At 38.0% G+C, this 72089-nt stretch overlaps 1 long non-coding RNA gene and 1 other non-coding gene across 3 annotated transcripts; both read right to left on the reverse strand.

Moving 5' to 3' along the window:
• Nucleotides 1-25199: 25199 nt before the first annotated feature.
• LOC133829733 (uncharacterized) lies at nt 25200-32106 on the reverse strand. 2 transcript variants are annotated; one of them, XR_009891860.1, is made up of 5 exons: nt 32049-32106; nt 31781-31886; nt 30234-30292; nt 29126-29211; nt 25200-25262 (listed from the first exon to the last, which is right to left on the reverse strand). It is a non-coding gene; the product is annotated as an uncharacterized LOC133829733 (long non-coding RNA). The 2 variants fall into 2 exon arrangements; XR_009891857.1 differs by lacking the exon at nt 25200-25262 and adding an exon at nt 25932-26329.
• A 27497-nt stretch (nt 32107-59603) lies between these two features.
• LOC133813547 (small nucleolar RNA R71) lies at nt 59604-59710 on the reverse strand. Its single transcript, XR_009884556.1, has one exon. It is a non-coding gene; the product is annotated as a small nucleolar RNA R71 (small nucleolar RNA).
• Between the last annotated feature and the right edge of the window lie 12379 nt (nt 59711-72089).

The raw sequence follows: 72089 nt of genomic DNA on the forward strand, positions 1-72089 counted from the left end.
GGACTTGAGACAGCAATGCGGGATCAGTATCCCTGGTTATTCAGGTAAATTTCGAGGATGAAATTCTCATTAGGAAGGGATAGTTGTAATGACTCAAATTCACTAATAAGGCTTAAGGGCCTTGATTACTGTGCCGGGAGGGCATAACTGGATTATATGTGATTTAATGATTAAAAGCATGTTATATGATTATTTGAATATTTGTGATGGATGACTATGTGTATTAGTATGCATGTAGGCCCTGATTAGGTTAGAAGGGCATATTTGTAATTTTAGCCCGTTGAGGCATAAATGTAAATAATTGTGATAAATTGTTGAGACCACATTATTATGTGGATATATTTGTAATTTGTGACTCGAGGCGATCCTAGTGAGCGGTTCAGCGAAAAAGTCATGGCAGTGATTTATACCCGGCTCGGGGCGAGCCTGGGGGTATTTCTTGGAATTTAGGATATATATTGGAGTGTATTTTGATATTGAGAAATATAATTGGTGATTAGTTAAGTGTCGGGAAGTAAGTGGTAAATATTAGAGACATTCGAGGAATTAGCGGGAATTGGGTATAATGACTAAAATGCCCTTAAGATGTTTAAAAGCTTAGTTATAAGTGGGAGGGCAATATGGTCTTTTGGAGTTTAGAATCAGATAAGTGTTGTATTGGCTTTATTGCCTTAGTGGATTATGTAGAAAGTTGTAGAAGTCTGAAGAAAAGAAAGAAAAGAAGGAAAAGGAAAGAAGGGAAAAGCAGGGCAACTCTCTTGAACGGTTTGGGTTTTCTTCATCAATTTCTTCTGGAAATTTGGAGCTAAAATTTAGAGGAGCTTTAGGCTAATGATGTGTACTTGGGATCTTGATCAGGTTGGGGAATTAGCTGAGGTTGTTCATCAATTGAGGTAAGGTTTTGAGGTTAATATTCAGCTCTTTGTTTGGCATTCAATTAGTTTTTCTAAGCTGAGTTTCTGTGGGAATTATAGGGAATTAAACCTAAGGGTTTGAGGAAGTGAAGGCCAAGCAAGTGTGGAAGATAACCTAGGTTGAGCTCATCCATCAAAGGTAAGAAACTCTGGTTTAAATTCTGTGATTTGAGTTGATTTCTGTTGAGTTTTGAGCTCTACGTTCAGCCATGGTGAATGTTGTGTTTTGGGGTGCATGTGATTGAATTACTTGTGGTTAGGTTTTTTGGGATGAGTTGATGATGTTGGGAGGCTTTTTTTGAAGTTTGGTAGAGTTTTGGTTGAGTTTTAGAAAGGTTTGGCTCGAGGAAATTCAAAGAGGAGAAAACTGGGTAGTGCTTGGCTGTGACTAGCGCTGTAGCGCTAGCCTTAGGGCGCTACAGCGCTAGGCTTGGGTATCTGGGAGCCAGATGGCTCTGTTTGTAGCGCTGTTGCACCCACCTTAGGGCGCTGTAGCGCTACCCTATTCCCATAAAGTGGTTTTTGGGTTATTTCTTAGGGTTTTTGCCCAGGAGCTCGGGGTTTGATTCCACCACCCCGTTTGGTGGGATTAGGGCTTCCCGAGGGCTTGGGATTGGTCCCGAGGCTAGGTTTTGGAACTGAGGTTTGAAGTTCGTTCTAACTTGTGACCGTGACTAGATGTACGCTAGGGCTCAGACAGGATCGTGCTTGAGGATTGAATTGAACAAAGATATCAAAATCTAAAGGTAAGAAAAATGCACTTGGTTATGTGTTTGCGATGGGACTAAGAGCTCTGTATATATGTATGATGTCATAGATGGTATTATGCCATGGGACATGTGAAAAACGGCCTAAGGGTGCCATAAATAATACTTGCGCACAGGGCGCAGCTTGGCCACTGGTAGCTGAGGACAGCTTAGTATCCCTTGGTATCTGGTTATCATATGTGAATTGATTATTGTTATGAAGTGACATACTTGGTATGTTGAATACTTGAATAACATGAATGTTTGAATTGTTGAGTACATGTTTATACTGTATGAGTTATCTGGTTGTTTGCTTGATGATTATGCTCTATTATTGTGTTTTCTTGCTGGGCCTTGGCTCACGGTTGCTACGTGGTGCAGGTAAAGGCAAGGGCAAGTTGGACCAGTCCTGAGATGGAGAGCTTCGAGGCTGAATGTACATAATCAGCTGATCGGCCGCCACGGCCGAGGAGTGGAATGGGACAATAACAACCTAATTGTCTATTTTTCCTTAGAGTGGCTAGTAACTGTATTTTAATCCCGAAATTTTTTAAACCGTCTTATAACTTTACAACTTTTGGGATCCCATGTAAAAGAAAATGTTCGATTATAAGAAATGTAACCTTTGAGACCAAAATCTTTTAATCCTAGTTCAACTTTAGTTTCAGTAACACGTTTCTAATTAAATGACTTGATTAGCAAGTCTTGCACCCTTATAAACACACAGTGTAATGGTCCTGGCTATCCAGGGCGTTACATGCAAAGTCCATGGCCGTTCGCAGTCTGGGGTATAGATTTAATCGGATCTCTACCCACAAGAAAGGGTGGTGTCAAGTATGTTGTGGTTGTAGTTGATTACTTCACTAAATGGGCCGAAGCCGAGCCACTCGCAACCATAACGACCAAGAAAGTGCTGGATTTTGTGGTTAAAAACATCATATGTCGCTATGGATTGCCAAGGAAATTGTCTTAGACAACGGCACGCAGTTTGATAGTGATCTGTTCACGGATTTTTGCGAACGACATGGAATTATCAAAAGCATTTCTTCATTTGCGTATCCCCAAGCAAATGGACAAGTCGAAGCAGTTAATAAAACGCTAAAGGATACTCTGAAGAAAAGACTTGAAGAAGCTAAAGGGGCATGGCCAGAACAATTGCCTGAAGTCCTTTGGTCGTACAGAACTTCCCACCGAACAGCAACATGCCATACTCCATTCTCCTTGGCTTATGGATATGAAGCTATGTTTCCTGTTGAGTTAGATTCGTCATCGCATCGTAGAATAACGTACGATCAAGGCTCAAATAGCCAACTATTGATGAAATCCCTGGATTTAGTTGATGAGAAGCGTGAGCAAGCCCAACTCCGAGTAGCTTCCTCCCAGCAAAAAGTCGCCTGGTATTTTCAATTCTAAAGTGCATGAAAGGAAATTTAGTGTCGGAGATCTGGTATTTCAAAGAATTTTCCTAAACACCCTCGACCAGGCTGCTGGAGTACTCGGACCTAATTGGGAAGGACCATACCAGATTGAAGAAGTCCTCCATCCAGGCACCTATAAACTTGCTCGCTTAAATGGAGATCTCACTCCTCGCTATTGGAATGGAGAACACCTGCGCAAGTACTATCAATAAACAATTCTTCTTAAAGAATTGGCTTGTATTAATTTTACTTTTTACAAGTTATGAAAAAGGGTCGGTCATTTTACATAAATAATTGCTTATAAGTGTAAGATCTTATTGATCACTCGTACAGACATGTTTTGTCCATTTATTACGAGAAATATAAGGGACTGTGCGCAGTCAGTCATTCTTGCCAATTATTGTATTTATTACAAGTATTTGCTCATTACGTGTGTTGTTTTGATGTATTATCGTTTTAATTCCTCTGCTCCGAGTAGTAATGTTCGAACAGGTTTTGGTCAAGGCAAGTGACTAAGGACCTAAAACTCATCAATCACTTGGGGGGCACATAAGGCATCTAGTAAGCAAAGCATATCAAAAGGTATGTAAACACATGAGAAAAATAAGTGAAAGCATGCTAAGGTACTTAGAGTATTTTTCAAATATAAGGCATCTAGTAAACAAAGCATATCGAAAGGTATGTAAACACATGAGAAAAATAAGTGAAAGCATGCTAAGGTACTTAGAGTATTTTTCAAAATTGTGTTAGCTTGTTAAATCAATCCAAAGTACTATGCTAAGTTCGGTCATGCGAACATATATTATAATAACATAAAAATATTATAATATCAAAATGAATTCTTTTACACCGTGAGCAGTGACTGCTCGGATGTAACTGTTTAATAAAAAGAGAAAAGCTGCCTGTGCAGTAATAAAAGTTAAAACATAAAATTGTTTTTACATCATGACCCGTAGGTCATATAATTCAAAAATAAAAAGATAAAATTATGAGGTAGTCGAGGGGTCCTGTGGCGATTTCTGTTGCTGCTGGTCGACAGTATCTCTAGCCTCTTCTCGGGCGCCCTCAATGCCGGTTACTAAAGAAATCTTTGGAGACCTTGGAATTATTTCTTCCTCCAGGCGAGCAACACACCTAGCTAGCTCTGCCTCCTTGATATGGTCTGGAAGATAGTAGAAATTATCATTAGGGTTGCTTTCCCAGAACAGGTAAAAGCATTCGAACGCCGCCCCTTCATAGTCTTCAAGGTTGCGGGCATTCTGTTCCTCCAGTGCAGCAACTTATTTGCAGCTTATCTCCAGCTCATCTTGAAGCTTGTGGGATTTTCGGTAATTTATAAGCATAGTCTCCTTGTACTACTCCTTAGATGCAGTGATCTTGGCAATGCTCACCTCCTTCCTCTTCAACTCCTCTTCGAGAGAAGCGAGTTTGGCCTCGGTCACTTGCAGCGCCTCGAGGTGCTTTGCCTCAGCTTCCTTAAGAGCCTCAGTATGCTTCGCCTTGGCTTCCTTGAGGGCCTCAAAATGCTTCACCTCAACTACCTTCAGCTGCTCAACATGGGTAGCTTCAGTCGCCTTAAGTCGCTCAGTGTATTGAGCCTCAGCAGCATTGAGTTGATCGCTGAGTTTCTTATCGAATTGAACAGTCATCGTCCTCAAGCATCACCAGCCAGAAGTCATGGTAAGAACTCCCTGCGAGTAGAAAGAGATAAAGCTGTTAGTAGGGGCAAATTGGCAAGAAAATTCATTTAGTACAATAAACAAAGAAACTTACAGCAAGCACTTCGTTCAGTGCGCGGTTGAAGACTTGATCAACCGCCATGGAGCCAGTCTTCTGAATCGCCTCCCAGCTGTGATGGTGCTTTGTTATTCTGGATAGCCTATCTTTGGCTGAATTAATCACCACGCCCGTGAGGTCGTCTCCTGAGGCGGCAACCAGCCGGCTGCTGGACGGTGGACGTTGGAGGCGCAAGGTCGGCTGGAGCTGGTGGAGGAGTCTATCTGATTGGAGATGGGGGATCTAGATTTACTGGAGGCAGCGGAGTTGCATCTCTGGCAGGAGCTGGTGGAGGAGTTGTCTCCTTTGTGGGAGTAGGCACGAGAGGGTTTCTGTTCGAGATTTCTTCACGGGGGGATTGCTGCAGCCCTCTCCAGACTGGCCCTTGTGAGACTTTTTCTTGTTCACCGATTTGGCGTACAAGTCAAAAGCTCGTTCCGCAGGCATGTCTGCAAAGAAGAAACAAGCAAACAATCAGGCAATATAATAAAAAGAGCTTGCTAAGTTTAGGAAACAAGGACAGAGAAATTAAAAGTATAATACTCGAGCTATAATTACTGGTCGCTACACTATTTACTTTACTAGTGCTACACTCACTCTCTGGCCTGAAGAAGTCTGAATTTAACGCAGGTGTGTATTTAAAGTTGCCATCCCCGTCAAAAAGGTGACAGGGAATAGGCAGACTATCTAAAAGCGAAAAATCAGTACCGTTCTCGTCCGACAACTCAAGAATAGGCTCTGAGGCCTTCTTCTTGCCCTTCTCTGGAGGGGCCAGTGCAGCAACAGGTCATGGGGCACCGGTTGGTTTGTTGATAGTCACCCCTATTACCCTCCTCATTGGAGGTTGTGACATGTCTTGTTGTTGCTCAGGGACTTCAGTGCCGGTGGCACTCCCCGCGGTAGATTTCCTCACATCCTGGTGAGGTGCCAGAAGGCCGACCAGCCTCAGATTGGCCTCTGTGACCAGCTGTTTGACGCTTTCTCTACGTCGGTCATGCTGACCAAGAGGGCTGGTCGGACTTCCATGTCTGGAGTAGGAACTGGTCGCAGCCATGGACCTGAAATGCACTAAATCTCTAAGAGAAATGCAGGAAGAATCAAAGGAAAATAAACGACCAGGGGTGCAAAGATATTACCTCCTTGTGTGAAGGCCAGGTTGTTAGCGACCATATCGGTAGTCAGAAAGTACTCTAGATGGTACTTCCCCACGTTAGATATAAAAGTGGTGTCACTCAGGAAAGTGCGGGTCATTTCCTGGTGACAGAAATGGAAGAACCCCGTGTTTTCTTGGTTGCGGTTGGATTTTAGGTTGAACAAGTAGTTGACCTCATGTGGCGTGGGGACCGGCCACTTCTTATGACTATAAATGATATAGAGTGCAGAGAGCATTCTATACCCATTTGGGGTTATTTGGAAAGGAGCGACCCCAAAATAATTGGCCACTCCTTGAAAGAAAGGATGAAGAGGCAGGATCGCTCCTGCCTCAATGTGATACCTCGACCAAGCGCTATAAGCGCCTCCAGGTAGATTCTCCCGTTGGCCTCTAGTGGGTTGGACTAGGGTCACCCCAAGAAGCCCATACTTCTTGATATAATTGGCAATCATCCTAATTATTACTCGACAAGGAGGGGCGACGTACCATTTGACATCTGGTCGAATGACGTTTCGGAGTTGGGCTTGAGCTTGGATTCCTCGCTCGGGAGTACTCTCAGCTCTACCGCTGGTCGAGGGGATTTCCGCATGAGGAGCATGCTAGTTTTCAGAAGGTTTTGATGGTTTCTTTTTCTGGGCAGTGGATTTTACTCTACCCATGTCTGAAGGGTTTGAGTGAGGTCTGTTAGGTGGAATTCGAGAAAAAGGGATGTCCAGAATAAGTAATGACGGCTGTTCTTCGTCCACGAGTAGTTGAGCGAGTAGGTCATCATCAATTGGTCTCTCACCTCCCCACGGATCTTGCATGAAAAGCTGCAAACAGAAAAGGGGGAGATGAGAATTTAAGGCCTAAAACCTTGTGTTTTAAAGTTGGAATAACGTTGCTCGCGTATAGAAGTTAAGCTTTTATACGGCCAGCAGCATTCTAGCAAAAACAGTAAGTTTTATAAGAGCAATTTGAAAAACGGATTAAAAAGCGGAAGTAAAAAAAATTTCAGAAAAAACTTTTTCGACTCCGAGAGGGCGGGAAAAACCTAGTTTTTCAACTAGCTTAAAAATCGAATTTTTACTTCGATTTTACGCCCTAATTCTACAATCTCGACTACCAAACTGACTCCTAACTCCTATGAAACATTATTTCACTACCCTATCAAACATCGATCAATATGCCCATTTACCCCAAGACAGTTTCGGTCAAGAACATTCAAGAGCTCAGATACGAAACAGGTAAAAAATGATTTTGCATGGCAACTCAAACGACCGAAAGGTTCAGAAAACTTACTTGGATGAAAGGTGGAGTATGAACACGAATGTTTTGAGCATCTGAGCGAAAGTTCCTTAGATCAGCAGCGAAAGCTTCTGGGTTGTTTGGCTCAGTTCTTCAGAGTTCTTGAGAAAGAGAAGGCGAGTGAAAAGTAAAAAGTAAAAATGTGATTTTGGGGTATTATTTATAGTAATTGTGGCACCATAAAAGAGGTAATCATGGAATTACTTTTTTCAAAGTATGGGGAAGTGCAATAGCCGTCAGACAATTTTTTGGGAAACCAAAAAGACTTAATTGGACATGATTGGTTACCTTTTTCAAGAAGGCATGGGCGGCTCTGACAGATTTGGTGGGATAAGCAAAGGGTTAGTTTCCTAAGTTTATTTTATGCTAGTCGCAGTAAAATAAACTTGGGGGGCAAATGTTTACCCAAAAATGGCTGCTAATGACGTAGCAAGGATTTCTCACACGTGGTTGACATGTGGCAGAGTCGAAATAAGGAGATGTTGTTCGATTATCGACCAGCTACACATTGCTTCGTCAACCCTCACGATTAGATACGACCAGACTGGTCGTATGATTCGATTTATTTCCTTAACAGAATGTAATCTTGTAATAACTACGTTGATTATTTCCTCTTTATTACCTTGATACATGGATATTAAGGATAGTTAAGGCCCATTGGCCCATGTAACCCCCCTTGAGCCTATAAATATGCATGAAATAGCTCAAGGAAGGGACTTTGGACCTTTTAATCTTTTTCCAGAATATTGAGAGAGAGAACATACAGTGCAATGATCCATTGTCTTGTTGTAATTCTCCCAAGGTTTGTGAAACTCAAGAACCCTAGTTCTTTGATCACGGCATTGGGATTTAATATTAATAATAGCACTACGTGGACGTAGGTCATTACCATTCATTGGGGCTGAACCACTATAAATAGTTTGTGTCTGTTCTTTACCATTAGAATCTATTTTTTATTATCATCTCATTTCTTGTCGTATTCTTGACTCTATGTCGTTGGCCCAATCGAGGGTCAACAATTTCTTTAATATAAAATCTTACTCACTTTAGTTGGATATTTGGAGACTAGCACCACAACGTGGTGAAACAAGATTCTTCTTAGCATTTATATAGAAATATATATTGTAAAGTTTACAAAAATATTGGTTGTGTTTGGTAAAAAATTTATTTTTGAATTTTTTAAACACAAAAATATAATTTTTTTGTTGTTTCTTTATTCTTTTAAAAATAAAAACATGTTTGGTAACTATTTTTTTTGTTTTAAAAAATAAAAATTAATAAATGCGTTTAATAACATTTATTTTTATTTTTTGTTTAATAATATAAAATGAGGTGTTGATTTGAAGGCGAGAAAAAAAAACGAAAAATCGAAAACGGTTTAAAAAAATTTTGAAAGTGAAAAAATTATATTTTAAAAATTTAATAACATTTAATTAAAAATTTTAAAAATAATAAATAAAAATAGAGCTACCAAATACTATTTTATGTTTAATTAATTAAATAAAAATTATTTTTTTAAGTATTACCAAACAACGTGTATGTATTACCCAAGAGTACCATTGTATTTTAAAATATTATTGTTGAGATATTCTTGTCCATATTGAGGAGATAGCTTCAGAAATCAATTTACAAGCTTTACAAGAAAACTTCGAGTATTACTAGGATATTTCCTCTTAAATCGAATATTATACAAACCGCCCTAGCACCGAATATAAAGTTTTATATATAGTTATACAGAATTTTATAAATCACTCTAACGCAAAATGCAAAGAAAGAAGAAAGAAAGATAGAATAAGAAAGGATCAAACCTGGAAATTTGGAGTAACAACTGAATAGCAAGGTCCGGTACACAGATCTGAGCCAAAAATAGCATAAAAATCATGATAACTTGAATAAATATATTAACTAAATAAGTAAAAAAAAAATATAAGTTTTACACTACAAATATGACCAACAGCTCTCTTTAATGAAAGAGTTGTGAGTTTAAACAACAAATTAAATAAACAAGGAAAAAGTTTGGAACGACTTGGTAGCTTGAGAGAGATAGAGAGAGTTTTTTTTTTTTTTGCTGGAAAAGATAAAGAGACTCACATTGCATGCCAACTGAGGACTGCAATAGAGATTTTGAGAGAAAATTTATGGATGAGAAAATATGTTATGGCACCATGGTTGGTAAGGAGGACTATTATATTTGTTTTCAATAGACAATATTATGTTATCTGTTGTTCATAGTATGTTGACCAATAAAAATAAAGCAGTTCGGCCAAAACTCTGCCAACTCTATCACTCAGTAAATTTCGAAAAAGGAAAAAAAAAATATTAACCTTAAAAGGTCAACAAAGGCTGCACCTAAATTTTGGAGCTAACATTTGTTGAATAATAAGGAGAATAATACTAAAAGGATCACGATAAAATAAAAATAAAGTAATATTTGTTGTATAAATACCAAAAATTTTACTTATATACATTTATGGAAAATTAGTTAATTGTTGTGCTGATGTCTAATTGATGTTTAATTGTTTCTGATATATTTTGAATCTTTTTAGAAAAGACATGTTGGTTTGCAACGGTTTGACTTCTAGTTGTTCAATTATTGTATTTTAGTTATTTTTTAATGCAGTGGGTTAATGTCTAGTTGTTGTCCAATTATTATTTTCTAGTTGTTTTTTTTTAAATATAATGGGTTGCACTGTGTTGTTGTGGGGTTGTTGTTTAGATTTTATGTATAATTTTTTTCATGTTAACTTTTAGTTGTTTAAGACTATTTTTTGTTTAGTTGTTTGCAGATATATTTTGATTTTTTTAAAAAAAGAAAAACATGTTAGTATGCAGTGAGTTAATGTTTAGTTGTTGTCTTATTGTTGTTTTTTAGTTGTTTCATTGACATCGTACTTTTGTAAATATAAAACTTTAAAAAAAAAGTATTTTGAAAACTTAAGTTAGTATTTTTGAAAAATAAAAAATCAGGGACCGTGAAAAAGTAAAAAAAATACAAAAAAAATCTATGTAATTAATCATTTCTCATTTTTCTAAACGGGTCAAATGGGTTAGGTTCGTGTTATAGACAGGTTAACCCATTTTTTATTTCGTGTCAGTCATGTCGACTCATTTTTGACCCGCACGTAATTTTCTCAACCCTAACACACAAAAAATCGTGTCATTTTCGTGTCGGGTTGTCGTTCGAAACTCGTTTTGCCCCCTAGTCACTTGGCTAGGGAATGCAAGTTCTGAAAACATAGAAACTTTGGATCCAAGGTCAACTCAACCAAAGAGGAGTTGGTTGCAACCTTAAGTGGGGTAAATGTCATCCAAGGCAAAGTGCAAGGATGTTGGTATGACACTTGTGCCACCATTCATGTAACTTGTGATGGAGAGATCTTCAAAACTTTTGAAGAATCAAAGGATGGCCATGAAATCCAAATGGGGAATGAGCATAGATCAAAAGTAAAGGGCAAGGGGAATATTGATCTCTACTTCACATCAAAGCGGTGAAATCTTGTATGTTCTTCAAACAAATGTGTTGTATGTTCCAAACATGAGTAGAAATCTTGTAAGTGGGGAACTTGTTGAGCAAACTAGGCATCAAAGCGGTGTTTGAGTCCGACAAGCTAATTTTGTCAAAGGGGAAATAATTTGTGAGGAAAGGGTATGTGTGTGATGAGATGATTATATTGTGTACTAAAGACTCAAGTTGATCATAATGCATGCACATCTTCCTCTTATATGCTTGGCTTTGATTCTATTACTTTGTGGCATAATTGATATGTAACGCCCCAACTCCAGGAACCGCTACAGTGCACGTTGCAAACAGTGCTAAACTCGCTAATCGAGTCGTTTGGCCATAAACGTGTAACTAAGTGTGATTAGCGGTTTAGGGGTTAAAAACTTTGGTTAAGATATAACGTTTCATTAGAACGTTTACTGTATACATTGGGATCCCAAAAATATAATTTCAGAGTCTATTATAAGAAAGTGTTTACAACAGGCCATTCTAAGCGGCAAAACAGGGTTCAGCCCTAGTTCCACTTTCAAACCTCGCCCAAGTATTGGTCGAGCAGCTGCATATGTACACTTCATCACCTAAGCTCTCCAACTCAAGGATGGTCCAGCTTCCTTTTTCCTTTACCTGCACCACAAAGCACCCGTGAGCCGAAGCCCAGCAAGAAAACTCATATGCTCATAAACAGTCATATCATGATACCAAATCATATCTGGCATGCCTAGCATTCATAGCTCTTTTCAGCATGCAAATGAATTCAAACAGATGCTGGGGTATCCAGGACAAGAAGTCCTGGCCTTCTGATTGGAGGACTATCAAGTCAATCCTAATCAGATGAGTGTCGTAACACTAGAGGTTCCGATAAACCATGCTGAGTGACCAACAAGCAAGTCACTAGGGGCCTCAGTGCCCAAGCCATGCATATGATGATCAAAATGATCATACAGAGCTCATAGCCCTGATCAGACGAGTGAATATCACTTGAGGTTCTAGTAAACCATACTGAGTGACTGACAACCAAGTCACTAGGGGCCCAGTGCCCATTTCCCGCAATGGCTCTACATGGCTAGCCCTTGGCTAGATAAATGCTTGTTTATATTCATCGAACTTGAGGTCGGTCCTGCATTAATGCTCTTTGAGTCATTCAATGCAGAGGGTCGATTAGGTCCAATCGACATAGCTTGCACTACACATTAGGGTGTCATGACTAGTGAGTTATCACAATGTGACCAGTGCCCAGTACCACTGCCGAACCTGACTAGTGAGTCACGGCTTCACAGTTGATGCTAACACCTTTTCCAATTCTGACTAGTGAGTCAGCCCTGTGTGACCAATGCCCAGTACCACTGCCGAACCTGACTAGTGAGTCACAGCTTCACAGTTGATACTAGCACCTTTGCCAAATCTGACTAATTAGTCAGTACCATGCACAAGTAAGCAATGCTATCAATGTGTATCATATGCCAATTATCCAAGAACAGGGCATTCAGCATGCTTACTAAACAGTTGCTAGCATAATTATGATCATGCACAAACACAGAGACACAAGCTCTGACCAATCTCATATTCATCATTCATGGCATGCCCTAATCACATGTTTCTCGTGCATCACATGCATCACACTTAACCATCCAGCATGCCTCAGTAATAATCATATGCAAATGGGCAAGATTGCCAAGCATTCATTATGCTATCAATGTTTACATTTAAACATCCAACATGCATCAATCATAGCCACGCATGTCACATATGGGGTGCAGTTTTCTTACCTTGGGTTCGAGCGAGAATTAATAAAAGAAACGACCTTTGAGAACGATCAGCTTTTAGTCCTTTAGCGGTCACCTAATCATAACCAAACATATAAGATACCATTAATAAAAATGACCAACATAGGTCCTCAAACCAATATCTAGCCTCCGGGACATCAATCCCCACTTAACCGGGTACTAGGATCAACCCCGAGGCCTATGGAAAGCATCCCTAAGTCAAAAACCCCATTTTGGCCAAATCTGCCTTGATGGGCCGCGGCTCATCCCCCTGACAGAGGCATAATTGCCTCAGAAACACACTTAGGTCGCGGCACGCCATAGCCAGGTCGCGGCACATTACCCTGATCGGCCCAAAAACCAGCAACGCACCAGCAAACTCCCCTGCATTTTTCCCTTGGAACCAGCCCTTCAAACCAACCCAAAACACCAACCTAACACCCATTTCAACCCCTAAACATCATCAACATCTCACCCTCATCAAAACCCAAGTTTCCAAACTCAAGAACTCCCATTAATTCACAACTAACACATCAAAAACCTCAATTGAAAACTTAATAGAAAAACAGGGTATACCATGAAACTCATGGCTGGAACTTACCTTAAACTTGATTTTGAATCCCCTTTCATGGCTGAATCAAGTTCCTAAGCTCCCACCTTTAATCTCCTAGCTTAACTCCTCAATTTGGCCTCTCAAAATTCAAAGGGAAATGAAGGAGGAACCTTGTACGGGAGAGAAGGAGAAGTGATGAAGATAGGCTCTGTTTTTGTTCTGTTTCCACAGCTTTCTAAACCCCAAAAGCTTATATAAATCCTTAAGGTCAAAAGACCATAATGCCCCTAGGCCAATCTAAAAGCTTCTAAACACTCCCAAGGGTAAATTCGTCATTTCCAACCTATACTGTTAATTATAATTAACGCCCTCCAATTCCCGCTATTCTCAACATTCTCAAATGCCAATAAATCACATCCCATTACCCTTTAATTCCCGGTAATGCTCTAATCATCAAAATGACCTCGAGACTCACCCCGAGCCTTGAACTAAATCCCGTTATGACTAGACCGAAAACTTGCATTCCCATGATCGTCTCATGTCGAATGGCTCGAACCAATCCACATATAATGTGGTAAAATTATAATTCACCCATATGCATAAAATTACACAATCACGCCCCCCAATGGCCAAATTACCAAAATGCCCTTGCATTAAAATTATGAGCCCATATGCATGCATTCACCATCATATAATAATATAATTCACATAAACATACATATAATCATTAAATATCATAATAAATCAATTATGGCCCTCCCGGCCTCCTAATCAAGGTCCTAAACCTTATTAGGAAATTTGGGGCATTACATGATAACTCTAGGAATTAGAGTTATTTTTATGCTTTTAAACTTATATTTTTATCAAGAAAATAGTGGTTTATGGTGTTTTATAGTGTCTTTATTTTAGTTTTGTCAAATATTAAATATAATAAGATAATATTAAATATTAGTATAATGCGAAAAAAAATATATCCTAAATTATAGATTTTTATCTTGGCAGGTGGTTGATAGAGCTTTGAATATTTTGACGTGGGCTTAAGGAAACGGAAGAAAAGGGAAGCCCTAAATGATATATCAGCCATTTTTAACCTTTTCCCTTTTTTTAGAGGGAGATACACGTACAGAGATTAGAGGACAGCAGCCATGTTTGAGACAAATAGAGCATGAAGAAGATAAAAGGAAAAAGAAAGAAAAGGAAGGAGAATCAAAGAGGAGGAAAAGGAAATAGAACTTCTTGGGGACACCTATCAAGGCTTAATTTTCTAATCCCTCCTCGAGTATTTAATTTATTTTCTTGCATTTCCTATGACAATATTTGGTTTTATTATGGATAATTTTCAGATTTTATTCATGAGCTAATTTCTTAGTAGTTAGAATTGTTGATGAATTTTATTATGTGAATTTGGTATTTTGTTGCAAGGGTGTTATTTGTGAATCAATATTTTATTCATTCAAGTATTTATTGTTTATTACTACTTGCTTTTGTTTGGCCATCAATTGTGAGTAATTGATTTAATTCTTAATACTGAAGGGGTTAGGATTAATGGACACAAGACTTGAATGGTGCAATATTGTTTTCTTTGAATTGTGATTTATGATAGTATAGAAATATATTATTGCCTTGCACAACTAAATAGAATTGGTGTTTGATTTGAATTCTTTTATTTGGATTGGCATAGACATATGTTTAGTTCAACTAAAGGATTTAAACCATAGTGACTTCAACCGAAGCCTAAGAACTTATTTAAAATTCTTGGTTAATAAAACTCCTTTTGCTATAGCATACCTGCAACATTATTACCATATTGCATATTAGAAGGATTCAATAATTTTAGCTCATCGTCATTGTTCTGCTCTCTTGTTTAGTTGCTTATTTTGTTTACTTTCTCATTTATTTTTAGGTTTAATCAAATCTTTATCATTTGTTTTATTCCAATTTGTTAAGTGTTGATTTTACACAATTTATTGCTAACACAATCCTTGTAGAGACGATTCTCACTTATCACTTTATTACTTGTTTGCCAACTGTGTACACTTGCACAATTTTATTTGCTTAAATTTACGCAACAATAATAGACTTACTCATATAGGTTATAGTACAATTAAAAGAGTTATTAAATTTGGTTTAAGTGTATGCAATGATGTTGAACATGATAAATGTGAATTATGTTTTAAATCTAAGATGATAAAAAAACCTTATCCAAGTGTTGAAAGAGAAACTAAATTGCTAGATTTAATGCATAGTGATTTATGTCAATTGAATGGAATAATTACTATGGGTGGACATAGGTGTTGTATTCCTTTATTGATGATTGTTCTAGATTCACATATGTGTACTTGCTCAAGAATAAGGATGAAGCCTTAATCATGTTTAAAATTTATAAAGCCGAAGTTGAAAATCAATTGGAAAATATAATATAAGTAATAAGAAGTGATAGGGCCGGTGAATAATTTTCTAATAAATTTAATTTGTTTTGTGAAATGGATGGTATAATACATGAATGTACAACTCTTTATACACCCCAACAAAATGGTATAGTAAAAATAAAGAATAGAACATATGTTGAAATGATAAATACTATCCTATTACATGCAAATTTGAGTTTTCGTTATGGGGAGAAGTCTTGCTATCCGCTTGTCATATTCTAAATCAGATTCCTCTAAAGAAGAATCAAATTTCACCATATGAGATATGTAAAGAAAAGATGCCCAACCTAGGATATCTCAAAGTGTGGAGGTGTTTTGCTTATTACAAGAGCATGAAACCTAAAATGACCAAGTTGGTCTTAGAGCGATAAGGTGTGTATTTGTTAGCTATGCCTCAAATAGTAAAGCCTATAGACTATGATACTCAGAGTCTAAAGTCGTAATTGAATCAAGAGAAGTTGAGTTCTTTGAGAATTTGTTGTATAGTGACAACAAGCCTCAAGAATTGATCTCATTAGGAGGAACTCAAGAGGAGTTACCTTCCAGGGTTGTAGAGCAACTGATATTGCCTAGGAGAATCCAAAGGCTTAAAGAGATTAGATCACAAGATAAAAACTCACAAGTTGAGACCATTTACTTAGTAGAAGAAAATCACAAGGGAGACAACTGGAAGTATCCAATGCTACTTCAAGTAAATGATGATCCTAGAATCTTCCAATAAGCTATGTCCTTAAGGGACTCCACCTTTTGGAAGAAGACAATAAATGATGAGATGTGTAAAGTCCTACTAATCCAAGACTGTTATACTGTGCATTTAAAATAGTGCTTAACTCGTTAAGCAAGTCATTTGGACTCAAAAAGTATAATTAAAATTAATTAAAGGCTTTGGTGATAAACTTTTTGCCAAAAGATATAAACTTTGCATTTAAAATTTAAAATATTTACATGGGATAATAATACAATTAAACATACAATCCATCAATCATTTATATAGCCTATGCCAAATAAATGGGTACACAACCCTTTCTATGGCCCTGCCATCTCGACATGCATTACACATGCTATTTTCTGAATACGGACTATACCGATCAATCACAATTAATCATAAAGCAATCAGATGCACAAATTAAATTGCAAGATAAGAACACACAACTTCAATCATATACAAAGTCCAGTTATAATTGTATTCAGATAACAGGGCCAATGCCCAACACAAGGTGCAGGTGCCAATTTTCTTACCTAAATCCAATGCAATGAACTTAGGACTACCTTGAGTGCGATCCTCTCACGAACCCCTTAGAAACCCTAGTCGCAACAATAAAGTATAGGTTTAGTTTCCCTCGAACTAAAACATAACACAATGTTTCTTAGAATTTACTAAGCCTCAAATACCCCTTAAAACATACCTATAATGTCCTAGGAACCTAAGCTTTCAATCCCCCAGGGTTACCCATCCAAAACACTTGAAAACGACCCAAAATATGACTGTCAGCATAGGCTGGTCGATCGTCTGGCCAAAACGGCTAGGCTTGCCAAACCACAAACCGGTCGATCGGGTGCCCAGGGTCGGTCGATCGACGCAAGTCAGAGAGCTTTTCTCTTCATTTTTCTTCGTTTTTCCCAACTCTAAATCTCAATCTAAATTGATCCCAATCAGTTACATGTACAAAATTAAGCCACAAAACAGTTATACAATCATCATACAACCTCTTGAACTCAAAAACACCTTCAATTACAACCTATAGCTAACAATTTGAACTTTAGGGTTCCAAAGCCCCAATTTTCCAAATTCTGAAAAATTCAATCCAAATACTTGGTTTTTAAATCAATTTCAAGTGTTAAATAAATCCTTTTTCATGTTTCTAACATCCATATACCCATAAACACAGCTTAGGGTCACGGATTCTAGAAACAAAACTAAAAATCCCCAACTCTACCCTAGAACTTGAAGAACAGAAAGAAAAGAATTATTACATCATGAATTCGAAATTCCTAGGGATTATGGTTGGTTGGCAGCTGTTGTTACTTTTCTTGAGGCTCAATTCTTCAAGAAATCCTCAAATCCAAGCTTAAATAAAGCTAAGACCTTGGTGTGCTCCCTAGCGTTGAAGAAGATTTTCCCAAGAAGAAAAAGGAGAAGGACTTAGAATGTACAAGAGTCTTCAGCACTTAGTCTTTTCTCTATTCCTATGGTCAAAAGACCAATATACCCTTCGCATTGATACCCTTCTTAACAAACCTCAAGGGCAATATCGTCATTTTCCTATAAAGTTCTAATTATACCACTAATTACCAAATTAATCCATTTTCCCCCAACCTAATCTTTCCACCACTTATTTCATTGCCAATAAATCTCAAACTATTAAAATACCCCTTGCCGCGACTCGAGCTAGGCATTTATCCTTGTTGTGACTTTTCCTCTAAAATGCTCAAAAGGACCCACACACGCTGAATAATGCAAATATATCCACATAATAATGTGGTCTTAAGCACATAGCACAATAAACCACAAATATACCATCAAGGAGTCAAAATTACGAAAATACCCCTTTTGTTTAACAAAAACGGGTCTTTAAACACGTTTAATACACATAAACATGCATAAACAATCATATCATAATATAACTCATATATTTCACATAATCACATATATATATTCAATTAAAATCACATAATTCGCAATAATTCCAATTATGCCCTCCTGGCACACTAACCAAGGTGTTAAACCTTATTAGGAGTTTTGGGGCGTTACAACTATGCCCTCCTAATAGAAATTTCTTCCTCAAAATTTACCTTAAAAGCTCGAGATACTGATCCCGCATCTCCGACTCTAGCTCCCAAGTCGCTTCCTCTGCCTTGTTGTTCTTCCATAACACCTTTACCAAGGCAATGGTCTTGTTCCTCAAGACTTTATCATTTCTTTCTAGAATTTGTATCGGCCTCTCCTCGTAGGACAAGTCTTGATCCAACTCCAGATTCTCATAACTCAACACGTGTGTTGTATCTGACACATACCTCTGTAGCATCGATACGTGGAATATGTCATGAACTCCCGACAGAGCTGGAGGCACAGCCAGTCTATAAGCTACCTGCCTAATCCTTTCCGAGATCTGAAAAGGTCTAACAAACCTAGGGCTCAACTTTCCTTTCTTCCAAAACCTTTTCACCCCTCTCAGCGGTGAAACTTTGAGAAAGACACAATCTCCCACCTAGAACTCTATGCTTATGCGCTTCTTATTCGAGTAGCTTTTTTGTCTACTTTGTGATGCGAGCATTCGAGCTCTAATCTTCTCAATAGCCTCACTAGTCTTCTGGACTGCCTCAGGACCCAGATACTTTCTTTTTCCCATTTCATCCCAATGGATGGGTGATCTACACTTCCTACCATGCAACATCTCATACGGAGCCACTCCAATAGTCGACTGGTAACTGTTATTGTAGGAAAACTCAATCAAGGGAAGATACTTACTCCAGGATCCTTTAAAATCCAATACACATGCATGTAGCCTATCCTCTAATATATGAATCATCATCTCAGACTGCCCATCAGTCTAAGGATGATAAGTTGTACTGAACTTCAACTATGTACCCATAGCCTTCTGCAGACCTCCCCATAACTTAGAGGTAAAAGTGGGGTCCCGATCTGATACTATAGACTTCAGAGCCCCATGGAGATGTACGACCTCCCTCACATACAACTCAGCATACTAATCCGTGACATAGTTTGTCCTCACAAGCAAAAAGTGAGATGACTTGGTATATCTATCTACAATCACCCATACCAAGTCATGTTGCCCCATCGTTCTAGGCAATCCCGTGACAAAATCCTAGTGATGTCTTCCCACTTCCACTCAGGAATACCCAAAGGCTGTAACAACCCTGCTGGCCTCTAGTGTTCAGCTTCACTTGATGACAAGTTAGGCATTTGGCCACATACTCAACTACCTCTTTCTTAATCCCTGGCCACCAGTACAAAGATTTTAGATCATGATACATCTTCGTGGTGCCTAGGTGAAATGAATAGGGAGTGGTGTGAGACTCAACCAAAATCTCTCGTTTAATACCAGCATCCATTGGAACACAAATTTGATCCTCATACCTCAACATCTTGGTCTCATAAATGGTAAATTCCTTAGCCACTCCAGCTAGGACGTCATCCTGATGCTTCTCTAAGAATCATTCCTCTGAGCTTCTTTTACCCTCTTAAGGAGTGTAGACTTAAAAGTAATGTTGGCTAATCTACCCATAACAAACTCTATCCCAGCTCTAGTCATATCATCTGCCAACTACCTTGATATCTGCTTCAAACTAAACATTTTTCCCGAACCTCTTCGACTCAAAGCATCTGCTACCACATTGTCTTTCTCTAGATGGTAGAGGATTTCACAGTCATAATCCTTCACCAACTCCAACCAACGTCTCTGTCTCATATTCAGGTCCTTCTGTGTGAAGAATTACTTCAAACTCTTATGATCGGTGTAATCTCACCCTTCTCTCCATGTAAGCAATGTCGCCACACCATCAGTATAAACACCACCGTTGCCAATTCTAAATCATGAGTAGGGTACCGTTGTTCATAATCCTTTAGCTATCATGAAGCATAAGCAATCACCTTCCCAACTTGCATAAGAACACAACCTAACCCATGTCTCGATGCATCACAATAAACCAAAAATGTCTCCTGATCTGAAGGAAGACTCATTACTGAAGCAGTGATCAACTGTCACTTCAACTCTTCAAAATTGTTCTCACATCTGTCAGAACAAATGAACTTCAAGTTCTTGCATGTCAACTCTGTCAATGGTGTTGCAATCCCAAAAGCCCTTCAAAAAAATGCCTATAGTATCCTACCAACCCAAGGAAACTTCTAATTTCTGAAGCACTTCTTGGCCTTGGCCAATCCCTCACTGCCTCTATCTTAGCCAGATCCACCATAATCTAGTTCTTACTCACAATATGACCTAAGAATGTCACTTGAGGCAACCAAAACTCACACTTCTTGAACTTAACATAAAATTTGTGCTCCCTCAACCTCTGTAGTACCAATTGAAGGTGCAACTCATCTTCTGCCTCTGTTTGAGAGTAAACCAGAATATCATCGATGAAGACAATCACAAACTTGTCCAAATAATCCTTGAACACTATGTTCATCAGATTCATGAATGTTGCTGGGGCATTGTTCAATCCAAAAGACATAACCAATAATTCATAATGCATGTACCTTGTGCGAAAAGTTGTCTTTGGGATATCCTTCTCCTTGATCCTCATCTGGTGATAACCATATCGAAGATCAATCTTTGAAAACATTGTCTTGCCTTGCAAGTGATCAAACAAATCATCAATCCTAGGCAGAGGGTACTTGTTCTTAATGGTCAGTTTATTCAACTCTCAGTAATCAATACACATCCTTAATGATCCATCCTTCTTCTTGACAAACAACACTGGTGCACCCCATGGAGAGAAGCTATGCCTAATAAATCCTAAATCAAGTAATTCCTGCAACTGAATCTTTAATTCCTTTAACTTTGCTGGTGCCATTCTGTAAGGTGCCCTAGATACTGGTTCTTTCCCTGGTGCCAACTCATTAACAAAATCGATCTCTCGATGTGGTGGCAACCCTGGCAAATCCTCTGGAAACACATCTAGGAACTCACAAACCAATCTGGTCTCCTCTAGCCCAACTGGTACAACCTTGGTGGTATCCACCACACTAGCTAGGAATCATGTGCAACCTCCTTGCAATAGGTCTCTATCCTTCAGTGTCGAGATCATAGGAATGTGAGGCATGTTCACAGTACCCACAAACACAAACAACTCCTCACCCTCAAGTTCAAAAGTTACCATCCTCCTTTTACAATCAATAGTCATTCCATACTTGGCTAACCAATCGATGCCCAAAATCATATCAAATTCCTCCATAGCTAACTCAATTAGGTCCACTGACAACTCCCTATTGTAACATCCCAAATTTCCTAATGTGTCTTAGTGCCTGGATTAGGGGGTCGGGAGGCAATAATTGTTTTAATTGTGTGCTTATGTATTATGAGCATGTCATTATGTGAATTATATTATAATATAATTATGCTTGCATGTTTAGAAATATTAGATATGCATGTGGGTCGTTTCTTATAAGAATGGCATTTTAGTAATTTTGACCGGTTGAGGGTATAATTTTGAATATGTGTGTGTATGATTGAGACCACATTATTATGCGAATACATTTGGGTTATTCAGCACGAGGCGATCCTAGTGAGCAAGTTAGCGGAAAGGTCATAACGGGGTTAAATACCCAGCTCGAGGTGAGCCTATGGGTATTTTGGTACCTTAGCACATTACCAGGGTTTACCAAGGGAAGTGGCAATTGACGAAACTGCCCTTGATTACAGTAGAGGATTTGAGATAGTATTGAGGAATTTTTGGCAAAGGGTTAAGTTGAGTCTTAGGCAGCTGAGACTTTAGAAACACTTAGAAGGAAACAGAATATTTCAACTCTCTCTCTCCCTATCTCTCGACTCTCTCTCCCTCTTGTGGTGCTTGGAGGTTTAAGGAAATTTGGAGGATTCTAGACTAAGGGCTTGAAGGATTGGACTGGCTGAGTTTGGGAATTGGTTTAGGGTTTAGCATATCTCAGTTAATATTTCTATGTCAATTATATTGAATTCTGTAGAAAGTTTAGAGCTTTCATGTGAGAGGGTTCAAAGATTGATTTGGATTGTTTGATGAGTTTTCCATCAAGTTTTGGGTTGGGTTTGTTACTGGAAAAATGTTAAATCTGTTATGGGGATTGAATTGAGGCTTTAGCTTTGATTTGGGGTGATTTTGATTGGGTTTGGATAAAGGAAAACCCAAGAATTCTGGGTTCGAAGGGTCGGGCCGCGGCCCTGTTCTTGGGGTTTCGCGGCCCTCTTGAACCCAGGGGGTCAAGAAAGGGCTCTGTCGCGAGGGTGCTCCGCAGCACGTGTTTAGTAAAAAGGGAGGCTGAGCCTCTGTCTTGGGGCGGGCCGCGACATAGGGGCTTGGGGGCTGCGGTGCTTAAGGGGTTTTGTTTTGAGTGCGGGAACTCAACCCTAAGGGCTCGAGATCGATCCTACTACCCGGTTTAGTGGAATTCGATGTCCCAGAGGCTAGGACTCGGTCCGGAAGCCTTTATTTACTCTTTATTGATGGGATCCTATATCATGGTTGTGACTAGGTCATCGCTAGGGGCTCGGAACCGGGATCTTACTCGAGGGTCATTCATTGGTAGCCTGTACTTGAGCCAAAGGTAAGAAAATTGCATCCAGTATGTGATATACATGATTAGGGCTTGGCCCAAATGTTGGACATAGTCTTGATTTAGGCATTGGCCCTGTAAATGCGCATGATTATGATTATGCATGTGTATATCTATTTTAATGTATTGTAATGATTATGCCTGTGTATGGCTGGGCCATCCCAGGAGGGCACTAAGTACTTGACTGGCTCGGATGCCATATGAATAAAAGGGAGTGCAACACGCACTTGTGTAACCCTATGGCTGCTGATCTGTATAGTGTTTATGCTTAGTTCCAGTTATTACAACTAAGTCTGTTGTTTTACTCCGTGAATTGTTTGAATATGTTTTCTTGCTGAGTCTTTTGGCTCACGGGTGCTTTGTGATGCAAATAAGTGTAAAAAGAAGCTTGTCCAGCCATGAGTTGGAGAGCGATAGCGGTGATGTGTACTTATGCAGTCCGCTCGACCGCCACGGCCTGGATATCATAGGCGACCTATGGTTGGACCCCATTTTGCCGCCTAGGCTAGCTTTTTTTGTAATCTTTGGGTTGTAACCAACTTTTAAACTTGTGTTTCAGGATCCCATGTAAAGACTAAAGTTTTGTGTAATGGAAAATTTTACTTATTGACCAAAAATTTTAATACTTGAACCCTTAGTGGCTTAATCACATGTTTTAGCCCAAATGACTTGTCTAGCGAGTCCAACACTAATTTTAAACACACATGGTAACGAACCCTAATTAGCAGGATGTTACACCTACTATCCACTTGTAACGCCCTGGATAGCCAGGACCGCTACACTGTGTATTTATAAAGGTATGAGACTCGCTAACCAAGTCATTTAATCAAAACGTGTCACTAACTAAAGAGTTCTAGGGCTAAAAGACATTTTGGCCTCAAAAGATACATTTCATAAGTTATAAATTGTTTACAGAAGGGATCCCCAAAATCAACAGTGTTTAAAAGTTCGTTTACAAAATTCAACAGTTAAGAGTAAACATCAGCCATACTAAGGCAAAATACAAGGTTCTAGTCCTCTCGTCCATGTAATCTCCTCAACCGTGGCGGTTGAGTGGCCTGATATGTACATTCACCCTGCAGAGCTCTCCAATCAAGGTTGATCGACCTTGCCCTTGCCTTTACCTGCACCACGCAGCACCCGTGAGCCCAGGCCCAGCAAGAAAACAACATACACAGTACAAACAACATTATTAAACAGACATTCCAGTGAGCATGTTCAGATATTCAGTCCACAGCATATAAACATACTTCAAGGTACAAATAACCTCAGCTATACTCAGATTACTCAACAATCTCATTAAGCACATACATAGCCAAATATAATAATCAATTAACACAAATACTAGGGTCGACACCTTAGGTCGCACCCTCTGTTTAACCCACTGACTCCGGCCCGCTTAAACCGAGCTCAGTGCATAATAAGCTGTCCACGGATACCAGTGTCCGAGTCGTGCCAATTGCACAAGTTAACCGCGGCACGCTTAGGCCGTTGGTTTACAATTTACATGGCTTAATACCATTCTATCAATCACTACAAGAAAAAACAGTATTCATAACACTTAAAAACTGCTATCTGGGACTATTGATAGCACTTCTGAAAATGCTAACATAGCCCCTGTTATTAAAAGTCCAGTCTTTTCTATAACAGTTTTTGAATGTTATGTTCGGTGTTATCTTAAACTACTCAATAACACATTTTTAGATGCTATAATATTGAAATAATAACATTTAGATAGAGTTTTTGGTTATAAATTTGAAATTTAATCTTGTACTTTTTTCATAACACTTTTCAACTGTTACATTTGATTATTTTGATAACATTTTTAGTTTGTTATATTATATAAACCATAACGATTTTTTACGCTTATAATATGTTTCTAAATCATAACATATTAAGGTTTTTTATTGTGATAATGGTACTTATAAGTTTTTTGTTTAATTAAAAGATTTTCATTATTGTATTTTGATAAAAAAAAATCAAAATTAATCATAAAATATAATTCTCAATAGATTGATAAACCATAAGTATTACATTAAACAATAACTAATTCAAACTCTAAATGTGTCTATTTCATGAGATCTTAGTTCTAACTTAAATTTGAAAGCATAACATAATAAAGTATTATAATCTCGAACATTTTTTACTTCAAAAATGAAAAACAAAAAATTACAAGATACACAAAAGTAAACCATGCACGAAACTTGCTCCATCCTTCAATTCATCATCCTTTGTGCACTTGTCTTTGTTGTGAGTCCATTTGTTGTGCACTCGTCATATACCTGTTTCCCTTTCTTGTTTCCCTTTCTTGTTTCCCTTTCTTCCACAGGTCCATGTGTAATCCTCTTTGCAATAAAGCCAGTTGTAGTCCACAAAAGGCATGTTGCTGTCAAGCTTATGTTAAGCTCCGTCTTTAGAGCACTGTAAGCTCCAGTCACATCTACACACCTGTAATATTCGAGTGTAATAATGGAATCACACCAGCAATTACTTAAAGTGGTAATTCTAGGGCTTTTATAAAAAAAAAAAAAACAGAACCAAATTGCCTTGTATTAATTAAAATGTCACAATAGAGTGAAGGTATTGTTCTGTTGAGATTATATATGAAACACCACAAAGAGTACAAAGCATAAACTAAGCACAACGATAGAAGTCAAAGATAAATTCTTAATCTGCATAATTCTTGCTAATTTATTCAGTAAAAAATTCAATTTTGTTAGTAAAAAGGACTTAATTACTAAAATATTAAAATTTTAGGGACTAAGCTGCTAAATTGTAATAAGTAGAGTATTTTTCAAAGACTAATAGAGACAAATACCCAAAGTAAAATCATTATGGTAAGGTTCAAAGAGATATTACCACTCCTAATCCAAGCATTGTGTAAGTTGTCAAACCAAATCCAACTAAAGCATTTTTTCCAAAAGCGCCCTGTGGATACATGCAAATAGATTGTGACAAATGCTCTACAAATTAAAGTAATTCTAATATGATACTTCTAAGAGGACTTATAAAGAGAAATATGTACGTTTCTCAAACATGGAATTTCTAAAATAATTTCCCAACTAAATTCATAATACAATTTCAACTTATATGCAGGCCCAAGGAGAAAGCTTGCACTCAAATTAAACAAATGGTCAACTAATATTTAGAGTGCATAATAATGTGGATATAATCATTGGAATGGTGGTATTTAGATTTATGGGTTATCTTGAAGACTGTTTTGTCAAGAAACTTGCCACCCACTACAACAATCACAGGGTTCAAAACATGGCTGCACCTAAAATGCAGATTTGGATATTATGATTTTACATCCAAGCTCTAGAATAGCTGTTGATTACAACTAGGCCTCAACCATATGATTCAAGTGGTTGAGGTAGAAGACACAAAGGAGAATATTACCTGCACAGCTCTTCCACCGTCAAGAAATAAAAACGTAGTCCAAATGTAGGTACATTGTAACATTCTCCATTCCAAGTAATCTTGTTTCAAAGACATCAAATTCACTTTAGATGACCCTGAAAGAAAATGGTTTAGAAAATGATCTAGCCACTAATTTTGAGAGCTATGTGTTCACGTTCTCTTCCATTACTTTCTGAAGTTTACTACACTTTACTTAAAGTTATATATTCCAAAAAATTCTAGTACTGTTTCATTCACTTATGGTATATTTTGATGAAATAATTTCCTTTTAAGGAATAATGACCTAATTACTTGAGTTGAGATTATTAAGCTTCTTGAACTTTGATTTAAAATGTGAACACTGCTAGAAAACATTCAGGCAAGGGTTACTTTAGTTTTGATAAGAAAATGTGTGTCCCTGTGGATATGGGACATGCCTAACACATCTAATTGCAATTGTATTGTTCTGAGTTGGTGTGGTGGGGCAGGGAAAGAAGGGCAAGAAATTGTAGAGAAAAAATGTATTAGAATTTTTTTCATAAAAATATGACATAGAATCCTTATCATGGTATATTATTTGGTCTCTGTCTTGATAATAGAATTTACAAACTAATACAGTTATAAATAATTTACTTAAGATAGTATTTCAGGTAATGAAATGTTTAGTGAACCACTAATATCAAAGAAACATTCATTAGAATCAATGTTTTTCTTTGAGGGGCTTATCAGGGATCTAAAATGGCTCTATGATCAACATTCATTCGTTGCATTCATGATTAATTCTAAGTAATCAAATAAAAGGTCAATGGATTTTGAAGCTGGTACAAGAGATATTATTTGATAAAAATTGGCTTTAAGCAAAACAGAACTAATTAAGTGAAGATATAAATCATTCAAAATTTCTCATGGTTTAATCAAAGATTTCATTGGAAATTTTCTTCCATGAATTTTATATGAATGGAACCTTGTTTCTTAATTAGAATCAAGAGAAATTATTGGACACAAAAGTTTTCAATGCCAACATAGAATTAGTAGGAGCATACTTACAAAGCAATGTTTAAAGAAAGTGATAAGAGAACAAACAGTAGTAGAAAAATTACTCTTCGGAACAAATGAAACAAATAAACACTTGTGAACAACCATTTAGGCTATGATTTATTTATTCATAGGCTTCTGTGGCCGTTACAAATTTCAATTATATTTATATATTTATTTAGATGAAGATAGAAAGCAAAACATAAATATCACACCAAGACATAATTCTTCCTAAGATATAAATTCAAATGAGCAATTTCTATTTACAACTTTGTCAAACAATTTCTTGTATCTTAAAAGAGAAGGTAAAGAGTATGATCTACATTGTTTTCTACCAAATTTTGTTAGTGCTATGATTTATTTGTGTAGAAAGAGGCTGTGACTTTTGTGGCAAGACAAATGATATTGGTATTGAAAAATATATCTCTACATTTTTTTGACAAAAAACAGCTTGTAAATAATGAAAAATAGCCTTCAATAAGCATAATTTTAGCAGATAATAACATGTCCTATTATGCATCAGTAAGATTGGAAGAGAAGATAATGATTTTAAATGGTTATGGCTACTCTAATTTTGATATGAAAATGTGTCCCTTCAGATATTAGACATGCCTAAGACATCTTATTACAAATTTGGTTAGACAATACCATGTGATTCCACAAGGACTATACCTCACTTGACCCCTTCTAGCTAATTTTCGCTATAGTCTTGACCATTCCTTTCAATGCAATAGATATATCTGTCCTATACATCTTATCAAAGACTATTGGTTATATATACACATATGAATGGGGATCACTACCATCCTAAGTTCTCAAACTCAAAAGTATCAAGCTAATTTCATGACTTTTATTTGATTGGAACTTTTTTTTTATGAATATATCATAGACTACTTGTCCCAAGTTCTTGGTTTACATTCTGTTTTGGTATTTTCAGAAACCAAACAGAGTAAAATTCTTGACATAGATTATGATCAGCAATATACTTAGGAAAGTAAAATTAAATTAAGTGTGCCTCATCACGAAGATAGGAGATAGTTTGTTTGTACAAGAAGTCGTCACATAAAAAAAGTGTATATTCTTTTATCAAAGTTATATTTTAATCGAGGATAAAGCCTTTTCTCTAATCATAAACCCTTCTTGCTACTTTTCTCAACCTAATATTCTATGAAATAGTGATTAAAATTTCCTCTCTATTACTGAGCAATAGCGAGGATTTTAAATGTCCTCTCTATAGTTCAGCAATAGAGACAAAGTATTAGCGAGGAAGTTTAATGACAATTTCATTATCGCTATTCGATATAACAAGGATTTAGAAAGCTTTAGCGAGAAAAAAATTCATCTCTAAAACCCGATTTTGTTATAGTGCCAACACAAAATGATATTTCGGTTTCTTTAAGAAGGAAAAGGACCCTAAAAAGAGAAGCAACTCGGGCAGAGATGCTTGCAATACAACTGAAAAGGACCTCAAAAACTATACAAAAAGATTATTACACCATTTACAAGTATATGTTTTTAACAATCTAATTAATGTACCAATCATCAAACAAACCAAGCAAACACAATTCAATTATAAAATAGTTATACTAGATAAGTCTATATAAAAGCAAACACCATTTTCCCCTAGACTAGCATCTAACCATCTACCAATATCAATTCAACTAATTCAAAAACGCATGCATGTTTTCTTCCTTATCTCGCCACAGCACACAAATTTCTCAGATCCTACTTCACTAAGACACACAAGTTCTCAACCTTCCGTTATCACCACAGCACACAACAATAATCTCAGAACCTACTTCACTATGGATGAATATTTAAGATATTCAAACTCCTCTAACATTTGCATAATATTAAAACAAAGGTAAAAGGCATACCTCTTGCAAAATGCAAACAAAAGTAAGAGTCTCTCGTGAGAGATTGCTTGCACACCAAGTATTTTGCCTCTTCTCTTGGAGGCAGCCTACCAAAAAAGTTTTAACTATATTACAAAGAGAATAAAAATATAGAGATAGAGACATATATAAGCAATATGACAGCACCAAACAAAAATCTCATTATTTATGATCAAAACCCATACAATCAATATTATATATTTTCATATGAATAAAAGTCTGATAAAATCATATTATAGAATATGCATAAATCAAATCTGTAAAATCCAAATTTCATACACAAAAGCCAACAAAAGGACTAAAGAAAAGGTAATCTAAATCCATATTCTCAAATCACAAACATTAAGTATTAAGCACCATATTCTTACACTTAAAACAAAAGCAACAACACAAACCAAAGAAATAATCTTTAAGGAAAACCAACAAATTAAAGCCCACTTAAAGGATCTTGACACAACCATAATGTGAAAATATAAGGTTTATTTATAAAAGTTCTAGCAAAAAAAAAACAAACATATTATAGAACAGAAAATATAAATAACCAATATGCAAGAAAACATAAAATTATGTCAAATAATAAAACATAACCAGTCATGTAATGAAAATTTGTTACATAATGATTAAAAATAAATCAAATATCACTTTAACATACATTTTAAATCAAGTTAATGGTACTTTAGTACTTTAGAAAACACAATCAAAACTATGGTTCTTTTAACACATATAAAAACTAAAATGCACTTTAGAACAAATAATAGCAAAATTTTCTTTATTGACTTACTTTCTGATTAAAATTAGCTCAATGAAAGGGCTAACTTAAATATATGTAGGTAGCAAATGAAAATAATATGAAGTCACTCAATTTCTTAATTGAATAGAGATGAAATAGAAAGCTCAACACCTTGAATTTGATCCAAACTAAGTGTAAATTCTTGAGCCAAAAACTTGAGTCTCAAAGAAAATAAAGATGGGATCAAAAGTAAGAGCAAACTCAGTAGGTCATTTCTTCCAATGCTGAGAGTAGATAAACCATATACATAAAAGAATTTCATGATTATAAATGAAGCATACTTGTATGAAAATATTTCACCTTGAGTTTTCCAATTTCCTTCAAGCTTAACATCACTAGATCAGAGTCTAAGTGCATGCCTACACAAAGAATTAAGAACAATGTCATCCTAGAAAACATTAAGAAAACTTTCAGCATCACAGATGTACTTACTTCAACAACCATGCAAAAGATAGAAATCAAAGCTAACTAAGTGTTTCTAAGTCATAATACAGTGGCCAAAGTTATAAATAGAAAGTGCAAAAAGTAAGAATTAAGTATTCGTCAACCAAGAATGAGACAAATTAAAAGCTTAACTAATATGAGAGGGGCAGGTATATGTCTAAACATTCACAAAGTTTTTTTTACCAAAGCAAGCATGTTCATATGAAATGAAAGATACAAATGCTCAAAAGCAGAAATGCAACTAAGTTGAAGGGCCACTAAGATATGCAATGTTAGAGTGTCAAAAACAGAAAAGAGAAACAATAGCTCCACCACTTGAACCTCATACATGAAAAATTCCTTGTACCGTATTTGCAATTAATGCTAAATGAAAAATAGAACTGACAGGGCCAATAGAATTGGTCTATTATATTCACTGAAAATACAATGAAAAAAGAAAAGGCAAAAAATGCATAATCCATTAGTCAATCCAAAGTGAAATCCCTATGCATCTTAGCTCACAAATGACTTTCAAAAGCTCAATAATAGCATTTGAATTAGTATGAAATTTGTACAATGAAAATTATTCCTAGTGTTCAAGTTATGTATCTATGTCCCAAAAAAAATAATACAAATTATACAATAAAACCACGTATATTGATCATAATACCAACTCAAAATTAGTTAACTAAAACTTGAACACATTCACAAATGAAGTCACGTGATATCTGTGTAAAATGAACCACTCAGTGGCCTCAGTGCTTTTTCAGAAAGTGAAATTCTTGTGACAGACTTTTGTTCATAATCTGAACACCTCCTAAACAAACAATTATTTCTCAGTTATGATATTAAAGTTGGTTTGAAAAAGATATTGTTGAAATATTCACTGAGGTGAGGAGAACACAAATCTATTCTGACTTTTTCACTAATAATTGTATAGTGGATTTAGTTTCACTTTAAAATATGCCTCAAAATATCTATAAAAAAAAGTGTCAAACACCCACTTTTTCAACAATAAATTTATATGAAAAGACTAACCCACGAAAAAGATCTTTCCCAAATTCATTGTAATCTCTAATAAGAGTTTCAACTTCCAAACCAAGAATCCCAATCACCGTTGAAAAAGGGACCCAAATAAGTAAATTTAGAGCTCAATTTATTAAAAAAAAAAAAACAGAACTCTTAAATAAAAACACTCAATCAAAGACAATTATATTCATTATTCCTCAAAGTTCAACTACTTGAACAAAGTCCCAGTAATTTATATCTCTCATATCCATTGCAATCAACCTCATTTGCTTCAAATTGAACACATCCTCTATCAGAGTGCTAAAATAAACAACAATGTAATGACACTGAAAAAGAAAAGAAAAGAAACAGCTAGAAATGTAATGTGATGGATTTTGGGATTTCTAGAAACTCACCTTCAAGCTGGTTCTCACTCAAGTCCAAGAAATCAAGCCCCTTTTTTTCCGAAATCCATCTTATTTGGGTAATTTACTGATCTTACCGATTAAGAGGAATTAGCTCCTTTTATACAGAGGATAAGTTAGAAACTAACAGAGCTAACGAAACTGTTAAGAAACAGTAAAATAGAATAACAAGGCCAAACAACACAAATACACACACATATATATATATACATATACATTGATGATCTGATATGAAATTGAAATCTAAATTAAAAATTACCTCACAGTTTCGAATACTCTGGCCTGGTTTCGTGCTTCCAGTAGGAGAGTTAGCAAGCGCGCAACTCGTGAGGGAGATGGCTGGGTTCTTGCTTCCAGCAGGAGAGACAGCAAGCACGCGACTCGTGAGGGAGATGCCTGGGTTCTTGCTCCAGCAGGAGAGATAGCAGCGGGAGAGATAAACAGAGAGGGGGGGATGAGAGACTCAACGACTACAGCACGGGCGTGGTCGTGGTGTGCTTCAGTTGCGTGAGTACCGGCGTGAGGGAGGCTTCAGGTGTGTGGTTGTGGTGTGGTTCAATGGCGCGAGGGTTAGAAAGCCGAGAGAATGTGAGAGAGCGAATGAGAGAAAGAGCAAGGGAGAGCGAATGAGAGAAAGACTGAATGAGAGATTAGGGATAAGTTTTTTCCGCCGTTGTGGTGTGGTTCAGGCGCTGGTAGAGATTAGGGATTTGAGAGAGAGAGAGAGAGAGAGGCATGCGTAGGGATTTCAGATTAGGGATAAGTTTTTTTTTTCATTTGCTGTTCTTTTTGTCAATTTCAGGCGGCAAAAAGAGTTTCATTTGCCGCCTAATTTTTTTTTACCATGTTTTTTTTTTCTCCGTGTGTCTCCATATCAATAGCACTTCTAAAATTATGTTATATTTTAATGTAATATTTGAGCAAAATTGTTGTAGTGAATCATATATATCAGGGAGCCCTTAGTCCCATTAAAATATTCAACCGGGTGTAGTTTTCTTACCTTTAGCTTTCAGATGAATTAGTTACGAGCGATACTCCTTGAGCGCGATCTGATCCTCGAGCCCTAGCTTAACACCTAGTCACAACCATGATGAAAGACACCATTAACAACCTTAAATGAGTTTCTAAACCAAGTTCTAGTACTCGAAACATTGAACTTCACCAAATATGGTAAAAGACTCAACCCCGAGCACCCTAGGTTAAATTCCCAAGCCTAAAATCTCAAAATCCCAAAATCCCTTAAGCGCCGCGGCATAGGCCACCCATGCCGCGGCATGGCCCCCAAACAGAAACTTCTAAGGTACAAAAATAGGTAAGGGCCGCGACATTGCTTGGGCCATGCCGCGGCCCGCCCTCCTTCCTTAGCATGCAACAACTTCGAAGGGCCACGGCTTACCAAGGACCATGCCGCGGCCCGACCCTTCGAACCCAGAAAAAACCACCATTTTCAATCTCTAAACCTCACCTTAAGCCATCCCAAAGCCCCCAACTCAAAACCAATTAATAATAACAACATTAGAATGATTTAAACAACACAATCCAACTAAAAATCCACCCTAAGACTCACCAAAACCCCAATTCCAACTTCTGAAATTTCAAACCCACAGAACTCAAAACCAGCCATGAAAACTCTCAAATTCAACCATCAAACTTTAAATTAAACCTTACCTCAGCTGTAGAATCGATTCTCCAAGAGTCCCCTGACCTGTCTTCAAAATTTTAAGCCTCAATCCCACCTTAAATACCAAAACCACAGATATTTAAAACTCAGCCATTTCTCTAAATTCCTAACCTCAGAAACAAAAATTCAAAGTTTACCTTGGCTCTATCTCAGACCTTGATCAGTTCCTTAGCTAATACTCCAGACTATTCCCTTCAATTCCCCAAGACACAACTTAATTCCAGCAGTTCCCTCTCAAGTTTCAGTAGTTTTTCCTTTGCTAAGAGAGAAAAGAGAGAGAAAGAGAGATAGGGTCGGTTTACACTTTTCTGTCTAGTATTTTCTAAGTCTTCCAAGTATATCCTTAGATTATTAGACTAATTCCAAAGCTCGGGGTGCCGGAAATGTCCCCGAGGCCAAACGGTAAAATCCCCCAATAATCCCACCTAGACATCCTAACTTCAAATATATCTCCAATTATTTATTTTCATCATCTGATAGTCTTATTCATTACCCGATACCTAAAATACCCCTTGACTTGCCCAAAGTCAATTATAATGCCCCGTTGTGACTTTTCCCGCTATCTAGCCCTAGGATCGCCTCGAGTTGCCGGCTGCAGAATTATCCACATAATAATGTGGTTCTCACATATACAACACTACTATTTCATATTATCACATAATATCACCTATTATCATATAATGTCATTTAAACACTATTAATCACATAATATCACATTCAAATAAGTATTATTCACTCAAATCCCATTTATGCCCTCCCAGCACACTAATCAAGACCCTTAAGCCTTATTAGCGAATTTGGGTCGTTACAACTATCCCCTCCTAATGAGAATTTCTTCCTCGAAATTTACCTGAATAGCTCGGGATACTGATCCCGCATCACTGTCTCTAACTCCCAGGTCGCTTCCTCGACCTTGCTATTCTTCCATAGTACTTTCACTAACGGAATCGTCTTATTCCGTAAGACCTTGTCTTTTCGATCCAAAATCTGAACTGGTCGCTCCTCATAGGACAAGTCTGTCTGTAATTCCAAGTCTTCGTACCTCAGTACATGTGTCGTATCAGAAACATACTTCTGCAAGATGGAGACATGAAACACATTATGAACTCCTGATAGCGACGGAGGCAAGGCCAGCTTATAAGCCACCTGCCCAATCCTCTCTAGGATCTCAAAAGGTCCAACAAACCGAGGGCTCAGTTTTCCCTTCACTCCAAACCTCCTCACACCCCTCAATGGTGAAACTCGCAGAAACACGTGGTCCCCAACCTGGAACTCCACGTTCCTACGCTTAGGATCAGCGTAGCTTTTCTGCTACTCTGCGAGGCAAGCATTCTAGCTCAAATCTTCTCTATGTCCTCATTAGTCCTCTGAACCATATCTGGCCCCAAATACTTTCTCTCACCCATCTCATCCCAGTGAATGGGCGATCTACACTTCCTTCCATATAACACCTTGTAAGGAGCCACTCCAATCGTGGACTGATAGCTGTTGTTATATGAAAACTCAATCAATGGGAGGTACTTACTCCACGAACCCTCGAAGACAATCACACATGCCCTAAGCATGTCCTCCAATACCTGAATCGTCCTCTCAGACTGTCCATCAGTCTGAGGATGAAAAGCTGTGCTAAACTTCAACTGAGTCCCCATAGCTCTCTGCAAAGCTCCCCAAAACTTGGAGGTAAAGATAGGGTCTCGGTCAGATACAATAGACTTTGGAACCCCATGGAGACGAACTATCTCCCTCACATACAATTCTACATACTGTTCCACTGTATAGGTCGACCTCACTGGTAGAAAATGAGCTGACTTAGTGTATCGGTCCACTATCACCCACACTGAGTCATGAAGTCCAACTGTTCTGGGTAATCCTCCCACAAAATCCATCGTAATATCCTCCCACTTCCACTCTGGGATACCCAAAGGCTGAAGCAATCCTGTTGGTCACTGATGCTCAGCCTTAACCTGCTGACATGTCAAACATCTAGACACATACTTAACTACATCCTTCTTCATCCTGGGCCACCAATATAATGTCCGTAGATCCTGATACATCTTCGTGGTACCCGGATGAAGTGAGTATGGTGCAGTGTGTGACTCATCCAGTATCTCTCGCCTGATCCCCTCATCAGTCGGAACACAGATCCACCCCTGATATCGAAGCAAACCTGTCTCAGAAACAGAATAATCCTTAGCTATCCCTGCTAAGGCATGCTGACTACTTTCCTACAACTGCACATCTACTAACTGACCCTCCTTGACCCGCTCTAACAGGGTCGACTGCAAAGTGATATTGGCTAACTGGCCCACTACCAGTTCTATCCTTGCCCTGGCCATCTCATCAGCCAACTCTCTCGAGATCTGGGTGGAACTATACAACTGCCCTGGGCACCTCCGACTCTATGCATCTGCCACCATATTGGCTTTCCCAGGATGGTAAAGGATATCATAGTCATAATCCTTAACCAACTCCAACCAACGTCTCTGCCTCATATTCAGATCCATCTGGGTAAAGAAATACTTCAGACTCTTATGGTCAGTGTATATCTCACACTTCTCTCCATACAGATAGATTCGCCACACCTTTAGTGCGAATACCACTACTGCTAACTCCAAATCATGCGTCGGATAACTCTGTTCATACCCCTTCAGCTGTCGAGATGCATAGGCTATAACTTTCTCATTTTGCATCAACACACAGCCTAAACCCATCCTCGATGCGTCACAATAGACCACAAACTTCCCTTCCTCCGAGGGAAGACTCAACACAGACGCAGAAATAAGTCGTCGCTTCAACTCCTGAAAGCTATTCTCACACTTCTCTGACCAAATGAACTTCTGATTCTTCCTTGTTAACTCTATCACCGGTGAAGAAATCTTCGAGAACCTCTCTACAAACCGCCTGTAGTAACCAGCCAACCCAAGGAAACTTCGCACCTCCGAGGCATTCCTCGGCCTCGGCCAATCCCTAACTGCTTCTACCTTGGACGGATCAACCTTAATCCCTTCTATCCCGACTATATGTCCAAGGAAGGTCACCTCTGGTAGCCAAAACTCACACTTCTTAAACTTGGCGTATAACTGATGCTCCCTCAACCTCTGTAAAACCTGTCGGAGATGTTGCTCATGCTCTGCCTCTGAACTGGAGTATACCAAAATGTCGTCAATGGAGACAATGACGAACTGATCCAAGAAATCCTTGAACACCCTATTCATTAAGTCCATGAAAGCCGCTGGGGCATTGGTCAGACCAAAAGACATGACCAGGAACTCATAAGGCCCATATCGCGTTCGGAAGGCCGTCTTCGGTATATCTTCATCTTTGATCCTCAGCTAGTGATAACCAAATCGAAGATCAATCTTTGAGAACACCGTCTTACCTTGCAGCTGATCGAACAAGTCATCAATCCTTGGTAGAGGGTACTTATTCTTAATAGTCAACTTGTTCAATTCTCTGTAATCGATGTACAGCCTCAAAGTCCCGTCCTTCTTCTTAACGAACAACACCGGAGCACCCCATGGAGAGTAACTAGGCCTGATGAATCCCAAATCCAGAAGTTCTTGCAACTGTATCTTCAACTCTTTCAGTTCTGCTGGTGCCATTCTGTATGGTGCCCTAGATACTGGTTCTGTCCCTGGTGCTAACTCAATCTCAAACTGAATCTCCCTACGTGGCGGCAACCCTGGCAGATTCTCAAGGAAGACATCCAGAAACTCACACACCAATCTAGTCTCTCCCGGCCCTGCCAGCATGACCCTAGCGGTATCCACTACACTAGCCAGAAAACCTATGCATCCCCCCTGCAGCAAGTCCCTAGCTCTCAGTGCTGAAATCATGGGTATGCGGGGTCCAGACACCGCACCCACAAAGACAAAAGGATCTTCGCCCTCAGGCTCAAAAATAGCCATCTTCTTCCTGCAATCAATCGTAGCTCCATATCTAGCCAACTAGTCCATCCCCAGAATCATATCGAAATCCTCCAAATCTAACTTAATCAGATCTACCGAGAGTTCCCTACTATCAACTATCACTGGCAGTGCCCTAACCCATCTCTTAGAGACTACCAGTTCCCCTGTAGGCAACAAAGTCCCAAACCCTGCAGTCCGATACTCACTAGGTCTACACAATCTATCAATCACTCTACTAGAAACAAAAGAATGTGTAGCACCAGAATCTATCAAAACAGTAAAAGGAGTACCAGCGCTAGAAAGCTGACCTGTCACTACTGAGGGACTAGCCTCAGCCTCTGCCTGAGTCAAGGTGAATACTCGAGCTGGAGTCAAGCTATCCACTTTTCCCGCTTCACCTTTCTTCACCGTTGGGCAGTCTTTCCTGAGATGCCCCACTACTCCGCACACAAAGCAAGCCTTGGCCTGACACTCGCCCAGATGGCGTTTCCTACATCTCGGACACTCTGGATAGGTCCTCCATGCCTCACCGCCACCCTGACGACCACCCCGACCCCTCCTATCAAAACCAGAAGCGATTGAAGTGTCAAGAGTCTTCCTCTTGAAGTCACTGGGGCCTCCACCCCTACCAGACCCAGAATATGGAGGCACCGCCCTGCGGCCCTCCCTTCTTGTTGCACTATCCTTACATATCTTATTCTCTGCTTCCTCAGCGATAAGAGCCCTCTCAACGGCCTGGGCATAGGTTGTTCCTCCAGGTACCGTTATAATTCTAACATCTCGGGCTATCATAACATTCAGCCCTCTAATAAACCTATCCTGCCTAGCTGCATCAGTAGGCACAAGATCTGGAGCAAACTTTGAAAGCCTATCAAATTTCAGGGCATACTCAGTAACGGTCATACTGCCCTGAACCAAACTTACAAACTCATTAACCTTTGCTGCTCTAACAGCAACATTATAATACTTCTGACTGAATAAATCTTTGAAACCTTCCCAACTCAAGGTAGTCACCTCCCTAGTCTACGATGCCACCTCCCACCAGATACGGGCATCCTCCCTAAACATATAAGTGGCGCAGGCCACTCTATCATGCCCCTCAATCCTCATAAAATCCAGAATTACTATAATCATAGTTAGCCACTACTCGTCTTTCAATGGATCTGATCCCCCCTCAAAGATTGGGGGTTGCTGCTTCCTGAATCATTCATATAACGGCTCCCATTTGTTACCAATCTCCCCAGACTGCACAACTGGTACCACTGCAGGTGGTAAAGCAGGGGCAGCACTCCCTGATGGAGCCTGCTATTGCAGAATACGGATCTGCTCATCTTGACTCTATAATCGAGCCTGCATCTCAGCCATTAACTGCTGCCAGTTCTCAGGCACTGGCAGAGGAGTCTGTCCCTGGTCATCACCCCTAGTCTCGGACCTAGTGCCGGCTAGTCGCGAAGATTTTCTTGGACGCATAGCTATCAAAGTCAATCTGCAAATAACGACTCGGCAATCAGACCATGATGACAGGGTAAAAACATCTCCAAGATCCACCAATAGAATATCATCAATCACAAACAGTCCACATATAAGCATCCATTCTCATGCACTGGCTGCTAATAAGCACGCCTCAAATCTCACCACACAATAGCTATAAAACAAGCATTCATACATGCACGATATACAGTTAATCATTCAAATATTCATCTACATGCACGGCAATGTTAATAAACATGCCTCAATATTCTCACACAATAGTCAAGGGCTAGGCCCTATCAGTATCTCATGCTTCCTAATAATCTAGTAAATAATAGCATTCATTGCTTAACACAAACACATAAGCACATAGGCACATATACACATTACCGAACCTTGATATGAGCTTGTCTCTAGCAGCGAATGTACATGTCCAGCCTGTCTTCAGGAACCCTTAAACCTAGGACGCTCTGATACCAAGTTGTAACGCCCTGGATAGCCAGGACCGCTACACTGTGTATTTATAAAGGTGTGAGACTCGCTAACCAAGTCATTTAATCAAAACGTGTCATTAACTAAAGAGTTCTAGGGCTAAAAGACATTTTGGCCTCAAAAGATACATTTCATAAGTTATAAATTGTTTACAGAAGGGATCCCCAAAATCAACAGTGTTTAAAAGTTGGTTTATAAAATTCAACAGTTAAGAGTAAACATCAGCCATACTAAGGCAAAATACAAGGTTCTGGTCCTCTCGTCCCTGTAATCTCATCAACCGTGGCGGTTGAGCGGCCTGATATGTACATTCACCTTGCAGAGCTCTCCAATCAAGGTTGATCGACCTTGCCCTTGCCTTTACCTGCACCACGCAGCACCCGTGAGCCAAGGCCCAGCAAGAAAACAACATACACAATACAAACAACATTATCAAACAGACATTCCAGTGAGCATGTTCAGATATTCAGTCCACAGCATATAAGCATACTTCAAGGTACAAATAACCTCAGCTATACTTCAAGGTACAATACTTAGATTACTCAACAATATCAGTAAGCACATACATAGCCAAATATAATAATCAATTAACACAAATACTAGGGTCGACACCTTAAGTCGCACCCTCTGTGAAACCCACTGACTCCGGCCCGCTTAAACCGAGCTCAGTGCATAATAAGCTGTCCTCGGATACCAGTGTCCGAGCCGTGCCAATTGCACAAGTTAACAGTGGCACGCTTAGGCCGTTGGTTTACAATTTACATGGCTTAATACCATTCTATCAATCATATATATCAGGGAGCCCTTAGTCCCGTTCAAATATTCAACCTGGTGTAGTTTTCTTACCTTTAGCTTTCAGATGAATTAGTTACGGGCGATACTCCTTGAGCGCGATCCGATCCTCGAGCCCTAGCTTAACACCTAGTCACAACCATGATGAAAGACACCATTAACAACCTTAAATGAGTTTCCAAACCAAGTTCTAGTGCTCGGAACATTGAACTTCTCCAAATATGGTAAAAGACTCAACCCCGAGCACCCTAGGTTAAATTCCCAAGCCTAAAATCTCAAAATCCCAAAATCCCTTAAGCGCCGCAGCATAGGCCACCCATGCCGCGGCATGGCCCCCAAACAGAAACTTCTAAGGTACAAAAACAGGTAAGGGCCGCGGCATTTCTTGGGCCATGCCGCGGCTCGCCCTCCTTCCTCAGCATGCAACAACTTCGAAGGGTCGCGACTTACCAAGGACCATGCCGCGGCCCGACCCTTCGAACCCAGAAAAAACCACCATTTTCAATCTCTAAACCTCACCTTAAGCCATCCCAAAGCCCCCAACTCAAAACCAATTAATAATAACAACATTAGAATGATTTAAACAACACAATCCAACTAAAAATCCAGCCTAAGACTCACCAAAACCCAATTCCAACTTCTAAAATTCCAAACCCACAGAACTCAAAACCAGCCATGAAAACTCTCAAATTCAACCATCAAACTTTAAATTAAACCTTACCTCATCTATAGAATCGATTGTCCAAGAGTCCCCTGACCTATCTTCAAAGTTTCAAGCCTCAAGCCTCAATCCCACCTTAAATACCAAAACCACAGATATTTAAAACTCAGCCATTTCTCTAAATTCCTAACCTCAGAAACAAAATTTCAAAGCTTACCTTGGCTCTATCTCAGACCTTGATCAGTTCCTGAGCTAATCCTCCAGACTATTCCCTTCAATTCCCCAAGACACAGCTTAATTCCAGCAGTTCCCTCTCAAGTTTCAGTAGTTTTTCCTTTGCTAAGAGAGAAAAGAGAGAGAAAGAGAGATAGGGTCGGTTTACACTTTTCTGTCTAGTATTTTCTAAGTCTTCCAAGTATATCCTTAGATTATTAGACTAATTCCAAAGCTCGGGGTGCCGGAAACATCCCCGAGGCCAAAACGGTAAAATCCCCTAATAATCCCGCCTAGACATCCTAACTTCAAATATATCTCCAATTATTTATTTTCATCACCCGATAGTCTGATTCACTACCCGATACCTAAAATACCCCTTGACTTGCCCAAAGTCTATTATAATGCCTCGTTGTGACTTTTCCCGCTATCTAGCCCTAGGATCGCCTCGAGTCGCCGGCTGCAGAATTATCCACATAATAATGTGGTTCTCACATATACAACACGTCTATTTCATATTATCACATAATATCACCAATTATCATATAATGTCATTTAAACACTATTAATCACATAATATCACATTCAAATAAGTATTATTCACTCAAATCCCATTTATGCCCTCCCGACACACTAATCAATACCCTTAAGCCTTATTAGTGAATTTGGGTCGTTACACCACCTCTACTGGTAGAGAACTAATCCATCTCCTAGAAACTACCGATTATCGAGTAGGATATAAGGTCCCAAACCCCACATCATATAAATCACAAGGTCTGCATAGTCTATCAATCACCTGTTGGATACAAATGAATGTGTAGCACCAGAATCAATCAATACAGTATAAGAAGAGCCAGAGCTAGAAATCTGACCTGTCTCTACTGAGGGACTAGCCTTAGCCTTTAACTGGGTCAGTGTGAACACTCGGACTAGAGTCAGACTGTTTCCCTTTGTAATGACCCAACTATTTCTAAGACTTAGATCATTAAACCTACTAGACATAACTACTACTTTGAAGAGAACATACATGAGAAAAATTCATAACTTTATTGAAAACTTTAAAATAATATTTGTAATACATAAATGAGCTCATTGTTTTAAAATAAAACATAACTTTAAATGAAATTGTTTACAAAGATAAATGCGGAAAATACATAAAAACGTGATTTTAAGAGACTAAAGAAAATAATGTCGTCCTCGAATCGACACGCAGCCCATCCACTCCATTCACCTCAACACACATGCCAAGCTTCCAAGAATACTTCCGCCTTTGTATCTGTTTTCCTGCATCAAATTAAAAGTAAAAGAGTGAGCCTAATGCCCAGCAAGGAAAACTACTAACAACATAAAACATATACATAAATTATATCATAACCACATATACTATAAACATATGTCATATAATAGTACAATGGCCATTATACTACTTGGGGCTTGTTAACTAGGCAAGTCATATGCCCAATAGATTTGTGGGGCTTGCTAGTTAAGCAAGTCATATGCCCATAAATTATTGGGGCTTGCTAGCTAGAAAAGTCATATGCCCAAGGTCTATAGACATACTATACATAATGTTAACATACAACATAAGATGACATAACATATAACATAACATATCATACAAACATACAAGATCTATCCTATTTTCCTTACCAAAACCGGGATTTTTGAGAACAAATGCGGGACTTGTAACACTCCTAAAACCAACAATAAGAATGGTGAGAATTTCTAAAGAGTAAAGAATAAATGTGGGAACTAAACCTTCAAAAAGAAACTTACCAAGAAAGATCCTTAAGTTTCAAAAACCTAGTCAAAAAACCAATATCAATAGTTAGGATCTGAATAAAAGGAACTAAAGAAAAAACTAAAGTAGTTTAAAGAACTGGACTTAGAGAATAGAAATACCTTAGTTAACCTTATGGGTTGGTCTAACTTCAATACTAAAATACACTAATCCTCACTTCCCAAGTATTTTATAAAGCTTAAGAATGGCAAAGTTTTTTTCCAACCCCAGTGTTTATCACTCTATGGAATCACTAGCACCTTGGAGTCTCTGATCACAGCTTGAAGAGTGAGTGGAAGGGCTGGGTACTAAGTCCTATTTATATAGGTAAGGAGTGAAACTAACCCCATTTTGATTTGAATAAAATAATGATTTTAAAATGAAAAAGAATTGAATTTTCGTCAATCAGAGGCTGAAGACTCGGTCAAAACATTCAGAGGTAGGTCTAAGTAGTTAAGGCTTGTTTTTAAAATTAAAAACAAAAAAAAATTATAAAAAATGTTGCTAAGGACGATATATCGCCCCTATGTGGCGATATATTAGCTCTTCCCTAGTCCCGAGTCTTCGTTTGTCCGTTCGTGCAACGTCAACGTATTTTCCGTATCCTTCATCAGGCGATATATCGGCTCCCAGCTGCGATATATCGGCATACGTGAATATTTTAAACACGTAATTGCACTTTTTTAGCATAATTTGAATGGGATAACTACTTTGACTGAGTCAAACTACGACCCTAACAGTTTATGGTGCATACTAAAACTTATATTTCCTTATTTTATCATTAAAATACTTAATTCCTTAATAATCATGCTTATGACAAGTGTCATAATCCTATTGGCTCTATCTAAACCTTAGGTTATAATAAATGTCATATTTATGACCACCAATATTAATCAAACCTTATGTTATAATTAATATTCTTAAACTATAGGTTAAACTTATAAAATCCATAATTATTGCTAGGAGTTTTCAACTAAGTCCCGGTTTGAACCAAAATCCACGAAATCTAAAATACTACAACTACTACTAACTAGCTAACTAAGTAAACATCCTGGGACTCTACACCCTTCTTTGGTTCCTCTTCCTTCAGCTGCGAGCAATCTTTCCTGAGATGCCTTACTTCCCTGCATTCTCCCAAATGCCTTAGTGTGACATTCTCCCAAATGGCACCTCCTACACCTAGAGCACTCTGGATAGCTCCTCCAGATCTCACTCCCGCCCTGACGACCACTCTAATTACCTCGAAACCTCTTATCTGAACTAAGGGTACCAGATGTATATGCACTCTTCCTCTTCTGATCACTAAGGCCTTTGCCCCTACCAAACCTAGTAAATGAAGGTACCACCCTCCGGGCATTACGTCTAGCGGCGCTCTCATGCACAATCTTGTCCTCTACGCCCTCCGCAGTAAGGGCCTTCTTAACTACCTGAGCATATGTTGTAACTCCAGGAACTGAGGTGATTCTGACATCCCGTGCCATCATGAGGTTGGTCTTCTCTCTCCTGATGGCATTGGCTGGAACCAAGTCAAATGCAAACTTGGCCAACCTATCGAATTTCAGGGCGTACTCTGTCACAGTCATGTTGCCCTGAACCAGCCTAGTGAACTCATCCACCTTCACAGTCCAAACTACATCATTATAATACTTCTCATTGAACAAATTTTGGAACTCGTCCCTACTCATAACAGCGACATTCCAGGTCTGGGATACAACTTCCCACCAAATGCGGACGTCATCTCGTAGCATATATGTGGCACAGGCCACTCTATCATTGCCTACCACCCTCATGAAGTTAAGGATGAAGATAATCATACTCATCCATTGTTTAGCTCTCAGTGGATCTAGCCCTCCCTTAAAGGTAGGAGGGTGTTGCTTCCAGAACCTCTCATACAGTTGTTACCACCTATTCACAATCTTGAGCTGTGCTAAAACTGGTGCTACAGCAGGCGGTCCCTACGGAGCAACATTCCTTGGTGGAACCTGTTGTCTTAACAATCGAATCTCATCTTCCTGCATCTGAAGTCTCGCTTTCATATCAGCAAGCACTTGTTGCCAATCCTAAGGGGTAGGTGGAGAGTTCTGACCTAATTATCATATCTAGTCTTGATCTCAACGGCAGGTAGTAGATTTGATCGCCTTGGCATAACTACCCAAGTATATCTACAATCAACGACTCGGCTTATTAGGCAATGATGACGGTATCAAGAAACCACCCCACGGTCTAAAACTGAACATCTAAGGCATTCATAGGCAACAATAGTGCTATTAAGCACATCCTTAATATTCACAAACAACAATAATGCTAATAAGCATATATTTCATGTTCACATAGCAGTCAAGGGCCAGGCCTTATCAGTATATTTCATGCTTCCTATTCTAACATGCAGATAAGGCATATGATTCAACTAAATGGTTAAACACATATTTAACACATTAATTACCAAATCATAAACCGAGCTTGTCTTTAGCAGCGAGCATACTTATTCACCCTCTCTTCAAGAACCATTAAACATTGACGGCTTTGATACCAAGTTGTAACGTCCTACTAATCCAAGACCATTACATTATATATTTAAAATAGTGGACTCATAACAATCCATCAATCATTTGCACGGCCTATGCCGAACAAATGGATACACAACCCTTTCTATGGCCCTGCCATCTCGACATGCATTACACAAGCTATTTTCCGAATACGGCCTATACTGATCACTCACAATTAATCATAAAGCAATCAGATGCACAATTTAAATTACAAGATAAGAACACACACCTTCATCCATATACAAAGTATAGTTATAATTGTATTCAGATAACAACGTCAATGCCCAACATAAGGTGAAGGTGCCAGTTTTCTTACCTCGGTCCAATGCAATGAACTCAGGACTACATTGAGTGTGATTCTCTCACGAGCCCCTCAGAAACCCTAATCACAATAATAAAGTGTGGATTTAGTTTCCCTTGAACTAAAACCTAACACAATGTTTCTTAGAACTTACTAAGCCTCAAATACCCCTTAAAACATACCCCATAATGTCCTAGGAACCTTAGCTTTCAATCCTGGGATTACCCATCCAAAACACTTGAAAATGACCCAAAAATATAGCTGCCAGCATAGGCTGGTCGACTGCCTAGCACAAGCCTGCCAAACCGCAGGCCAGTCGGCCGGGTGCTCAAGGATGGTCGACTGACGCAAGTCAGAGAGCTTTTCTCTGCATTTTTCTGTGTTTTTCCCAGCTCCAAATCTCAATCCAAATCAATCCCAATCATATCTAGGTACAAAATGAAGCCACAAAATAGTTATACAATCAACATACAACCTCTAGAACTCAAACACACCTTCAATTACAACCTATAGCTAACAATTTGAACTTTAGGGTTCCAAAGCCCCAAATTTCCAAATTCTGAAAAATTCAATCCAAAAACTTTGTTTTTAAATCAATTTCAAGTGCTAAATAAATCATTTTTCATGTTTCTAACATCCATATAACCATATTAAGTAATGACATGAAAAGCATTACCAAATTCTAAAAAATTCAATCCAAAGTGTTTTGACAAAAGGAATGCATAGACTATTTTGACACCTATGCTCTGGTAGCAAGGACAACATCAATAAGAATGTTGTTTTCCTTATCATCAATACATAAGCTAAATGTTCATCAAATGGATGTCAAAACGGCATTCCTAAATGGTAATCTCGATGATGAGGTTTACATGGAACAAGCGGAAGTGTTTGTTCTAAGAGGAAATGAGCATAATGTGTGTAGGCTTTTTATTTCTTTATATGGTTTAAAACAATGGCATGAGAAGTTTATCAATGTTTTGGAAGGATTTAGACACAATAGTGCATAAAAATGCTAATACTCTAAGACTATTGATGACTGTGTCATTATAATGTGTCTATATGTTGACGATATGTTCATATTAAGTAATGACGTGAAAAGCATAATAGAAAAAAAGAGGTTTATATCTTCTACTTTCAAGATGAAAGACCTTGGAGAGGTTGATACCATATTAGGTTTCAAAATTAGAAGAAATTCATAAGGATATGCCTTAGGTCAAGCTCATTATATTGAGAAGATGTTTGACAAGTTTGGTTATCTTAATATCAAAGAGGCAAACACGCCCTTTAATTCAAGCCAAAAGCTTGAAAACAATTAAGGGAACTTGAATATAATGAAGGGAGAGTGATGGATCAATTGTAGTATGCAAGTGCAATATGGAGTTTAATATATGATGCACTTTGTACAAGAGTGGATATTGCATTTACGGTTAGTTAACTAAGTAGGTTTACTAGAAATCCAAATGTCAAACATTGGAAGGCCATAGAAAGAGTCTTTGGATACCTCAAAAGGACCAAAGAGTTGTATCTCCAATATTCAAATTTTCCTAAGATACTTGAGGGATATTCAAACACAAGTTGGATATTCGGTGTAGAAAATAATCTCTCCACAACCGATTGGGTGTTCACCCTTGGTGGGGGTGTGGTTTCTTTGGGATCTAAGAAAGAAATATTTATATGTCACTCAACCATGGAGTCTGAGTTTGTAGCTCTAAAGGAAACCGGCAAAGAGGTTGAGTTGCTAAGAGATCTCATGACGGAGATACCAAGAACTGCAATTGATGTATCGAATATCTCAATACATTATAATAATCAAGCCACTTTAATTAGAGCTTAGAATAAGATATACAATGGGAAGTCTAAACATATAAGTCTAAGACATGACTACGTGAGAGAATTGATTGATAAGGGAGTCATATCAATTCCGTATGTCAAATCGTGTGAGAGCTTAGCAGATCCATTTACTAAACCTCTAGGGAGAGATTTTGTCAGTTCTACAAATAGAGTGATGAGACTAAACTCCTTGACAAATAGATTCCCCAATGATGGCAACCCAACTTAAAGCTCGTTTACATCGAGTGTATAGTTCAATGGGTAAGAACAAGTTGTTGATAAGAGAATAGTTGACAACATTAACGACTTAAAGTCCGTCTAGGATAGTTAATGTTGGTTGCTACCAGACATGAGGATTAAGCCATAGGCTTTTACTGAAATTCAGTTGAAGGGCAACAAGCATCTCTAAAGGTAGCAAAGATGCTGTAATAATTTCACATATGTGAACCTAGAGGTGGTGCCGCCTCTCAAGAGAGTAGGAGTTTTCTCTACGGATGGTTCATGAATGGATAAGCACAAGGCCATAAAAGTGTTAAGTATGCAAAGTGAGAAATACATGAGTAATCTGGAAGAAGTGTGTGAAATACTACCAATTTTTATCACTAGGAATGTTGGGTTCAATCTTTTAAGAATACCTTAGCATTTCAATAGAAGCTTTGTAGTATTTTCACTAACATAAAGTTCAAACTCAAAATGTACTTTATTTTATGCACTAATATCATTTGGGCTAGAGAAATAGGATGTATTTAATAAAGTGGGGTGTAACGACCCAAAACATACATGACCAAAATCATGCAAAAATTTAAACTTTTAACTTTTAACATATTGTACCGAAAATCCATATAAAAAAAACTTTTAAAAGATCGTGTGCTCACACTTTTAGTTTAGCAAACGAAAATACAACTACTCTTCCAGAGAGTTATAACAATACAATTATCTCAAAGAAATAATAAACTTCCAACTTTTTCTTTTCAAAATGGTGATCCATCAAAAACCTACTTAGGTTAGGCCACATGTACATATCCGCAAGCAGACTCTGGTGCTCACTGCTCCACTTTGCTCTTACACTTACCTACCACGTGAATAACTAGGTAAGCGACAATGCTTAGTGAGAATAGCCTTACACACAAGTATATTAAAACCCAATAACGAATCGTCCTAAGGTCAATATCGCTACCGATCATTAGGGTATTGGATACGTTCCAACCCTATCATACAATTCTCAATAATAACCAGAACAGAAAATCAAGCACTTTGGTTGCATCCAACAATCAATTTTCATACATATCATAACAACTTGCACTCAGAAAACCCCAGACATTCAAGATATATAACCATATCCGAAATAAATACTTTGGTTGTTTCGAACAACCAAGTTCACACATATCACAATAATCTACACTCAGAAGATTCCCACAACATTCAAGATATATAAAACATATCATAACTAATCAATAGATTAACAGCATGGGATTCGGGCCTCAACCCAGTTCCAACATTAATGTCCTGGCTCCAACTGGACTATATTACAATTGTCCTGGCTCCAACCCAGACTATATGTTTTTACCATGTCCTGGCTCCAACCCGTACTATATTTTTACCATGTCCTGGCTCCAACCCAGACTTTAGCTTACCGTGTCTTGGCTCCAACCCGGACTATATTACACTAAGGTTCTAGCTCCAACCCAAACCTACTTACCATTTAGCCGCAAAATGCAAAAGCATTGCAAGAGTAAGTAGTAAGCATACCCTGGTCTTAACGATCCCAACAAACTAGTGTAATCTACAACTACAAGCACACACTAGTATATTCATGTCATAGCCAAGAAGGGAAAGGCTAACTTACTTGGAGTCCTTAGTTCCCAGCTGGATCTTTAATACCGCTATTCATTTTCCCTTTGGCGGTTACTATAATTAGTACAGTATACTCGGATTAAACTATGGCATATTCTTAAAGCTAATATTCTACAATAGCTGAATGCAATTAATTCTCAGAGACTCTATCCTATAGCCTCCTATACACTTCACAATGTATAAGGCCAGATTATTGTTTCAATCTTTAAGTTATCGTAAGAAAATTGGCCTCACCACAACACATTCTCCGTACCGTGTGTTTAAATGTTCTTTCAAGAAAGAACTTTCTTATTTGATAACTTGTACTTTGGTATTAGAGAAGGGAGTTTTAACAACTCTTATCTTTGGAAAAATACCATAACTTTTCTCTCTTTTACGAAGTTCACCGCATTCTATCATATTCCAAAATACTGCTTTCTTGACCCTATAACTATTATTATCTGACAAGGTTACCCTTTGTTCATAAAGGTTCTTTATAACCTGAACTACCATTTTTATCTGTAACCTAGAATCTCATTTTGTGTTACTTTTGGAAAGAAGGGCAATTGGACCCTTAATTTATTAAAATGGTAAAAAACATATTTTATTTATCTCAAACTGATTTTTGATTGGTTTAACAACCAAATCCTTAGTTACTTTTATAAAAAGAACCATTTTTCCAATTTCAACCATTTTACTTTTTCTTCTTTATTTAAAGTGATGAAAGTCCATTTTTTAAACCCTTGCCACATGTTGAGTTTTTGGCCAAAGCCCTTAACCTTTAGTCCACTTATCATTTGTCATAAGGACGGGAACTAGGCGAAAACCTCGCGTCAAAACTAGTTTTAGGCTAGGAGAACTAATCTCCAAAAATCACTTTTCGTTATGGTCCGAAATTACTACTTTTCAGATTTTAGAGAAAACTTAGAAAATTTGTTTCTCTTAAACCGTGAAATAGTTTTCTCTTAAATTTACAGGGGTTCTTGTACATATCTTAACTAACTTCCTTCAAAATTTCAAAAAAAAATTGGGACATTAAAATCCATTCAAATAATTGAATCAATCTGGGCAGTTATTTCTCTTGAACCATAACACATTTTTCTCTACAATTTTACAGGGGCCCTTATAAATATATCAACTAATACCTTACCAAATTTTATAGCTTTTAGATTAGTAAAACTGGTTCAAAAGTCAAAGCAATCTGGGTAGTGCATGCTGCTCAGAAATTTTCCATATTTGCATCACAATGCCAAAAAGTGCATAACTTGGGTTTAAAATAACATTTTGTAAAATCCTATTTTGGCTAACCTTTTTAATAAATATATTTTATTATTTAATTGGTATTTTTCAAAATTATATATTGGGTAAGTAAGTGGATTGTATCTCATTTTGGTAAGAATCAATTCTTTATTAAGTGCATTTTATGTATAGTCAACTTTCCTTAATTATTTATGGCAACCTTGTCTATAATAAGTATGTGTATTAAAAAATTATTCTCTATATATTTCCTTGATTTTATATGGTTTAAAATGAGGAAACTGAATGATACTTGTGCCCAAAGGAAGGAAATTTTGAAATGAAACTAGTTGAGTTTTAAGACCAGGTTCTTCCATTTTCTGATGCTACAGAATGGTTGTCTATCACATCTAGAAATTTCTGCAGTAAATGAAATGAGAAGTTATTTTGAGTAACTTCCCGATTTGGTCTAGTTTGGGTTATTAACGAGATTGGCTAGCTTAGGGGTTTCTAAACTCTATAAATACTAGACCTAAGCAGCAACCATTCTCATCTCTTCACCACTCTAACGTTTTATATTTTGAAGAGTTCTTTAATATGTAAAGAGTAGTCTTTGTTCAACTATCTCTTTATTTGTTTGTTTGTTTTGCTTTGTATTGTTTATTCTTAAATAGGTCATAAAGCTTGTGAACGTGACCCACAATCTTTGGGAGAATATTTCCATAAGTCTCACTTTGAGAGGAAGCGAGCACTCATCAAGTTCAGAAGGGATTTCGAGTTCTTGGTGTTTATCAAAATCATATTATTAAAGTGGAGTACTTCAAGGGTGCGACAAGAATTTAGAGGGAGTCTAAACTTGTATAAGTCAATTGCTTTTTGTATTCTTGAGACTTTACTAATTGATTTTATCTCTAGGTGTGGCCCCGTGGACTAGGTTTTCCGAACCACGTAAACAACTTCTTGTGTCACTTTACTTTAAGTTTATTTACTATCTGTTCGTATATTCTGTTCTATCAACATTATGTCCTGATATATCATAATATCTGTCTAATCAAACAATTATTTAATAGTTCCGCATTAATTAAATTATTTATTAAATTCAATAGATAATCTTAAAAAACAGAATTTCACATTTGTATGATTTTGCAAAGCCTAACATCAAGGACTCACAAAGCACTATGAAACTACACAATTTATTTTTACAATCAGAGGTAGTGGAGTGCGATCTGACCCGTTGGAAGCCAGACCACAAATTTTGGCAGCATGCATTTTTTTTTTTACTCAAACTTAACAACCACAAGCATTTCTAGCATAACCCTAGCCACATGCATGCATGCATGCAAATCATCATATCACACAATCTCAACCTTAAGCATAAAATAAGCTCCAAATACTATTAAAATACCCTATACAACCAGATCTACAAATATCATCACAAAACTCAAAGAACAACCATATATTTCTACCTTTTGAAAGCCATAACATGGAGATGTGTTCCTTATCTCCTCAAAACTTCCCTTTGTGCTCTACACTCTCAAAACCGATGCAGATTTTTAAGAAAGGATTAGGGTAGAAAGACTTATATGAGGGATAAGAACATGCAAACTACCAAGATTTCTTACCTTGCTTTACTTGATCACAAAAGTGCTCAATCTTTGAGATCCAACTAGTACAAGCTTCTCTTGAACCCTAGAACACAAGATCGATGCCATGCATGGCTATTAGATCACATGCATACACAATAAACCCCTAGGGTTTTGGGTTTGAAGGGAAAGAGAAGAAAAGATGTACAAGGTTTGATACTTACTCCAAACAAAGATTCCTCCTTGAGCTTATTATTTCTCCAATGGAGGGGGTGAGTGTAGTTAGCTATGGAGGGACTTGGTTGCAGCAATGGAGGATAGGGTTTAGTGGGGTTTTGGGTTAGAGAGAGCAAATGGAAGAGAGGAAAGGTTTTTGAGAGAGAAAAAAAAACTATTTGTGAGGAAAAATAAAATGATTATTTTCCCTTAACTTGTAAGTGGGGTAAGACCTTTCCTATTCTCTTTGGGTTATGTGTACTAGCTCTTGAGAGCCCTAGGACCTAGCCTTTCCACCACCCCTCTCTCTCTCTCTCCTCCTTTGGAAATGACTCTTATGCCCTTGCTCATTTCACCTCACTTTATAAGGAACTCAAGGGCCCTTTGGAAATTTTGTTTCTCTAAAATTCCCTAAATTTTTACCCTATAGTTTTTAAATCTCCAAGCATAATAAATTAAATTAATTTGTGACCAAAAATAAAATTTGTCACAATATCACATAATTTTGGCAATTTATCACATATTGACCAAAATGTCCTTAAATGTCCGAGCAAGAAATTCTCATTCTTAAGCCCAGTTGATTGGAATTCAAACCTCAATCAATTCTCTTAAATTTATTGGCTCGACTATAAAGTCCCAGTTGCCAAAATATTTTATGTCATAGTATTCTCTATTTTATTTAATCCGAGATTTTTCTCCCATTAGGGTTTATTCATTGGTCTAAGACCAATCTTTCTTTGAATAAAACTAGATCATTTACCGGATCATCACAGCAACTATAATAATTCATGAATTATCACAAATTCATATAATATCATTTATTAAAATAATATTCCACATAATTCTTCACTGGCTCCAACCGGCTACTAACGTGTGTTCAAAATACTCGACGTCACATGGGGGATCATTATGATCGGTTAAATACATAGTGAAATTGGTTAGGTACAAAGAGGTGCAAAAACTATAACGATTTCACTAAAGTCAACATGAGTGGTTCGACTTTTGGTATAGGCATCTATAAATTATCTTTTTAGGTCCAAAGTGTTTGGAGATGTTTGGAGGCATTTGGAGACATTTTGGGGCAAGTTTAGGGGTGTCAAATTAGTGGTACCAGTGTTGCATTGCCTATAAGAGGCGATGCATTGCTCGGGAGTTAAACCCCCGGATAGGCGATGCATTGCCTGGATGGTGGTGACGCATCACCTGCATGGTGGCGTCGCATCGCCTGCTAGACGATGCATCACCTGGGAGCAGGCGACACATCGCCTGGGCGGTCCGTACAGATCGTACAGTTAAGTATTTTTGGCTCCAAAACTTAGTTTAAAATGCTATAATCTCACTGGTTGAGACTAATGAGGGTTCCTATACTATTTAAAGGGTTCATTTGAGTTTTTTTTGTTTTGATCACTCACCACACTCTCTCTCTCCCTCTAAAACTTTCTCTCTCTAAAACTCTCTCTCTTTCTAACTCACAAGATTACTAGTTTTCTCCAAGATCTTCATCAAGAAAGCTTGACTTGCATGAAGATTAAAAGATTCTAAATCCCAATCACATTCCAACTTGTAGTAGCTTCAAGCAATCTATAAAAGGAGGCTTGGAATAGAGATTTCTGGACAACAAATTCAATTTGTGTCAAGCCTTTGTCATCTCCATTGATTCACATAAAATCATAGTCTTTATGATTTTATGTAACTAAGGGTTTCTATCTCCAAAGGTCTACTCTATCACTTCTTATTTGTGTTATTCCTTTGTATTATTCCTCTATTGTAAAATTGGATATCTAGGGTTTGTTTATTTGAATTGTAATATTCAAAGTTATGTGTATAGCCATACCCCTAACTTGCGTCGGAATATCCTTCAAGTATCTTAGGAAACTTCTGTTAAAAAGACAAATTTATTAATTTGAATAAAAGTACAATTTTATTATATTTGATTATCGTAATTATTGTTTGAACAATTTATACATAAATATCAGAAAATTTCATATTCATTTATGAGAGTATGATCTTGTATGCGTACGAGAGAATTACGATCATATATAATGAATAAAATTGTTAGCAACATATTAAAGTATGGAATATTTAATCAATGGTTGCTAATACGGTATACGAAGCACATAGATGGATGCAAGTAATCTAGATTCAGATTACTGATGTGGATAGACATCTTAATAAAGCTATAATTAAGATTATATATTACAAGATCGATGTGAATTAATTCCTTTATAAACTTATTGTTTGCCATCAAATTTTAATTCATATCTTAAAAGATGATCATTTGTAGATCATTCTAAATCATGAGTAGTCATGAACTCAATTTCATGTCTATTGGATCTTTTGATTCATTCGTTAAGGTCTCTTAATATAATGAAGCTAGTGACTTTTATTTTGGAGATTCAATAACTTGAATGGTTGGGAACATGATTTTACAATAATGGAATCCGAGCTTTCCTAACGGATTGAATATTGGTTCCCTTAAGGGTTAATTCTACAACTAAATAGTAATTGAGCTCAAATTTATTATATGATTATAGATTAATTATTCACTAGTAAATTAATGGTACTTAAGGAACAAGAGGTAATCAGAAAGGTAAAACGGTAAACTTTGACCAGCTTTAATTAACGAACCAATAATTGGAGGACAAAACTACGTGTATTGATTATATCAATGGACTGCAAGAAATAACTTTGTAAATATAATTCTATAATTACTAAGAGTGCAATTCCATATTTATAGTTGAGTAATAATGGAATTAATAAATAAGATTATTTAATTAAAGAGTTTGATTAATAGTCTGGTTTATTGAAGTTCAGTATTCTAGGTCTATGGTCCTTGAGTCGCCTCTGTACTATACTGTCAAGGGTAAAGGTATCATAGGCAAGATTAATGGAGAAAATGAATAAATTGCAAATGAATTAATTTTCCAGTGTTAAGTGATAATTATGTATTATTAATTAATTAATTATTTGACTAATTAGATTTTATTTGAAAAACTTTGTATTAGTTGAAATTAATATTAATCGTGTTTTGGATTAATATTATAGAGAGTTTAATAATATCTAAGTATAAGATAATTATTCAAATCTGATAATATAAGTTAAAGTTAATTACAAATTAACTGATATTTATTTTTGAAAAAATATTTATATTATTTTTAATGAATAAATATATTGTCTTATTTTAGTTAAACAAACTAATGAGAAAATTGGGAAGCACTAAAGAGTGCCACGCGCCACAGTGAGTGGCGCCACACATGGTGTAACCATATGCCCAGTATTTGAATTTGAATTGTTTAAATTTAAATCTGTCAAAATATGGTTAATATGTTTATTTATTTAATTATTGTTTTAATTTTATTAAAATAAATAATTAAATAAAATATCTTGACTGATTAGTTTTTGAATAAGAGATATAAATTGTTTATTATCTATAGATTTATAAGCAATCGTGTTGTACCCTAATCTTAGCACGAGTTCATTCACTCAGCTCGGGTACAGCTGGTACATAATTACGTGGAAAAGTAGTCAAGTAGAATATATGATTATTATCTATACGGACAGCTCGAGGTTTGTAATGGTCAGACCTGGTGTTAGGCGTCCTGACTTTACCACGAACTACGAATAAGATAAGTCATCACAACACTAGCTCGGGGTCGGATAGTTGTCAGAATGCAAGCCTGTGGAAGATATGCAGTTCGGGTGATTCAGATATAACGCATTCTGCATACTGAAGGATCCCCAGAGATTCAGGATTTGCTTATATGCTTATTCATGACCAAGTTGTCATATTTATTATCCAAGATAACATGACATATTTACTTTGTGATCAAATCATATCCCAATATAAATGGGAATTATTTGTATTGAATGTAGACATTATGTAAATGCGTGATTGACTCACGCGGTTACCCAAACCTGTCCATGGAATTCCCCTATAAATATTGGGAATATTGGACAAGAAAGAGGAAGGATTATGTAATACCGAAACTCTGCCAAAATAGAGAGAGAAACAACAATAATATTGACTCGTAGACTAGGTGGATTTTAACCACTGAACCATGTAAAAGTTCTGTGTTCTTGAGTGAATTTCGATTATTTTCCATTACGGTTTACCATTAAGCACTAATTTTCTTTATTATTTCTTAATACACTTTTGGTGAAAAAACCCGTCAATAGTTTGGTGCTTTCATTGAGAGAAAATTAGTGCTTCATCAAAATCCCAGTCGATTCTCATCCTGATGCTCACTCGCTCAATGCATGAAAATGAGATGGAACATTTTGGTGGGTAGGAGCCCCATCATACCGCTGTTCTGGACGAATGAGGCCCTGAGATTCAGCAACATCCGGGAAAACAACTGGCAGGACAATGCAACACTGGGAGTTCGGCGTCATTGCCACTGAATCCAAATCCAGACTACCTAACTATCGTCGAGTTGGAAAACACGCAGTTGAGGAGCCATCTCGCTAAGGCAAATAGGCAGATTGAGGAGGTTTTGGCTCGGTAACCCCCTCTGGCAATCGATGTTAATGTCGGAAAGAGGCAGAGTGGGTCTCATAAGTCCCACGGGAATAACCGATCCAAACCGAATCAATCAGTCAGAATCGCAACTCCAAGTTCTGTACCTACAGGGCAAGATCGCCAGAATGCTCGACCCAACGATCATCATAGGGGTCGTCAACATGTCAGTCGGTCGGTTAGGACTACAACCCCAAGTTCGGTGCCTTCTTCACCAGCCCCCAGGAATGCCCATGAAAATCCACGAGGGGTGGTTTGGACAGGATCACGAAGACAAAATGCTCCAACAAATCCTCTGATTAGTGTTCAAAAGTATCATTTTATTAGTCTTAAATTTTAAAATTAATTAAGTTTTAATTAATATTTTCATGGATTTATTGCCATATATTTTATATTTGAAAATATTAATTTTAATTTAATTTATGTTCAATTTTCAGGAAATAAAACGTATTTTGACACAAAGAAAAAGAAAGAAGAAAGAAAGAATTACAATCGAAGAAATCATGAAAAAAAAATTGCATTTTTGAAGATGGAATGGCCCAAATAAGCCCAAGGCGAGCCCAAGCCCAAGCCCAAGCCCAAGCTTTCAGCAATGCCCACGTGTCCAATCCGAGCCACTGAGGCGAGTCGAGCTGCTGACGTGAGACGCCTGCCACCTGACGCGCCTCCCCCGCTGGTCCTACCAGCTGCCACGCCGCCTAACGCCGTCTGACGCGTGCCTGGCGGCTGCTCCCCATGCCCCAACAACACAGCTGCCACTCCACTACCAACCCAATCAGCACACGCCACGTCACCCTCCTTGTCCCCCACTCCACCAGCAACATCTTTCCAAAGCCAATCCGAGCCCAACACATGTCCCACTTATCAGTTTTTGTAGCCACTTTTCCACTATTTTGTACACGATTTTACACATGTTGGGTCCTATTTCCACTATAAATAGAGAGCCAAATGGAAGAAAAAATCATCAGATTGTGGAACTAAGTGTGGAGAGTATAGTTAGAGAGAAAAACATTTTTTCTTATTTTTCTTTCATTTCTTTGAGTGAAAACAATGCCTATTTTAGGCTAAATTCTCTTGTGGAAAGGCTAGAGTAAAGTTCATGTTTCACATTATATTTTTAATATATTGATTCTTTATTTTGTTCTTAATTTCTATATCTTTGTTACAATTAAATTTATTTTCTTCTAATTTTTATTCTAAATTTATTAGTGTCTTTTACATAAGTCTAGTCATGCTCTTCTTATGTAATCTAGGTTCTTAATTTAATTTATAATATTTGTTATATTATATGCTTTTTACTGCATTTTGTCATTGGTATTTTGTTGCTCTAAGGTATATAATATGATAGGTTTTTAAAATTATAAGTTAGTATAATTTAATTAAGAACATGTTTTAAGGTGAGCTATATTATATATATTTTCCAACTATAATTAATGGTGTAGAATTATAGTTGAGTAGAATGAATTAATTTTATTAAAATATATATATATATATGTTTTCAAGAATGAAACTTACGCCTTCCATATTTTCTCCCTGATTCTAAATTCCTTAATTTTGTTTATTTAGTGTTTAAAAAATATATTATTTTCAAAGTTACATTATTTCAAAGTTTATTATTTCTAATTTACTAATTTTTATTTTTTGTATTTTACCTCTCTGTGGATACGACATAGCTCGGTTACTACTGCGACCGCTTAGGAGTTTATTGGGCGATATCAATTTTTGGCGCCGCTGCCGGGGAGGTAATTCTACAATTAAAGGTTTGCATAGTAAATTATTTTATTTTTATTTTTTAAAAAAGAAAGTAGTATAATATTTTTTTAATTTCTCTTCTTTTTTTTTCCTTAGTGATCTTTATTTTTAGTTTTTTCTTTGTTCATTTTACTTTTAGGTTTAGAATTTATTTTCTAGATTTAGGTTTTTTTCCGAAAAAAAGCATAAAATTTTAAATCATAAAATTTTAAAGCATAAAAAAAAGTATTGAGAACATTTGTGTAATTTTGGAAATCAGTAAAAACCAAACTTGTTCTGTCTTAGAAAAATTGGTTCTTAAATAAGGTATGTGATAGCGTTACCCTCCAACCTTTCCTAAGAACCTCGAGGAGTTCTAGAAAAGCTCTTGGGCCTAAAGTGGTACCTTGGAAGCCTTCCCAATTGGCCTGGGAACATTTTTGGTGTATACTTATTACACTATTACACACTTGCACTTATAATACTTACAAAATAATATATATATATTTATGCCACAAATTAGAGACGCACTAGGGAGATTCGTGAGACAACAAGTAGAAGCTTTAGAAAACTCTCATAGTTCATCGTTTTCTTCCATTCGTTCAAATTCTCCTGATTCACCGAGATTTCCTGAACCACCCACGATGTCTCATCAAGATGAAGTCCAACCAAGAACGCTACAGGATTATTTACATCCTACGCGTACAGCCACACCTTCATGCATAATGTATCCCAACAATATGCCAAATTTCAATTTCAAACCTAGCATGATTAACCTCTTACCAACCTTCCATGGGTTGGAAAATGAGAGTCCGTACGTGCATATACGGGAATTTGAAGAGGTGGTGGCTACATTCAACAACCGAGTTGATGTCACCAACATTGTGAGATTGAAATTTTTTCCTTTCTCTCTCAAAGATAAAGCAGAAAGTTGGTTGTATTCCTTAAGGCCTAGATCTATCAGAACATGGGACAAAATGACAAAAGCATTCTTTGCCCAATATTTTCCGCCCCATAAGACTAGCAGCCTTAAGAGGCAAATCTCTACCTTCACCCAAAAAGACCATGAAACTTTCCATCAGGTCTAGGAGAGGTTTAGAGATTTGATAAATCAATGCCCACATCATGGATACGAAAGTTGACGTCTGATCAGCTATTTCTATGACGGTCTCACAATCGAACAAAGACAATTCGTACAAATGATTTGCAATGGAAAATTCCTTCAAAAAGATCCTGATGAAGCTTTCGAGTACCTCGACGATCTCGCTGAAAATTCCCACACATGGAATGGACCGAGTCCTATGGACAAGCCACGATCAACTGGAATCTACCAATTAAGGGGAGATGACAACGTCAAAAGCCAAATTGAATCATTGAGACAACAATTCGAGGCTTTCAAATCTCAAGAAGGTAGAGGAATCCACATGGTTTCAAAGGTAGAGACACGAGATCCATGCTTCATCTGTGGAGGGGTGGAACATCAACCGTAAGAGTGCCCAACTCTTGGTGAGTTAAGAGGACGAAATGAGGAACAATGCAATGCTTTAGGGGATTACAAGAAGCCTTATAACCCTTTCTCAAACACTTACAATCTTGGTTGGCGTAACCATCCAAATTCCAACTGGAAGGATTCAAACCAAGCATCTGGGAGGCAATGGAGGCCTGAGAAGCAACAACCACCAAAAGCATACATTGCTCCTCAAAATAACACGCAGTCAAGTAATTCTCTTAAGAATACTTTGCAAATGCTTGTGCAAACACAAATAGCCTCAACTCAAGAACTCAAATATTTTTTCACAAAAATGATATAGGAAATGAAAGACATAAAAGTCCAAATGACAAAGCTAAACACTACTTTGGCAATTCAAGAGCATGGTAGACTTCCCGCTCAACCTCTAATCCATAAAAAAGGGCAACACATGGCACAAACCTCCTCCTCTCCAGATACAAATTTCAAAGAGGTTAATGCCATCTCTACTCGAAGTGGTCAAAGTACGGTTTCACCGTTAACTAAGTGTAATGACCCACTAATCTAGACTATTTGGACCATTAACAAAACTATACATAAAACTTACATTTTTGCGGAAATACCATAATTTTACTGAGTAACTTGTTAAAAATAAGAGTTTCTTACAAAATAGAATACTAAGAAGGATATGGGATCCCATTGTCTTTAAAAACAAAACATGATTTAAATGAAAAGAATTACATATGAAATGCGGAAAATACATATAAAACCATAAAAAGATAAAATGAGACTACATCCTCGAATCGAATAACGCTCGACCCCTTGACTCCATTCACCATCGATACACATCCTCTAAGCGTCACGAATCTTACCGCCTCTAAAGCTAATTTCCTGCACATAAAACAAAAGGAATGAGCCTAATGCCCAGCAAGGAAAATCTAACACATAGTCATACACATAAATTTCATAATAAACGTAAAGACATATCATAACACTTAATACATACACTTATTATAATGGCCATTATTACTTGGGGTCCCATAGACTAAACAAGCTTATGCCCATGAGATTAGTGGGGTCCTACTAGCTAAGTAGGCATATTCCCATAATCTTTTTGGGGTCTTGTTAGTCAAATAGGGCATAAGCCCAAGCCTACAAACATACACATTCATAACATATTCATAACATATCATATTTCATAACATAACACATAAGATAACATAAGCAATGAACATATAGATTCTATCCTATTTTCCTTACCAAAGTTACCGGGATATGATGGACTGAGTTTGGACTTTTGGAACACTCCTAAAACCATATGAGAAAGAGTGAGTCTTATGGAGAAGAAGAAATGAACATGAATAGGAAGACTAAACCATTGAGAAATATGCTTACCGAAACTTATGTGCTTAAGAGCTTGGATTCCCTAACCAAAATATGAATGAGGTTAGGGGACTGAGTAGAAGGCTTTGAGAAAGAAAATAACATGAAACAAATGAAATAGAGTTTCGGGTTTACCTCAAAGACTTGCAAGACCAATCTAACCACAACCGAAATACTAAAGAACCTTACTTCCCAAAGTGTTTGATAAGCTAAAGATGATTAAGCTTATGACTTTCCCACCCAAGTGTTTAACTCTCACACTCTCCTAGCACTTGCAGCTTCTGAACTTAGAGCAAAAGGTGAATAATGGCTGGGTACTAGGTCCTATTTATAGAGTTTGGGAATGAAAGTATCTTGATTTTACTTGAATAAAAATAATGGCTTTTTAGGTGAAAATAATTTGAATAATCGTTCAGCAGAGGCTGAAGACTCGTTCAAAAGATGCTGGACTTATGAAGAAGTTTGAATGGCTGAAAGGAAAAGAATTCAAAAATGTTTGAATTTATGCTGGAGGAGGCGATATATCGCCTGGACCATTGTTCCCGAGGCGACCGTGCATCGATTCGTGTTTTCCGTATCTACGTGCTGCGATATATCGGCACACGCTGAATATTTAAACACGAAATTACACATTTTTAGCTAAGTTTGAATGGAGTAAACAGCCTTGACTAAGCCCTCAACTTATTCAAAGCTGCTGACTGACCCTATAACATTCAAACTTTACTCCTTATTAAATTTAATCCTCAAAAATACTTAATCCTTAATCACCATTCATAACATGTGCTTAAAATCCTATTGGTTGATATCTAAACCTTATTGTACAATAAATATAATCCTTAATATCAGTCATATTAATCAACCTTAGGTTAAAATTAATATTCTTAAACTATAGGTTAAACTTAGAAAATCTACAAGTACTACTATGAGTGTCCAAATAATTGCCGGTCTGAACCAAAAATCCACAGTTACAAAGATAATACTAAACATACTATAATACTACTAAACAATTAGCTAAGTAAAGTTCTTGGACTCTACAATTCTCCCCTACTAAAAAGAATTTCGTCCTCGAAATTTACTTACCAAATAACTCCGGATACCGGTTCTGCATGTCCTCCTCTAACTCCCACGTTGCCTCGCGTTCAGAACTATTACTCCATAAGACTTTGACTATAGGAAAGCTCTTGGACCGCAACTGCTTCATCCCTCTATCTAGGATGCTAATCGGTCGTTCCTCATAACTTAAGTCTTTCTGGAGCGCTATGGTATCGTACTTGAGGACGTGAGATGGGTCTGACACATACTTGCGTAACATAGAGATGTGGAAGACGTTGTGACTATCGGCTAGTGCTGGCGGTAGGGCTAATTTATAAGCTACTGGTCCCACTTTGTCCAATATCTCAAAAGGACCTATAAATCGGGGACTAAGTTTTCCTTTCTTCCCGAACCGCTTGACACCTTTCATAGGAGATATCTTTAGGAAGACTTGATCTCCAACTAGGAACTCCACATCGCGTCGCTTGGTATCCGCATAGCTTTTCTGTTGGCTTTGAGCAGCAAACATACGCTGTCTAATAAGCGCTACTGCTTCTTGAGCTTGTCTAACAGCTTCGGGCCCTAGAAGATGCCTTTCTCCTACCTCGTCCCAGTGCAACGATGATCGGCACCTTCTTCCATATAGCAACTCATAAGGTGCCATTCCAATCGTCGACTGGTAGCTGTTGTTGTATGAGAATTCGATCAGCGGTAAGTACTTGTTCCACGATCCTCTGAAATCAAGTATACACGCTCGTAGCATATCTTCTAAGATCTGAATCGTACGCTCGGACTGCCCATCTGTCTGAGGATGGAAAGCTGTACTAAGACTTAACTTAGTACCCATGGCTTGCTGTAAGCTTCTCCAAAATCTTGACGTAAACACTGATCCTCTATCTGACACTATCGTCTTGGGGATTCCATGCAATCGTACAATCTCTTGGATGTAGATGTCTGCATATTGGTCTGCCGTATATGAAGTCTTAACAGGCAGGAAATGAGCCGACTTGGTTACTCTATCTATTACTATCCAAGAGAAATCATGCTACTTATTCGTCTTTGGCAGACCCGTCACGAAGTCCATGGCTATATCGTCCCACTTCCATTCCGGTATGCTAAGCGGTTGCAATAATCCTGCAGGCCGCTGATGCTCCGCTTTCACTTGCTGGCATACGAGACACTTAGATATGTACTCTGCTATCTCCTTCTTCATCCCTGGCCACCAATAGACTGCCTTGATGTCATGAGTCATCTTGGTAGACCCTGGATGAACTGAGTACGGGGTATTGTGCGCTTCTTTTAAGATCGCCTTCTTAATACTTTGATCGTCTGGCACGCATACCCGAAACTTATATCTCAATAAACCTTGACTGGATATTGAGAAATCTGTAGTCTTGCTTTCTCTGACTGCATCCATGTGTGCTGCTAGTGTGTCGTCATGTCCCTGACCAATTCGTATATCTTCTAACAAATCTGATTGGATAGACAAGTTAGCCAGCTTGCCTACAACCACTTCTATTCCAGCACTGATAAGCTCCTGCTGTAACGGCCTTTCTATTCCGGATAAGGCTGCTAAATTCCCATAGCTTTTCCGGCTAAGTGCATCAGCAACTACGTTCGCCTTCCCTGGGTGGTACAGGATTTCGCAGTCGTAATCCTTGACTAACTCTAACCACCTGCGCTGCCTCATGTTGAGCTCCTTCTGCGTAAAGAAGTATTTTAAACTTTTGTGGTCCGTGTAAATCTCGCACCGTTCTCCGTAAAGATAATGGCGCCAGATTTTTAACGCAAAGACCACCGCTGCCAACTCCATATCGTGAGTTGGATAGCGTTGCTCATACTCCTTTAGCTGACGTGAGGCATAGGCTATCACCTTGTCGTTTTGCATCAGCACGCATCCCAATCCTAGCTTTGATGCATCGCAGTAGACAACGAACTTATCGTTGGGTGTCGGGACACTAAGTACTGGTGTTGAGCAAAGCTTATCCTTAAGCAACTGGAAGCTTTCCTCACACTTATCATTCCAGTTAAACTTTTGTTGCTTCCGGGTCAGGATGGTAAGTGGAGTGGCTATCTTAGAAAAGCCCTCTACAAACTTTCTATAATAACCTGCTAGCCCTAAGAAGCTTCTTACTTCTGACGCGTTCTTTGGTCTAGGCCAATCCTTCACTGCCTCTACCTTTGATGGATCCACTGCAACTCCGTCTTTCGATATGATGTGCCCGAGGAACACCACTTGTGAAAGCCAAAACTCGCATTTCTTGAACTTGGCGTAGAGTTGATGCTCCTTCAATCGCGTCAAAATCATCCTCAAATGTTCCTCGTGCTCTACTTCATTCTTGGAGTAAATTAAAATGTCGTCGATAAACACAACGACGAATTTATCCAAGTAGTCTTTGAAGACCTTATTCATTAAATCCATAAACGCGGCTGGTGCGTTAGTAAGACCAAAAGACATAACCAAGAACTCGTAGTGTCCATAACGAGTCCTAAAGGCTGTCTTAGGAATATCTTCTCCCTTTACCTTGAGCTGATGATACCCAGACCGTAAATCGATCTTAGAAAATATAGTCGCGCCTCGGAGTTGATCAAACAAATCATCAATCCGAGGTAGCAGGTAGTTGTTCTTAATTGTTACTTTATTCAGCTCACGGTAGTCTATGCACATGCGCATACTTCCGTCCTTCTTCTTCACGAATAGTACCGGAGCTCCCCATGGTGAATGGCTTGGCCTAATGAAACCCAAGTCTAGGAGTTCTTGTAGCTGCGTCTTTAACTCCTTGAGCTCTGGAGGTGCCATCCGGTATGGTGCCTTAGAGATAGGCTCGGTGCCCGGTACTAATTCTATCATGAAGTCTATTTCTCGATTTGGCGGCAATCCTGGCAAGTCATCGGGAAAAACTTCTGGAAATTCTTGTATAACCCGAACATCTCCAACTTTAAGTGATGTCTCCTTCTCCACATTCGTGATGCTGGCTAAGAACGCTTGGCATCCTTTCTCCATCATTCTCTGAGCTTTGAGAGATGACACTAACGGGGTGCGTAGTCCTGAAGCTTGTCCCATGAAGCACAGTTTCTGGCCGTCAGGAGTCTCGAACACCACCTTCTTGCGTTTGCAGTCGATCATTGCGCCATGTCGTGCTAGCCAATCCATGCCTAGTATGACGTCGAAGTCTTTGATCACCAGCTCTATCAGGTCTCCTTCTAGTTCCTTGTCCTTAATCTTGATTGGTACGCCTCGTACAATTCGTGATGATAGAACTACTTTTCCCGAAGGCAGCTAGGTTACAAACCTAGTTCTAAATCTTTCACTAGGTTTGTCTAGTTTATCTATCATTCCTAACGAAATATACGAATGAGTGGCTCCCGAATTAAATAATACATGACATAAATTATTGAGGATGGAAACCTGACCTGTGACCACCTTGTTGCTAGCATCCGCCTCTCCTTGGGTTAAAGCAAAAACCCGAGCAGGAACCATCTTTTCATCCTTCTTTCCTTCTGGCTTTTGCTGAGGACACTCTTTCTTGTGATGCCCCTCTTGGCCACAATTGAAACACTCCTTGGTATTGGCGCGGCATTCTCCGGGGTGCTTCTTCTGACATTTGGCACATGGCGGGTATTCCACATAGCCCGGCCTATTTCCCCCATTATTTGGTCGTGCCCTTTTATTACTGTCGGCTTGCTTGTTGTCAGGATGCCTTCTCTTATGTCTGTTACCGTTGTTGTTGGACTGATTGTTGCCACTATTGCTAGACTGATTGTTGTTCCGACTGGCCTGAGGTTGGCTCTGCTGTCTGGGTTCAGGCTTACTGGCTTATTCTTTGCTTACGTTGGCCTGCAACCTTTCTACTTCAATTGCCGTCTCAAGAACGTCGGCATATGAAGTGTTTCTCGGGTTCGCTAGCTTAACCCCCATCTCGATCTTCGATCGGAGTCCTCTCACGAATTTGTTCACCCTCAGATAATCGGTTGGAACTAACTCTGCTGCGAACTTGGCTAAGCGGTCAAACTGACGAGCATATTCCGCCACTGTTAAATTCCCTTGCTTCAGATTGGTGAACTCCTCAACTCTCGTAGCAAGTACCACTGAATTGTAGTACTTTTTGTGGAACAGCTCCACAAATCGGGTCCATGTCATGGTGGCAGCATCATGGGATTGCTGGACCAAGTCCCACTATATCCTGGCATCCTTCTTGAGCAAGGACAAGACACAGGATATGCGATCCGCATTACTGAGATTCATGTGGGCTAGGATCGGCTCCACATTCCTTAGCCATTCTTCTACTTCAAAGGGGTCCGTAGTCCCTTCGAAGTTCGGAGCGTGCTGCTTGCGGAACCTCTGGTACACTGGTTCCATGTGCTGTACTGGATACGGCGCGTAATTCGTCATAGGCCATCCCCCATACGGACCAACTTGCTGGGGTGCTGGGGCCATTTGCTGTGGCTGCTGTTGTGGCTGTGGCGGAGGCTGAGGCTGAGATTGAGCCTGTTGGCGTTGTTGCTGCAGAAGTTCCTCGACTTGTTGTCGCAGCTTGGCAATCTCTGCAGTGTTGTCAGCTGGCTGTGCCGGCGCGTTGCGGCGAACAGTAGCACGCACTCCCCTTCGGCGAACTGTTGGAACCGCATTGGTCGCTGGAACATCGTTGGAGGCGTTTCCGTTGGTGCGTGCAGATCTCCGGAGCGACATCGTAGCAGAGTTCTAACAGTTGAAAGAAACATGTTAGAACTTTTCCTAATAGGCTCTAAGGCAAAAACTTATTCTAAAACAAACATATCTCGGACCTATTTATTATGACTTCTTATGAAAAATTATATAGGTCTTTATTTATTATTAGAGTGGGTTTCTATACTTAGAAAAACAAGTCATCGTTATTTTCTAAGTGTGTTTCTAATCATCCTATATGACTTAATTCTCAGGCTCGAAACTTATCTTTGTTCCAAAGTTAACCATATTGAGGGAGGGCTGGGATCAGTAAAATCGTTCCCACTACTATGGCCCCCTAACTCTCAATAAGGAAACTAGGTTCATTGATTTGTATCCACCCTCACCGAACTTAGTCATTATTCATTTTATTTAGTATTTATTATGATTGCGAAAATAAAATCAAACTCACACATGATATTCAAATAGCATGTTATTCATTTGGAAAAGATCTCACTTATTACAATCATAACATATAAAGTAAATAAAACAAATAAAAACTACTAATCTAAAAATCAGGATCTTCTACATCTGATCCGTCATCTAGCATATCATCATCTATTTGTTCATAATCATCATTGTCATGTGCATCGAAACGTCCTCTAGGAAGGTTGGTGAGAATCCTATGTTTTTGCACATTTGTGAATTGAAACTCAAATTTTGCGGTGAACCTAACTAAGAGGAAATAGTATCTCTTTGCTAATGGTAATTCATCCTCCTCATGCATTTCTTCCCATATTTCTTCTAAAGCTGCTATTACAGGATGGAAATCTTTAAATAGCCTAATCACTAGTACATATTGTTCTGTTGATCTTAGCATTATTTGCTTAGCCTCTTGAAGGCCACCTATCTCTTGGTGAAACAAAAGCAACCTTCGAGTGATCCTTTCTAGGGCTCCTACGGTGTTTCTTGGCTCCCTTATTCTTTTTAAGGCCTTAATGGCTCGGATATCTTGGTAGGTTAAAGCTCCGTTCATTCTTAACTGAAACATAAACACTAAAGTTGTTAGCTATACGCATAGGCAAAGTAACTTGTAACTTAAACACTTACTTGGCGGTTAGATTCGGAGCTTCGAGCGTGTGTATCGAGGAGAACTTCATGCAAAGGAACCGTTTCTCTGATACCAACTGTAATGACCCACTAATCTAGACTATTTGGACCATTAACAAAACTATACATAAAACTTACATTTTTGCGGAAATACCATAATTTTACTGAGTAACTTGTTAAAAATAAGAGTTTCTTACAAAATAGAATACTAAGAAGGATATGGGATCCCATTGTCTTTAAAAACAAAACATGATTTAAATGAAAAGAATTACATAAGAAATGCGGAAAATACATATAAAACCATAAAAAGATAAAATGAGACTACATCCTCGAATCGAATAACGCTCGACCCCTTGACTCCATTCACCATCGATACACATCCTCTAAGCGTCACGAATCTTACCGCCTCTAAAGCTAATTTCCTGCACATAAAACAAAAGGAATGAGCCTAATGCCCAGCAAGGAAAATCTAACACATAGTCATACACATAAATTTCATAATAAACGTAAAGACATATCATAACACTTAATACATACACTTATTATAATGGCCATTATTACTTGGGGTCCCATAGACTAAACAAGCTTATGCCCATGAGATTAGTGGGGTCCTACTAGCTAAGTAGGCATATGCCCATAATCTTTTTGGGGTCTTGTTAGTCAAATAGGGCATAAGCCCAAGCCTACAAACATACACATTCATAACATATTCATAACATATCATATTTCATAACATAACACATAAGATAACATAAGCAATGAACATATAGATTCTATCCTATTTTCCTTACCAAAGTTACTGGGATATGATGGACTGAGTTGGGACTTTTGGAACACTCCTAAAACCATATGAGAAAGAGTGAGTCTTATGGAGAAGAAGAAATGAACATGAATAGGAAGACTAAACCATTGAGAAATATGCTTACCGAAACTTATGTGCTTAAGAGATTGGATTCCCTAACCAAAATATGAATGAGGTTAGGGGACTGAGTAGAAGGCTTTGAGAAAGAAAATAACATGAAACAAATGAAATAGAGTTTCTGGTTTACCTCAAAGACTTGCAAGACCAATCTAACCACAACCGAAATACTAAAGAACCTTACTTCCCAAAGTGTTTGATAAGCTAAAGATGATTAAGCTTATGACTTTCCCACCCAAGTGTTTAACTCTCACACTCTCCTAGCACTTGCAGCTTCTGAACTTAGAGCAAAAGGTGAATAATGGCTGGGTACTAGGTCCTATTTATAGAGCTTGGGAATGAAAGTATCTTGATTTTACTTGAATAAAAATAATGGCTTTTTAGGTGAAAATCATTTGAATAATCATTCAGCAGAGGCTGAAGACTCGTTCAAAAGATGCTGGACTTATGAAGAAGTTTGAATGGCTGAAAGGAAAAGAATTCAAAAATGTTTGAATTTATGCTGGAGGAGGCGATATATCGCCCCCTATAGGCGATATATCGCCTGGACCATTGTTCCCGAGGCGACCGTGCATCGATTCGTGTTTTCCGTATCTACGTGCTGCGATATATCGGCACACGCTGAATATTTAAACACGAAATTACACATTTTTAGCTAAGTTTGAATGGAGTAAGCAGCCTTGACTGAGCCCTCAACTTATTCAAAGCTGCTGACTGACCCTATAACATTCAAACTTTACTCCTTATTAAATTTAATCCTCAAAAATACTTAATCCTTAATCACCATTTATAACATGTGCTTAAAATCCTATTGGTTGATATCTAAACCTTATAGTACAATAAATATAATCCTTAATATCAGTCATATTAATCAACCTTAGGTTAAAATTAATATTCTTAAACTATAGGTTAAACTTAGAAAATCTACAAGTACTACTATGAGTGTCCAAATAATTGCCGGTCTGAACCAAAAATCCACAGTTACAAAGATAATACTAAACATACTATAATACTACTAAACAATTAGCTAAGTAAAGTTCTTGGACTCTACACTAAGACAACGAGTACGTCAATGCCCACTCCAAATGATGATATGCCAATAAGCATTCCAGTAAAGGCACCCTTCCCTCAAGCTTTGAAATCCACTGGAAGGTACTGAAAAATCCACTAGAGCTGTTAACACAAGTGAAGATCAACTTGCCATTGTTTCATGTGATAAAACAAGTGTTGGCTTATGCCAAGGTTATCAAGGATTTGTGCACAGTTAAAAGAAAGCACCATGTCAAGAAAACTGCATTCTTGGCAGATTAAGCTAGTGCGGTAATTGACTGCCACACACCGCCTAAGTACAAAGATCCTGGTTGTCCTACCATCTCATGCCAAATTGGGGAACAGGAATTTGGTCAAGCCCTTCTAGACTTAGGAGCAAGTGTAAATCTCATACCATATTCAATATACTTGCAATTAGGTCTAGGAGAACTCAATCCCACATCTGTGGTGCTACAACTGGCCGATCGACCAGTCAAGAAACCTCGGGGAATAGTAGAAGATGTTCTTATTCAAATTGAAAAATTCTATTACCCTGTTGATTTTCTCATATTGGACACTCAATCTGAAGTGAGTATAGAGCCCAAAATTCCCATCATTCTCGATAGACTTTTCCTCGCAACAGCAAATGCACTCATTAACTGTAGGAATTGTCTCATGAAAATCTCTTTCAGGAACATGACTCTAGAAGTTAATGTTCTCCACACCGGAAAACAACCACCTAATAACGATGAGTGTTTCCAATCATATCTGATCGATAAAATTATTTTGAAAGAGGTCGAAGCGAAATACACATCTAATCATTTTAATCACCTCTTCCAAATTTCAGAAAGTTCTGAGCCTGGTGAGTCTAAAATAAACCCTGAAATCTTCAAACACTCACAGGCTAGAAGAACCATGTTTTGGAATCCAATCTTTGAGGAACTCCCTCAAGATCGAGAAACACCAAACCCCTCCATTGAAAAAGCTCATCAACCAAAGTTGGCCCAACTTCCTGAGGGTCTTAAGCATGTTTTCCTGGGAGCTGACAACACTTTTCCTGTCAAATATCTTCCAAGATCAATGCCACACAAGAGCGCCAACTTATCAATGTGTTGCAAGAACAAAGAGATGCATTAGGATGGACGATAGCTGACATCAAAGGTATTAGTCCTTTAATTTGCTCCCATCAGATTCAATTGGAAGACGGGGCTATACCATGTCGTGACCCTGAAAGAAGATTGAACCCAACGATGAAGGAAGTAGTTAAGACTGATGTCTTGAAACTTATTGATTCTGGCATAATCTATCATGTTGCTGATAGTAAATGGGTTAGGCCAACTCAAGTTGTTCCCAAGAAATCAGGGGTAATAGTGGTACAAAATGAAAAAGGGGAACTTGTGCCAACCAAGGTCACAACTGGGTGGCGCATGTGCATTGATTATAAAAATTTAAATGCAGCCACCCGGAAAGACAATTCTCCACTTTCATTCATTGATCAAATATTGGAACGTGTGGCGGGTCATTCTTTCTATAGTTTTCTCGATGGTTATTCAGGGTATTACCAAATCGAGATTGCCTTAGAAGATCAGTATAAGACCACATTCACTTGTCCTTTTGGTACTTTTGCCTTCCGGCGTATGCCATTTGGCTTGTGCAATGCTCCAGCCATTTTCCAGCGATGCATGATGAGCATATTTAGTGATATGATCGAGAAATGTATGGAAGTATTCATGGATGATTTGACAGTCTTTGGCGATTCCTTTTAATCAAGCCTTCTCAATTTAGAGTCTGTGCTTAAACGTTGCAAAGAGAAAGGCTTGGTACTCAACTGGAAAAAGTGTCATTTTATGGTTCCATCAGGCATAGTCTTGGTGCATGTCGTGTTGGAACGAGGAATTGAGGTCGGTCAATCAAAGATTGAACTC

Source organism: Humulus lupulus, chromosome 1 (genome assembly GCF_963169125.1).
Source record: "Humulus lupulus chromosome 1, drHumLupu1.1, whole genome shotgun sequence".
NCBI lineage: Eukaryota > Viridiplantae > Streptophyta > Magnoliopsida > Rosales > Cannabaceae > Humulus > Humulus lupulus.